The 72,089-nt window shown below is 43.4% G+C and overlaps 1 protein-coding gene across 3 annotated transcripts; it reads right to left on the reverse strand.

The window, feature by feature from the left end:
- Positions 1-24,774: 24,774 nt before the first annotated feature.
- CCKAR (cholecystokinin A receptor) lies at positions 24,775-34,952 on the reverse strand. 3 transcript variants are annotated; one of them, XM_047719055.1, is made up of 6 exons: positions 34,868-34,952; positions 34,349-34,552; positions 33,341-33,592; positions 30,090-30,351; positions 28,100-28,227; positions 24,775-26,760 (listed from the first exon to the last, which is right to left on the reverse strand). In XM_047719055.1, exons 2-6 carry the CDS (start codon positions 34,458-34,460, stop codon positions 26,228-26,230), a joined length of 1,287 nt encoding a protein of 428 aa, XP_047575011.1. In that variant the 5' UTR covers positions 34,461-34,552; positions 34,868-34,952; the 3' UTR covers positions 24,775-26,227. The 3 variants fall into 3 exon arrangements, with proteins under 3 accessions (XP_047575011.1, XP_047575010.1, XP_047575012.1); XM_047719054.1 differs by having other exon boundaries at positions 34,349-34,916; XM_047719056.1 differs by lacking the exons at positions 34,349-34,552; positions 34,868-34,952 and adding an exon at positions 33,827-33,914.
- Between the last annotated feature and the right edge of the window lie 37,137 nt (positions 34,953-72,089).

Raw genomic sequence — 72,089 nt, forward strand, 5'->3', positions numbered from 1 at the left:
AAAAAGACAGTCATTTGAAAAACACATACATTTGGGAGGTGAGAGTCTGTAAATGAAACTCAGTCTAAGAGGTGAGAGATTGACTTCAGAACTTTTAGGCTGAAAGATTTTGATTGGGAGAAGACAGAGGACCAAGGAGGGGAGACATACAGAGAGAGGTGGTAGGCGACAAGGAAAGCACTCTGTGTTGGTCAGCTATTGCTATAGTAATGCTGCATAACAAATCACCCAAAACTCAGTGATGTATGTTAAGCATTTACTTTTTTGCTCAGGTGTCTGTTGGTCAGCTTGGGTTCAGCTGATCCATGCTAGGCTCTGCTCATCTTGGCTCCAGATGTGCCTTTGAGTCTGTCATCTTTCTTGGATGAGCAGCAAACTGAGAGCAAATGGAAACACTCAGGGCTCCTTTGGTCTGAGGCTCCAAACTTGCTCATGATCACTGTCCTTCTCCCAAATTCTTTTGGCCAAAGTGAGTCACATGGTCAATCCCAGTATCAAGGGCACAGGGAAGTACATGCTTCCCATGGAGGAGCTGGTGGTGTCAAGAGAAAGGATATCTGCTGAATGACGATTGAAACTTCCCCAGGCAACCTGTGTGTTGAAGGCCATTTTGACAACCTCACAATGTGCCTCACTTTGCAGTAATCCCTTTCAGTTTTACTGGTTCTCACAGAATTAGGACATTGACTCCCAAATGGTGCTCAGGGTCTTTGGGTCATGTTAACCCTTTCATGCATTGTAATTATAGTCTGCAAAGGATTCCCTTCTCCTCACTATTCCTCCCCTTTCCACCACTCACCCCAAATACCAGGACTCCAGGCCCTACTTCCCTATTTCTTTGGGCTAAAATTGATCAGACTCCATTTCCTTCGCTAGGCTTTTTTTTTTTTTTAAAGATTTTTATTTTATTTATTTGAAAGAGAGAGAGAGTGCATGAGCAGGGGGAGGACCAGAAAGATAAGCTGTCTCCCTGCTGAAGAGGGAGCATGATGCAGGGCTTGATCCCAGGACCCCAGAATCATGGTCTGAGCTGAAGTCAGATGCTTAACCAGCTGAGCCACCCAGGTGCCCCTTCTCTAGATGCTCCTGGGGGAGGGGCACAACAAATAAAATTAAAAACCAGCCATTGTTCAGGATCCCTGAATTTCTCAAAATGAGGGATTAGAAGACCAGGAACTGGAGTTTCAGTGTGATTCCAATGAGATTATCTTTCCCACAAGAAGTTCAATGATAAAGGTTATTTTCATAGTTAATAAATGTAACTTGTTATTGCCAAGGTAAAAGTAAGAAATTGAGGGGCACTTGGGTGGCTCAGTGGGTTAAGCCTCTGCCTTCAGATCAGGTCATGATCCCAGGGTCCTGGGATGGAGCCCCGCATCAGGCTCTCTGCTCAGCAGGGAGCCTGCTTCCTCCTCTCTCTCTCTCTCTCTCTGCCTGCCTCTCTGCCTACTTGTGATCTCTGTCAAACAAATAAATAAAATCTTAAAAAAAAAGTAAGAAATTGACAGATCAAAACTGACAACAGCAGGCCTAAACACATTTTCCCATGTGTCGCAAGTGTGCATGCACAGAGCCTCTGGCCTTTGGCTTCCATTTTGTGCTGTGCCCAGTCGTGGCACCCACCTAGGGAAGGAAGAGGAATGGGAACCGTCAGGGGCTGCAGGACACAAGGGCAGCGCTTTTCTTCCTTTGGTGACACTGGTCCTTGGTTATGATCGGTGACACCAGCATGCCTGACACCCATCCCAGCCCCTTGTGAATGAGCAGGACCCAGTTCACACTGTGAAGACTCACCCAGTGGGCGAGTTGGGAACAGGAACCCGCCCTGCTGGCTGCCTGGGAGGGGACACTGGGGGCCGGGCAGCAAGGGGGGTGAGGTCACACACATTTCCCAGTAAGTCCCTGGGGTGTGAAGGAGCCTCAGAAAGAAAACATAATAACACTAACTTCCCAGTTCTGTGGGGAATAAAAGCCTGCGGAATTCACCTTTGAAATATCAGGGGGCGGGGCAGAGAAAATGATACAACTATCCCATGGGATCCATTTCCATCTGGACTTTTGTTCAAATGGGGTGGGGGTGGGTCAGTGTCATTCACACGTGTCTTGGGCAAACCCTGTGCAGAGGACACTGGAGGCATTCAGAGGGCATTAGGCCTGCCCCGCAGCTACTTTGGATGGAAGCGTGGACACAGGAACAGCAAGCAAGGTTTGCAAATGCCAGGCAATGCCACAGAGAACTCTCCCCATGAGCGGTAGAGGGTGCAGGTGGGGAGGGAGTTGGGGGTATCAGAGGCTGGGGGTCCCACGGCAGGCGTCAAATGGCAGGGAGCCCAATGGTGGGGGTCAGATGTCTACAGAAGATTCTTTCTCTGCCTTTGGCCCATCACCTCTTGGTCAGCCCCAGCCTGTGACTCAGCTGCCCCACAGCAGCTCATGGGCAAGGGCCTGCAGTGAGGTCAACAGGGAGTCAAACCTAAAGAACAGAAAGCTCCAGAACAGAGATTCTGAAAGTGCATCCTATGAGCCATCGCATAAATACCACTAGGGAAGTTTATTAACAATGTATATTACTGAGCCCCACACTAGTCCCTAAGGATGAGGCCCAGGAATCTGAATTTGTCCCATGTTCTACAAACTAATGTTTGAGAACACGTTTTTCCCTCCACTTTTTTTTCTTTATATTTTATTTATTTATTTATTTATTTTTTAATAAACATATAATATATTTTTATCCCCAGGGGTACAGGTCTGCGAATCGCCAGGTTTACACACTTCACAGCACTCACCATAGCACATACCCTCCCCAATGTCCATAACTCCACCACCCTCTCCCAACCCCCCTCCCCCCATCAACCCTCAGTTTGTTTTGTGAGATTAAGAGTCACTTATGGTTTGTCTCCCTCCCAATCCAATCTTGTTTCATTTACTCTTCTCCTACCCCCTTAACTCCCCATGTTGCATCTCCTCTCCCTCATATCAGGGAGATCATATGATAGTTGTCTTTCTCCGATTGACTTATTTCGCTAAGCATGATACCCTCTAGTTCCATCCACGTCGTCGCAAATGGCAAGATTTCATTTCTTTGGATGGCTGCATAGTACTCCATTGTGTATATATACCACATCTTCTTTATCCATTCGTCTGTTGATGGACATCTAGGTTCTTTCCATAGTTTGGCTATTGTAGACATTGCTGCTATAAACATTCGGGTGCACGTGCCACTTCGGATCACTACGCTTGTATCTTTAGGGTAAATACCCAGCAGTGCAATTGCTGGGTCATAGGGTAGTTCTATTTTCAACTTTTTGAGGAACCTCCATGCTGTTTTCCAGAGTGGTTGCACCAGCTTGCATTCCCACCAACAGTGTAGGAGGGTTCCCCTTTCTCCGCATCCTCGCCAGCATCTGTCATTTCCTGACTTGTTCATTTTAGCCATTCTGACTGGTGTGAGGTGATATCTCATGGTGGTTTTGATTTGTATTTCCCTGATGCCGAGTGATATGGAGCACTTTTTCATGTGTCTGTTGGCCATCTGGATGTCTTCTTTGCAGAAATGTCTGTTCATGTCCTCTGCCCATTTCTTCATTGGATTATTCGTTCTTTGGGTGTTGAGTTTGCTAAGTTCTTTATAGATTTTGGACACTAGCCCTTTATCTGATATGTCATTTGCAAATATCTTCTCCCATTCTGTCAGTTGTCTTTTGGTCTTGTTCACTGTTTCCTTTGCTGTGCAAAAGCTTTTGATCTTGATAAAATCCCAAGAGTTCATTTTTGCCCTTGCTTCCCTTGCCTTTGGTGATGTTCCTAGGAAGATGTTGCTGCGGCTGAGGTCGAAGAGGTTGCTGCCTGTGTTCTCCTCAAGGATTTTGATGGATTCCTTTCTCACATTGAGATCCTTCATCCATTTTGAGTCTATTTTCATGTGTGGTGTAAGGAAATGATCCAATTTCATTTTTCTGCATGTGGCTGTCCAATTTTCCCAACACCATTGATTGAAGAGGCTGTCTTTTTTCCATTGGACATTCTTTCCTGCTTTGTCGAAGATGAGTTGACCATGGAGTTGAGGGTCTATTTCTGGGCTCCCTATTCTGTTCCATTGATCTATGTGTCTGTTTTTGTGCCAGTACCATGCTGTCTTGATGATGACAGCTTTGTAATAGAGCTTGAAGTCCGGAATTGTGATGCCACCAACTTTGGCTTTCTTTTTCAATATTCCTTTGGCTATTCGAGGTCTTTTCTGGTTCCATATAAATTTTAGGATTATTTGTTCCATTACTTTGAAAAAAATGGATGGTACTTTGATAGGAATTGCATTAAATGTATAGATTGCTTTAGGTAGCATAGACATTTTCACAATATTTATTCTTCCAATCCAGGAGCATGGAACATTTTTCCATTTCTTTGTGTCTTCCTCAATTTCTTTCATGAGTACTTTATAGTTTTCTGTGTATAGATTCTTAGTCTCTTTGGTTAGGTTTATTCCTAGGTATCTTATAGTTTTGGGTGCAATTGTAAATGGGATGGACTCCTTAGTTTCTCTTTCTTCTGTCTTGTTGTTGGTGTAGAGAAATGCAACTGATTTCTGTGCATTGATTTTATATCCTGACACTTTGCTGAATCCCTGTACAAGTTCTAGCAGTTTTGGAGTGGAGTCTTTTGGGTTTTCCACATATAGTATCACATCATCTGCAAAGAGTGATAGTTTGACTTCTTCTTTGCCGATTTGGATGCCTTTAGTTTCCTTTTGTTGTCTGATTGCTGAGGCTAGGACTTCTAGTACTATGTTGAATAGCAGTGGTGATAACGGACATCCCTGCCATGTTCCTGACCTTAGCGGAAAAGCTTTCAGTTTTTCTCCATTGAGAATGATATTTGCGGTGGGTTTTTCATAGATGGCTTTGATAATATTGAGGTATGTGCCCTCTATCCCTACACTTTGAAGAGTTTTGATCAGGAAGGGATGCTGTACTTTGTCAAATGCTTTTTCAGCATCTATGGAGAGTATCATACAGTTCCTGTTCTTTCTTTTATTAATGTGTTGTATCACATTGATTGATTTACAGATGTTGAACCAACCTTGTAGCCCTGGAATAATCCCACTTGGTCGTGGTGAATAATCCTTTTAATGTACTGTTGAATCCTATTGGCTAGTATTTTGGCGAGAATTTTTGCATCTGTGTTCACCAAGGATATTGGTCTGTAGTTCTCTTTTTTGATGGGATCCTTGTCTGGTTTTGGGATCAAGGTGATGCTGGCCTCATAAAATGAGTTTGGAAGTTTTCCTTCTGTTTCTATTTTTTGGAACAGTTTCAGGAGAATAGGAATTAGTTCTTCTTTAAAAGTTTGGTAGAATTCCCCCGGGAAGCCATCTGGCCCTGGGCTTTTGTTTGTTTGGAGATTTTTGATGACTGTTTCAATCTCCTTACTGGTTATGGGTCTGTTTAGGCTTTCTATTTCTTCCTGGTTCAGTTGTGGTAGTTTATCTGTCTCTAGGAATGCATCCATTTCTTCCAGATTTTCAAATTTATTGGCGTAGAATTGCTCATAGTATGTTCTTATAATTGTCTGTATTTCTTTGGTGTTCATTGTGATCTCTCCTCTTTCATTCATGATTTTATTTATTTGGGTCCTTTCTCTTTTCTTTTTGATAAGTTTGGCCAGGGGTTTATCAATCTTATGAATTCTTCCAATGAACCAGCTCCTAGTTTCGTTGATTTGTTCTATTGTTTTTTTGGTTTCTATTTCACTGATTTCTGCTCTGATCTTTATGATTTCTCTTCTCCTGCTGGGTTTAGGGTTTCTTTCTTGTTCTTTCTCCAGCTCCTTTAGGTGTAGGGTTAGGTTGTTTACCTGAGAACTTTCTTGTTTCTTGTTTCTTGAGAAAGGCTTGTACCGCTATATATTTTCCTCTCAGGACTGCCTTTGTTGTGTCCCACAGATTCTGAACCGTTGTGTTTTCATTATCATTTGTTTCCATGATTTTTTTTCAATTCTTCTTTAATTTCCTGGTTGACCCATTCATTCTTTAGAAGGATGCTGTTTCGTCTCCATGTATTTGGGTTCTTTCCAAATTTCCTCTTGTGTTTGAGTTCTAGCTTTAGAGCATTGTGGTCTGAAAATATGCAGGGAATGATTCCAATCTTTTGATACCGGTTGAGACTTGATTTAGGACCAAGAATGTGATCTATTCTGGAGAATGTTCCATGTGCACTAGAGAAGAATGTGTATTCTGTTGCTTTGGGATGAAATGTTCTGAATATATCTGTGATGTCCATCTGGTCCAGTGTGTCATTTAAGGCCTTGATTTCCTTGTTGATCTTTTGCTTGGATGATCTGTCCATTTCAGTGAGGGGAGTGTTAAAGTCCCCTACTATTATTGTATTCTTGTCGATGTGTTTCTTTGATTTTGTTATTAATTGGTTTATATAGTTGGCTGCTCCCACGTGAGGGGCATAGATATTTAAAATTGTTAGATCTTCTTGTTGGACAGTTCCTTTGAGTATGATATAGTGTCCTTCCTCATCTCTTATTATAGTCTTTGGCTTAAAATCTAATTGATCTGATATAAGGATTGCCACTCCTGCTTTCTTCTGATGTCCATTAGCATGGTAAATTCTTTTCCACCCCCTCACTTTCAACCTGGAGGTGTCTTCGGGTTTAAGATGAGTTTCTTGTAGGCAACATATAGATGGGTTTTGTTTTTTTATCCATTCTGATACCCTGTGTCTTTTGATTGGGGCATTTAGCCCATTACCATTCAGGGTAAGTATTGAGAGATATGAATTTAGTGCCATTGTATTGCCTGTAAGGTGACTGTTATTGTTTATTGTCTCTGTTTCTTCCTGATCTACTACTTTTAGGGTCTCTCTTTGCTTAGAGGACCCCTTTCAATATTTCCTGTAGAGCTGGTTTGGTATTTGCAAATTCTCTCAGTTTTTGTTTGTCCTGGAAGCTTTTAATCTCTCCTTCTATTTTCAATGATAGCCTAGCTGGATATAGTATTCTTGGCTGCATGTTTTTCTCGTTTAGTACTCTGAATATATCATGCCAGCTCTTTCTGGCCTGCCAGGTCTCTGTGGATAAGTCTGCTGCCAATCTAATATTTTTACCATTGTACGTTACAGACTTCTTTTCCCGGGCTGCTTTCAGGATCTTCTCTTTGTCACTAAGACTTGTAAATTTTACTATTAGGTGATGGGGTGTGGACCTATTCTTATTGATTTTGAGGGGGGTTCTCTTCACCTCCTGGATTTTGATGCTTGTTCCCTTTGCCATATTGGGGAAATTCTCTCCAATAATTCTCTCCAATATACCTTCTGCTCCCCTCTCTGTTTCCTCTTCTTCTGGAATCCCAATTATTCTAATGTTGTTTCATCTTATGGTGTCACTTATCTCTAGAATTCTCCCCTCGTGGTCCAGTAGCTGTTTGTCCTTCTTTTGCTCAGTTTCTTTATTCTCTGTCATTTTGTCTTCTGTATCGCTAATTCTTTCTTCTGCCTCATTTATCCTAGCAGTGAGAGCCTCCATTTTTGATTGCACCTCATTAATAGCTTTTTTGATTTCAACTTGGTTAGATTTTAGTTCTGTTATTTCTCCAGAAAGGGTTTTTATATCTCCCGAGAGGGTTGCTTTAATGTCTTCCATGCTTTTTTAGAGCCCGGCTAGAACCTTGAGAAACGTCATTCTGAACTCTAGATCTGACATATTACCAATGTCTGTATTGATTAGGTCCCTAGCCTTTGGTACTGCCTCTTGTTCTTTTTTTTTGTGGTGAATTTTTCCGCCTTGTCATTTTGTCCAGATAAGAGTATATGAAGGAGCAAGTAAAATACTAAAAGGGTGGCAACAACCCCATGAAAATATGCTTTAGCCAAATCAGAAGAGATCCCAAATCGTGAGGGGGGAGAAAGGGGATAAAAAGAGGTTCAGAAAGAAAAAAAAAAAAGAAAGAAATAATTAAAAAAAGAAAACCAATAAAGAAAAAATATAAAAAGGAAAAAATATATATATATTAGATAAACTATTTAAAAAACTTTAAAAAAGAAAACGGTAAAAGTTAAAAAAATTTAGCAGAAGAAGAGAAAAAAAATTGAGAAAGAAAAAAATTAAATTAACTGTAAGGGTAAAGAATCATGGGGACAAAGCCATGAGTTCCGTGCTTGCTTTTTCCTCCTCTGGAAGTCCGCCGCTCTCCTTGGTATTGAACTGCACTCCTTGGTAGGTGAACTTGGTCCTGGCTGGGTTTCCCGTTGATCTTCTGGGGGAGGGGCCTGTTGTAGTGATTCTCAAGTGTCTTTGCCCCAGGTGGAGTTGCACCGCCCTTACCCGGGCAGGTCTGAGTAATCCGATCGGGTTTGCTTTCGGGAGCTTTTATTCCCTGAGCGCTTTCCGTAGAGTTCCGGAGGGCGGGAATGAAGATGGCGGCCTCCCGGTCTCCGGCCTGGAGGAGCCGAGAGCCCGGGGCCCCACTCCTCAGTACGCCCTCAGAGAACAGTGCCCAATTACTCCCGTCACCCTGGCCTCCGGCCACGCTCTGAGCTGACCGAGCCTGCGACCGGTACAAGGTAACCCCGAGATTAGAGCTCACTCCTCAGCTCTGTCTCTGTAGCGGGCTTCCCCGTTCTGGTACCTGTAAGCTCTGCGACACTCAGACACCCCCAATCCTTCTGTGACCCTGAGGGACCTGAGGCCACCCTGACCCTGCATGGGCTTCACCCCGGTTAAGCCTCTGGAGCGATGTCCCTCAGAGGAACAGACTTTTAAAGGTCCTGATTTTGTGCTCTGTTTCTCTGCCGCTTGCTGGGAGCCGGCCCCTCCCCCCGCGGTCTATCCTCCCGTTGCTTTGGATTCACTTCTACGCCAGTCCTACCTTTCAGAAAGTGGTTGATTTTCTGTTTCTAGAGCTGCTGTTCTTCTTCTCTTCGATCTCCCGTTGGATTTGTGGGTGTTTGCAGTCTTCAGATAAGCTATCTAGCTGATCTCCTGCTACCTAAAGTAGTCTCAACCTGCTACTTCTCCACCATCTTGACTCCTCCCCTTTCCCTCCACTTTTTACCAGGGAATCCCTGCAGTACTGCCTTGGGCAGGGAAAGTGACGTCACTTATACCCAGGTTATGAAGATCTACCCTTCCCGAGGGTAGGCTACAGTGGCATCTGGGAGCTTAGAATGGCAAAGGCCAAGCTGCTGTGTCTGTGTGAGTGTGCCCTGTGCCTTATTTTCCTTCTTTAGGCACAGGTTTAGGCGCCTCTGTCCCTGGAAGCAGGGCTCCCCATACACTCATGCTTCCCATGTACTACTCCCCGCTGAATTTTGTTCCTGGGCTGGTAGAACTTTTGCACTTCCCAGAATTTGCCAGAAGACCTTGGCACCTGCTCAGCTCCCTACTGGGGACTCAGTTTTCTATTAGGGACTTCCTTTGGTGGGTCCTTTTCCCTGTTCTGAATGAGGCCAGTGAAGGCATGTGTCTCAGATGGGACTTTCTGTGTGTTACCATTCTCCAGCTGGAGCAGAAGAGGGAGAAATGAGAGGGAGGGGAGGGGAGACCATGGAAGCCAGAGAGAGGAGGACGGGGTTTGAAGAATTTGAGCTGCTGGCATCTCACATGTGTAGAAGTCAAGAGCGAAGGAAAGCAGATAGCCTTAAGAAACTGGAAAAGGGAGAATTTAATTATCTGCAACTAGGAGGACGGAGGCAAGATGGTGGAGGAGTAGGGAACCTTGTTGCCGCCACTGGTCCCCTGAATTGATCTGGATATCTACTAAACCATCCCGAACACCGAAGAAATCAGCGTGAGATGTAAGAATACCTATCTGGATCTCTGCATGCAGAAAAACTCCACCGAGGGTGAGTGGCGGCTTCCGCCACTCGAGATTTTCCTTGGGTTTCATCTTGCCTGAGTCGTGGTTGATATTTTGGACTCTGTACATTACCTCGACATCCCTCAAGAAAATGACTAGGAGGAGGAACTCCCAACAAAGGAAAGAACCAGAGACAATTGCCTCTGCCACAGATTTAATGGTTATGGATCTAAGGAAGATGTCAGAAAAAGACTTCAGAGTAACATTTATAAAGTTGCTATTTAGGTTTAAGAAGAGTATTAGCAGTATAGACAGTATAGAATCTCTAAGGGCAGAATGTAGAGCTGCTGTTACCAAAATTAAAAAAGCTGTGAAGGAGATGCTGCCTAAACTGGATACTCTGGGGACGCCTGCGTGGCTCAGTGAGTTAAAGCCTCTGCTTTCAGCTCAGATCATGACCCCGGCGTCCTGGGATCGAGCCCCGCATCGGGCTCTCTGCTCAACGGGGAGCCTGCTTCCCCCACCCCACCCCCCGCCTGTCTCTCTGCCTACTTGTGATCTCTTTCTGTCGAATAAATAAATAAAATCTTTAAAAAAATAAAAAATAAAAATAAACTGGATACTCTGAATGCCAGGTTAAATGAGAAAGAAGAATTAGTGATCTAGAAGATAAGTTGATAGAAAGGAAGGAAGTAAAAAATGGTAGAGATAAACAACTACAAGCTCATGAGATCAGAAGTAGAGAGAGATCAATGACACCATGAAACATTCCAAAGTCAGAATTATTGGGATCCCTGAGGGGGTGGAGTGAGAGAGAGCAAGGATGTATACTTGAGCAAACCATAGCTGAGAACTTACCTAATCTGGGGAAGAAAAGAAGGATCCATGTCCAAGAGGCAGAGAGGACCCCTCCCAAGATCAATAAAAATAGACCAACGCCCCAGTATATAATAGTAAAACTTGCTAATCTTAGGGCCAAGACAGCTATCCTGAGAGCAGCGAGGGGGAAGGCTAACCTATGGAGCGGGGAGCATCAGAATAACATTAGACCCATCCACAGAGACCTGGCAAGCCAGAAGGGGCTGGCAAGACAAAAATCAGGGTACTAAATGAGATGAACATGCAACCAAGAATACTTTATCAAGCAAGGCTGTCATTCAGAATGGATGGAGAGACAAAGAGTTTCAAGGACAGGCAGAAAGTGAAAGGATATGTGACCACCAAGCCAGTTGGGGTGCAGGTTCTATAAAAGAAAAAAGACCCCAAGAGTAACATAGACCAGAAAGTAACAGAGATAATCTACAGAAACAGGGAATTCACAGGCAATATATCTTTCAATAGTTACTCTCAACATGAACAGCCTGAAAAATGAAATGGCACGGGGTTTCAGATTGGATAAAAAGCTATGCAGGCTACAAGAGACTTATTCTGAACCTAAAGACACCTCCAGACTGAAAGTAAGGGGATGGAGAACCATTTACCATGCAAATGGACCTTGAAAGAAAGCTGGGGTAGCAATTCTTATATCAGACAAATTGGATTTTTAGGCCAAAGACTGTGTAGTAAGAGATGTAAGGGAACACTATTATCATACTTAGAGGGTCTATCCCACAGGAAAATCTAGCAATTGTAAGTATCTATGCCCCCAACATGAAAGCAGCCAACTACATAAGCCAACTGTCAACCAAAATAAAGAATCCTATTGATAATAATACATTAATAGTAGGAGTCCCCTCAGCAATGGACAGGTCATCTAAGCAGAAGATTAACAAAGAAACAAGAGCTTTGAATGACACATTGGACCAGATGAACTTTGTAGATACATATAGAACATTCCACCCTAAAACAACCTAATACTCATTCTTCTTGAATGCACATGGAACTTCCTCCAGAATAGATAACACACTTGGTCACAAACCAGGTCTCAACCGATAGCAAAAGATTGAGATTATTCCATGCATGTTATCAGACCACAATGCCTTGAAACTGGAACTCAATCATATGAAAAAATTTGGAAGGAATTCAAACATGTGGAAGTTAAAGAACATCCTACTAAAGAATGACTGGGTCAACCAGGAAATAAAGGAAGACCTTAAACAAGTCATGGAAACTAATGAGAATAAAACACATCAGTCCAGAACCTATGGGATACTGCAAAGGCTGTCCTTTCAACAATGTGGCAGGATACAAATCAAAACCACAATGAGGTATCATCTTACACCAGTTATAATGGCAAAAATTAACAAGACAGGAAACAAGTGTTGGTGAGGATGTGGAGAAAGGGGAGCCCTCTTACACTGTTGGTAGGAATGCAAGCTGGTACAGCCACTCAGAAAACAGGATGGAGGTTCCTCAAGACATTAAAAAGAGATCTACCCTATGACCCAGCAATTGCACTACTAGGTATTTACCCCAAAGATACAGGTGTAGTGAGAAGAAGGGGCACATGCACTCAAGTGTTCATAGTAGCAATGTCCATAATAGCCAAACTGTGTAAGGAGCTGAGAGGCCCTTCAGCAAATGAATGGATAAAAAAAGATGTGATTCATATATACAATGGAATATTACTCAGCCATCAGAAAGAATGAATACCTACCATTTGCATCAACATGGATGCAACTGGAGGGGATTATGTTAAGTCAAGTAAGTCAAGCTGAGAAATAATTATATGGTTTCACCCATATGTGGACTATAAGCAATAGCACAGAGAACCATAGGGGAAGGGATGGAGAACTGAAGGGGAGAAATTGGAGAGGGAGATGAGCCATGAGAGACTATGGACTCTGGGAAACAAACTGAAGGTTTCAGAGGGGAAGAGGGGGTGGGGGGATGTGGCCACTGGGCACTAAGGAGGGCACGTTTTGTGATGAACACTGGATGTTATACGCAACTAGTGAATCATTGAACACTACATCAAAAACTAATGATGTACTATGCAGTGGCTAACTGAACATAAAAAAAAGTGGGAAAAAAAAAGAAACTGGAAAAGGTGAGAAATGGGTTCTCCCCTAGAATACAGTCTCACAGACACCTTGATTTTAGCCCAGGGAGACCCATCTCGGGCTCTGACCTCTCAAACAGTAAGATATTTTCCTAGTGTTATCTCAAGCCACAAAGTCTGTGGTAATTGGTTACAGCAGCAACAGAAGACAACACGGCTTCTTTGCCTCGACTCCAGATCAGGGGCTGCGGGCCTGGGACCCACCAGGGACACATCACCGTGAGGCACTCCCTCCCTTCCTCCTGAACTGGTTTAGCACCTATTATGTGCCAGTGCCTGCCCTCTCCTCTGGGGGTGCGGAGTCACAGCCTGTTTGATTTCTCTTCTCTCAATTTCCTGACCTTCCTTCCCCGCTCCCAGCACGTCCCCAAAAACACTTCCTGGACAGGGTTGCTGGTTATAGCAAATAAAAATAACGTTACATGGGACGTGCTTCTACGGAAATGCTATTCATTGGGAATCTGAAATTCCAATTCAAGTGGCCTCTTGTATTTTCTCTGGTGACCTTACACCTGGAAGGCGCCCAGGAGAACACCTGCTGAAGTAGGTCTTGGGAGCTGTTGGCCCCAACCCAGAGAATTTTTCCGCTGGGCTGAAAACCCATCACTTGCCCATCTCGTTTATTTATCCCCTGACCAGCTGTTTTCTTATCACAGCTGCTGCTTCTGGGCTTGAGGAATGAAATTAGAGCCCAAGTGGGAAAGAGCAGTTGAGGGAGACGAGGTCTGGGAGCAGGTGGAAGGACTTAGCCCTGGTTCCCGGGGGGTTCTGGCTGGTGTCCACTGCAGGGCTTTGGGGAGGCTCCCTCTTCTCTGGCCAGCTCAGGCTGGTTCGGGGCTATGGGAAAGAGAGTGGCCCTCTGAACACTGCCCTAGCTGGGGAGGGAGATGGATTAGTCAGCTCCGGCCACCACTACAAAATGCCGCGGACAGCATGCCTTAAAACAACAGAAATTCATTTCCCCCACAGTTCTGGAGGCTGAAAGTCCAGGTCAAGGTCCCGGCTTGCCCATGGCTGCCTCTTCACGTCTCCTGTGCTGTCACGTTCCTGGTGGCTCTCTGCATGTCTTGTCTCCTCTTCTTAGGAGGACACCAATCAGATCAGATTAGCATCTCCCCAGATGGCCTCTTTTTAATGTCATCACCTCTTTATTTTTTAAAAAGGATTTTATTTATTCATTTGAGAGAGAGAAAGTACAAGCAGGGTATTGGCAGAGGGAAAGGGGGAAACGGGCTCCCCACTGAGCAAGGAGACAGATGTGGGGCACGATCCCAGGACCCTGAGATCATGACCTGAGCCACAGGCAGATGCTTAACCGACTGAGCCACACAGGTGCCCCTAAAGGCCCTCTCTTCAAATACAGCTGCATTCTGGGGTCCCGGGAGTTAGGACTTTCATGTATGAATTTTAGAGGGCTATGGTGCAGCCCCTGACAGGAGACATGTTGGATGCACTGTCCCCAGGGTTTCCTTCCAACAGCATGCCGTGACCCATGGGGAAGGTTCTCATATTCCTGACCAGAGGGCCTCCACCAGATGCGGGGCTGCTTCTCTTCCACGTGCTAAATGTGAGTGGCATAAATCAGGGCCTGAGATCCTGGCTGCACAAAACCCGGAAGGGGCACCATTGCTACTGTGGAAGGGCTTGAGAGCATGTCATAAAAAGCCCTTCGGGAGGGACGTTCGGAAAACTCACCTCAGCACTGAGGGGTGGGAGGTCGGGATAGACTTTCGGTCAGAGGTGGCTGATCCTCCCAGACGAGATTTGAAACTATGACATCACAGTCCTCTGATGCAGGGATAGAACCTCGTCGGGGCCTTTACTTTTCAGCTGGGTCAAGATGGGGAAACTCTAGTCATCTCAGTTGGCTTGAGGAGCCCTGGAATGGCTGCTTGGACAGGCCAGCAGGGGAAAGTCTGAGTCTTAAATGGTGTGAAGAGTTGTTCTGAGGTAGGAGAGACATGAGCCGCAGGCCCCAGCCAGACATGCTGGAGCAAGGCATCTCTGGCAGGAAACCACACAGGGAGGGGCTGGTGGGCTGGTGTGGTGGTGTGGTGTATGAAAGCACTTGTAATGGAGAGCCTCATGGAAAGTGGTCTGTTCACTCAACAAAGCCAAGGGCACAGCAAGTCTGGAAGGTGAGGCCTTGAACTTGTGAGGCTGAGCTTTATTCAAGCCACTGGCTAGTCTTGATATATTGACAGATATAGGACCGTAGTTTATTAGTCCTGGAATGGAGCTAGATTAGTGGTTTTCAAACTATGTTCTGTGGAACCCAGGGGGTTCCACTAAGATTTCAGGAAAGTGTCTCAGAGCCCTGTTCCTCCAACTAGAACAACTATACCATTATCTCTTTCCTCTTTGGGCTTCCAAACAGAATTTCCAGGGCGGGGGGGGGGGGGGGGAGAGAAGTTTCTCTGTGTTAAAATTTAGAAACCACTACTTCAGTCCAAATACTTTTTTTAGAGGTAAGGGTTTCATTCATCATACATGTTTTGAAAACCTGCATATACGATGCCCTGTGCTAGATTTAGAGGTTTTTGTTATTGAAGCAAATGCAATAAAAACTGACCAATAAATCCAGAACCCCCAAGCAGATTTCTTCCTGCATTTCCTTGGTATCTTAATCCATTCAGCCTCTATAACAAAAGTATTACACACTGGGTGACTCACACAACAAGCGTTTATTTCTCACAGTTTTAGAGACTGAGTAGTCCAAGATTAGGTGCTGGTGGATTCAGGTGCGGTGAAAACTTACTTCCTGGTTCCTAAATAACCAAGTGTCCTCAACATGGTGAAAAAGGCAAGGGAGCTCTCTGGGGTCTCTTTTACAAGAGTGCCAATCCCACTCGTCACGGTGCTGCTCTCATGACCTGATCACCTCCCAAAGACCCCACTTCTAAACACCATCCCACTGAGGCTTAGATTTCAACATAGGAATTTTGAGAGGACACAAACATTTTGTTTTTTAAAGATTTTTTATTTATTTATTTGACAGACAGACATCATAAGTAGGCAGGGTGGCAGGCAGAGAGAGGTGACGGGGGAGGAAGCAGGCTCAATCCCAGGGGCTCCATCCCAGGACCCTGAGATCAGGACCTGAACTGAAGGCAGAGGCTCAACCTGCTGAGCCCCCCAGGCGCCCTGGACACAAACGTGTTTAGAACAATTGGCTAGAACCAGTGGTGTGTTAGACTAGGCTTTTATTGGCTTGCAGGAGCCAATTGTTAAATTTTCAGGAAACATGGTAATAAACACTCAAAATGCCTCACTTCCTAATTATTTTACTACACTTAGCTATTATCTATGCTCTGGATGTCATTGTGTTGGAATGGTGGAAATACTCTAAAATGGTGTGCTACTGCACATCTCCAATAATGTCTCACTGGTAACTTGAAATTGGCCATGGTGGGAGTCATGGTACCATAGAAATCAGCAAACTTTTGCTGCACATATTTTTTTTTTAACTGGATGGACATCGTTAAATGTTCCTTGTGAGAACTGAGACCCAAACTTTCCCCTAAACCAACAACTAGCAAAAGAGAATGAACTTGTCATGTCTACTGTATCTCCACCATAATTTATTCCTCAGAACTGGACTTTTTTTTTTTTTTTTCCCCCTGGACATAATACCATTCCTGCCTGTATATAATGCAAGCTGTGAAGAGCAGGGTAGGGGAAACAAGCTTTTGTTGGACAACTAAAAGGATACAAAGGCAGTGTTATGGGAGCCCACAAAAGGGAGAAATCCTTTCCAATTGAAGATTTTGGAGGTTTTCTGGAGAAGATAATACGTGAGCTGAGCTATGAAGAGTGATAGGGTTTTATCAGGAAGAGCTAAAGAGAAAGGGAGCATGTGGCAAATTGGGGGAGGCATGAGTGGCAGAAGATGTTTGGAGAATAGCAGATCATTCTGTTCCAAAAGGAAAATGTTCCTGACTGATAAGGAAGGAAGTTGGGAAGGAGGGTTAACAGTTGCTGGGGACTTTGAAGCCAGCCTAAGGCAATAGGAGAGTGCGGTGAAATGGAGGGAGGAGAATTAGGGGTTGAGAGGTCAGCTGAACAGCTACTGTGGCTTTTTGGGTGATTAAGTACAGAGGTAATTCTAATTAGAGTGTTCTCGGTGACAATTCAATATACCAGCCAGACTGGGCTAATAATGGACATAGGTGTGTTAGATATCCCTTATGATGGCTATCGTTCCCTAAGTGCATACTCTCTGCCAGATGCCCTTGATGTGTAGCACATGTGTTGAAAGATTTGGCTTAATCATAGGAAATGAACTGAGAGCTGCTGGATGGGAGGGGGTGGAGGGATGGGGTAATTGGGTAATGTTAGGTCCGTTATTAAATGAAACGAGACTGAGACAAAGTGAAAGTTATTTAAAGCTTTATTTTATGCCAAGTATTAGAAGTCAGACTGATTGGCCAGGGGAACGAGACTGAAACAAAGTTAAAGTTATGCAAAACTCTATTCTATGCTAAGCATTAGAAGTCAGACTGACCAGTCAGGGCCGTCTCTGAAGAGAGCGATCCCTCCCCATCCTACAGACTACCTTTTATAGAGCAAAAGCCTGGCCACACATAGGTGGCCAATGAGATTGTAACACACAGAGAAAGTTGCATAGTCATGTTAGGTCACACGCAGGTGGCCAATTGAATTACAATTTACCCTATAGTCATTGTTTGAACTAGCCTATTACTCTGGTCAGAATTGGCGCTCAAGTTTGGTGCCCAGAAGGCGGGGTTTACATTCTTTGGTGGTTAGGGAGACAATATGTGTACTTTTACTGATTGGATGTCTCCACCTGGCCTAACTCGTCCTTGTATTCTGGGCTCTGTTATCAGGAACTAGCCGACCATATTTTACTGGTTTCCCAGACTTGCTTCTAAGTAAGTTTCTCTGGGGGTGGGGGTTGGGGGGTGGGGCAGGGTCAGTTTAAGTTTTACTGCACAAACAACAAAATGGCTTTTAACCAAGATGGAGTCACTCTGGCTAAATAGGTCCTTACAGGTAAAGGACATTAAGAGGGCACGTGATGTAATAAGCACTGGCTGTAATATAAGACTGATGAACAACAACAACAAAAAGATTTGGATCAATCAGGAAATAGCTTTATTTTTCTGTCTTCAGTTCCTATCTGTTAGATTACCCTTGCCCACACCATGATTACCTAACAGCTCCCATAGCTTTCCCATCTCTTCCCCCATCCCTTTTCTCCCTTCATTAGAACATCTTAATTTTTAGGTATTGAATATGGCATAAATCAAACATTTTATCTCACATACAGTTTGCAGCTTCTCCCATTTCCTCTAAGTCACACTGGTCCCAGGCAAGAGACAGCAATCGGGGAAGAAGAAGCTGGTGGTCTTTTCTCTCTTCCTTGCTCGGTCTCCTCCTCTTGAAGGTATGATGGTGGGGGGCGGTGGTACATGGTAAAATGGCAAAAATGAGGTCGTTTGTGATTCTTCCTCAGTGGACAAATCACCTTTGTCATGCCAGATGTGCAAATGCTAGCTCTTTCTCCTGGGGGGCAGCCCTGTAGGTTTTTCAGAGCCTTCTACACTCGCCTTACCATACCCCATCCCCAACAACATAATATGGGGCTCCTCCAATACTGCATGATTTTCTGAGGGAGGTGCTGCATTCTCCAATCAGCTCCCATGACTGCTTGCTGTCCCCGACTGAGTAAACCTGGCAATTCTCTTTGATGTCTGCTGTGTCCATGGAACCAGATCCTCTTTCCTCACTGCTATGGACTGAAATTCCAAGGTTCCCATGAAATTCACATGTTGAACCCCAATCTCCAGCATGGAGGTATTAGGAAGAGGGGGCTTTGGAAGGTAATTGGGGCATGAGGATGGAACCCTCACCAGTGGGATTAGTGCCCCCATAAGATGAGACCAAAGGGGGTCTCTCCCTCATTTGAAGCAAAGAGGGCATCCTTCTGCAAACCACAAAGAGGGTCTCATGATGAACCAAACCAGCCAGCACTTTGATCTTGGGCTTCCCAGCTTTCAGGACTGTGAGGAATACATTTCTGTTGCATAAGCCCCCCAGTTTAGGGAATTATTGCTATAGCAGCTCAAACCAACTGAGACACTCTCCATCTTTGGGAACCTGGTTCCAGCCAGACTCTTCTTGAAGCTTTTACAACATGAGATCCAAGAAAAAAAACCTGAATCTAGGATATACAAATTCCCTTGGAACTTTTCCCCAAACTGATGTCCCATGAAAAGAAGGATGAGATGTCAGTTTTCCCTGCTGGCACAAATTCCGCCATCTCCAAATGTTTCTGGAAGTCTCTCTTGTTCGGTTCTATGGTGAGAATTGGCACAGAATTCCCCCAGCAACTTAACTTAAAACACTCTTCAAAGAAATCTCTCTTTCTTTCTTTTGTGTTTATATAAGCAGGAGAAAGGTGAAGAAACACGTATCCTAGAACACGTCTCACTATCTCCTTGCAAATCATGGGACTGCAGCGAGTCCCTCTTTTGGAATGTTGGATGACTTGTCACTTCTGTTTGCAGCCACAATCTGAGTCTGAAAAAGTTTCCTTTAAGATCCTTTAATATTATTTTAAATTTAGTATCACTAATGTCCTTCACACCCCTGAATTGAGTACTATGGACAAGGACCGCATGCTTAGTGCTGCGTAATAGCCTGCAACCCCACACCTGGGGAGGGCTGTTGGGTTTGGGTTAGGAATTCAAGATTTCCTGACATCAGAGTCCATGTTCTCCACTGCTTTCTGATACCACCTTGTAAAGGATGAATCTGGTTTTGCGCCTGAGGGTCTGAGAGAGTGAGGGTACCGTGAGGAGGCACAGAGAACTGGGAGAAGCGTTGTGGGATATGGCAAAGGACTGCATCTCAGATATGATGAATTTGGGGCTGTGGGGGACATCCGGGCAGCCTAGTGGTGCCCAGCAGGGAATAATCATTTGCTGATTTCACTGGGAAAGGGGGACTTGGAAACAGGGACCAGGTGAATGGGCAGAGTGGGGAGTTCTACAGTGCAGGCTGCTGGATAAGTTGGCCCCGTATTTGTCTTCTCTCCAGTGATTCTGAGAAAATATATGTGCCTTAATAATGTCGATGATCCACGAAGGGGTGAAAGCTTGTTTACTGACATTATCTCTTGGCTTCCCTGTGAGGTGGCAAGGTGTGTTATCTTTCTTCTTAAAATAAACACAGGGTATCCAGGTCACTGTGCACAAAGCCAGCTTTCAAATCCTCCACTCAGGGAGCTCAGCGAAAGGACCACCGTCCACGGAGGGAGGGAGAGGAGGGGGACACAGACAGGACCTCTCTTCCTTGGGGACGTCACAGCACAAGGACTAGGAACTGGAAAGAATCACCAGAAACAGAACTGCCAACTGACTGCTTGAACCACTAGCTGTCACCTCATCTCCACAGCAGCCTGGTGGCATTAGAATCAGCCCCATTCTGTCTGTCATTTACTAGCTGCCTGACCTCGGACACATCACCACCCTCTCAGAGCCACAGTTTCTTCACCAGTGAAATGTGGACCATGATGCCTGCCACACCTTGCTCTGAGAATTAAATGCATAGCAAACATTCATTCCTCCCTTTTATGAGTGTTTATTGTCACCTGCTGTCACCTGCAGTGACTTGCTGCAGTGTATAGAGCGGGCTGTAATCAGTGTTGGTTCCCTCTTACTTAGGCTAAATTTATCTCAGGAGTGGCTTTTTTCGTTTGTTTTTATGATTTTTTATTTGACAGAGAAAGAGAGAGATCACAAGTAGGTAGAGAGGCAGGCAGAGAGGGGGGGAAGCAGACGCCCCACTGAGCAGAGAGCCTGATGTGGGGCTCAACCCCAGGACCCTGATATCATGACCTGAGCCGCAGGCAGAGATGCCCCAGGAGTGGCTTTTTTTTTTTTTTAATTTCTTTTCAGTGTTCCAGAATTCATTGTTTATGCACCACACCCAGTGCTCCACGCAATACGTGCCCTCCATAATACCCACCACCAGGCTCACCCAACCTCCCACCACCCTCCCCTCCAAAACCCTCAGTTCATTTCTCAGAGTTCACAGTCTCTCATGGTTTGTCTCCCCCTCTGATTTCCTCCAACTCACTTCTCCTCTCCTTCTCCCCATTTCCTCTGTGTTATTCCTTATGATCCACAAGTAAGTGAAACCATATGATAATTGACTCTCTCTGCTTGACTTATTTCACTCAGCATAATCTCTCCCATTCCTGTCCATGTTGATGCAAAAGTTGGGTATTCATCCTTTCTAATGGAGGCATAATACTCCATTGTATATATGGACCACATCTTCCTTATCCATTCATCTGTTGAAGGGCACTATTGAGTATTTACCCCAAAGATTCATATGTAGTGAAAAGAAGGGCCAATTGTATCCCAATGTTCATAGCAGCAATGGCCACAGTTGCCAAACTGTGGAAAGAACCAAGAATCAGGGGTGGCTTTTTATGCCTGTACTTCAGTGGCAACGGGGCTGATGTTGCAGGGACTAGCTGCTCACAGCCACATGTGGGAAGCTGTGGGCAGCTGTGGCCTAGAAGGGGCTGAGGGTTTGCAGATCTCTCCCTGGACCCTGTTCTTTCTTTCTCTGGCAGCCTTCCGTCAGAGGTGTTCCAGAGGTCAAGGCTTCCTCAGAGGTGGTCTTGTGCTTGGGTGTCAAGGAGCTTCTCTAATTGCAAAGTCAATGGGAAGTGAATGAAATTAAAGGGCAGGTGTGGGCTAAGAAGAGGACATAGCAAATTGTGAGCCACCGAGTCACATAGTATCAGACAGAGATCGACAACCTGCCATTTTGCACATGAAGGAACTGATACTCAGAGAGGTGGTGTGACTTTTCTGGAGCCACACATCGAGCAAGCAAGATGGCTATAATAGGGACACAGGATTCTGGACTTGTGGTCCAGAGTACATCTGCTTTGCCCACAGAGGAGGCATTTATGGTCAGTGAACCTAAATGCAGGATCAGCTGGATTTCATGTACATCGTGGAATAGAAACACAGTGTGGCTGCCATCAGCCTTGTCCCTTGTCAAGACCACCGCATACTTGGTGACAGATGCTCCCCCTGCCACCCCGCTCCCAAGTAGCCAGGAGAGAACTAGCCTTGAGGAACAACTCCATTCAAGTATATTCGTTCATTCACTCATTCATTCATCCCCCAAACCCTGAAGAGCACCTGTATGTGCTATGGGTGCTGGATAATTTGTGCTCATCTGAACTCTCTTCCTGGGCAAGAAGGAGCTAGACTTCTCCCAGGCTGGGCTTTAAGAGAAGCTGTGTGAGATGCAGCTGTACCTTTGCTGAGGGAGATGGTTTAGGAAATTTGGAATCGATAGTCTACTTGAGGGTAGCTAAGAAGCCAGAGGGCCAGACACATCCATGTCAAGGAAGCAGAGGGATGGAGCAGAGATGCTGTCAGAGGGGACATACAGGGGAACAATGGATAGGAAGGAAAAGCTTAAGGACACCAAGTGGGCTTTAATAATATTTACAGCCCTAAGGAGTCTGCACGGTACTTCAGCATGGATTAGGATTGTTGTGATGTTCTTTGCTATTCTCCTTAAAGAGAATGAGGGCAGAGAAAAGCAAAATCGGGGGATATGATAGACCAACCCCTCCCCCACTTTTCTATTTAGCTAAAAAACATATAATGTTAAATTTACCATCTTAACCATTTTTAAGTGTACTGTTCAGGACTGTTAAGTATTTTCACATTGTTGTGCAACAGATCTCTAGAACTTTTCATCTTGCAACACAAAAACTCCATACTTGCTAAACATGAACTCCCCCTCCTTGCCCGCTCCCCCAGCCCATGGTAACCCCCTTTCTACTTTCTGTTTCTATGACTTTTGACCACTTTAGATGTCCTTTGCCCAGCTCCCTTCCTTTCTTTTTTTTTAAAGATTTTATTTAAAAAATAAAATTAAAAAAAAGATTTTATTTATTTGTTTGACAGAGAGAGATCACAAGTAGACAGAGAGGCAGGCAGAGAGAGATCACAAGTAGACAGAGAGGCAGGCAGAGAGAAAGGGGGAAACAGGCTCCCTGAGCAGGGAGTCTGATGCAGGGCTTGATCCCAGGACCCTGAGTTCATGACCTGAGCCGAAGGCAGAGGCTTAACCCACTGAGCCACCCAGGTGCCCCTGCCCAGCCCTTTTTAAAAAATCTGTGTCTAGCACAATTCACAGACACAATATCCTCCCATTAGTGACATCTCCAGTTGCACATGCATACACCCAGACACACGTACACACATGCACTCATGTGCACACACACACCCAGGAAGAGAGCACAGGGAGGGGAGAGACGGCAGCAGGTACTCACAAAGCCAGCTCTTGGGTATTGGGACAAGCCCTCTAGAAGTTCCGGATACTCCCCCAAGAACGTGCCCCCTTGTTGAGAATCTACTCATCTACTGCTGTAGATGGAAAGAGTGCCCCCCAAAGCATAAGAAGCAGAGCAGAAACCAGTCACAACATTTATTGAGAACTCTCAGTGTGCAGAGTGCTGGGCAAAACACTAGAAGGAATTACAGTGGAGGCGAGCAGTTCAACAGCTATTGTCACATGCCTCACAATTACATTTTAACTGAATGGAGGAGATACATGTTAAGCATACGCAAACATGTGAGACCAACATATGGATACATGCATTGCTCATTCACCACTACAGTTTATCTTGAGAAATTACCACACTAACCGGGGCACCAGAAGCCACGGGGACACATGGGTTAAGTAAACATCAAGGACACAATTTGTGATTGGCCGCACTGGTGATGTGTGGAAGTTACCTGAAAACACTAGAAAACATGAGGAACTTGGTGAATTAGTTTTCTTCACTGTAATAGGACCCCGTAGTTCAAAATCAAATTAGTAATCCATTGCAGCATGAAATAAAGGCAGTTGAGTCAACAAAGTACTAGAATAGCTTTATGTTAATAAAAATGTTTCTTGAGTAAAATCAGTCTGTTGATAGTACTGTTCCCAAAGGTCAGACCCAGATTCTGAAAGTTAATAGCATTTTTCTTCTTTATAAAACGAGCTTCCATTATATGAAAGACCATGCAATGAATTTTAGTGAACAAAGGTATATTATTGTCCTGTATCCAGGAAATCTTATTTCTATTTTTATGTACTTTTAAAATTATTTTAAAGTAGTGTTGCCAGATAAAATACAGGATGTATGTTAGTGCATGGGGCATACTCATGCTAAAAAAAAATATTTGTTGTTTATTTGAAATTAGAATTCAACTGGGCAACCCATTTTGTTATTTGCTAAATCTGGCGGTCCTATGTGAAGGTTAACACAACTTTGGAACTTCCAGAAGTCCGCAGTAATGCGGGGAGGGCCTAATTTATCTTTATGTATAAGTTAACACTGCCAAAGGGGAAGACTTCTGCTTCTGGAAGGAAAATTGTAGATTTTGTAGAATTTACTTAAATAATGGAGACAATTTCACGTCTTACTCCTTTGATCATTTAGCAGTATGTGCTTTAATCAGTTGAATTTTTACCTTGAAATATTTGAGATGACTGGTTATAAATACTAACATTACACTGTAGCCTGAGAAATAGAAAAACTAACACCTGGCTTGAAAAGTCCCCTATAGTTAATGGTCATGTCCTCAATTATTTTTCGTCTATTAGCACACAGCCATCCCACCGAAAAAATCAAAGGGTGATGCTGACATCTTATTAAGTTACACAACATCCCTTCCCCTATTCATGATCCCTTCTTGCCAATGTCTTCCCCTTTCTCCTTTCCACACCAGCTTTTTTTTTTTTTTTTTTTTTTTTCATGATTAAAATCGCCGACCTTTGTACATCGTGAAGAACACCAGGCCTGGCACAATGGATAGTCATAGTTGCATGAAAGCCAGGAAAAGAAAAACTCACTTGTCAGTTGCTTGGGGGTATGGACACTATGAACTTCCTCCCTTCCTCTGTTCCTCCCTTCTTCCTCCCTTGCTCCCTTTCCTCCTTCCTTCCCTCTCTCCCTCTTTCCTTTTTTATTCCTACACTAACATGCACACTTGTTTGTGTCAAAAACGCCTGTGTTAAAGTATTTAAGTGGTCAAGACAATGTTGTCCTGAAAAAAAGAAAGAAAGAAACAAAAAGACAGAGGTGCTGGCAGAGCACATTGATAAATCCTATTCTAGAAATGCACTTCCTACTATCTAAATTTATAGCTCATGTCTTATTTTAATTGAAATTTCTAAATTGGAGAAGAGATATTTCAACCTTAATTTTGTAAGGAAAATTTCACATGGAAATCTAGATGTTGTGAAGGAATGTAAAATAACAATTACTGAATTCCAACATCCATTCACTGTTTTTTCTTTTTTAAACACACTGAAGAATATATTTATATGTAAAGAATATACTTACATGTTTGGTTTATACATATACATAAAATTAATACAATTACTGACAAATACATAGATTGAATTTAATGGACAGACAACTTTGAGCTTCAAAGCTATTTGCGAATGGAATACAAGTATGCCAGTTTTTCTTCTGGGACTGACTACACATGTTTCTGTTTCCACTCTTGGACAGGTACACAGAGGTTACAACTCTCTTTTGTACCTGGAGTCTTTCTGGGAAAGAGGCAGTGTCAGATGAGTATGAGAAATTGAGGCAAAGAGGCCATGGCATTCCATATCACCATATAAAGGTGGAGTTAAGTGATATAGGTCATTAAAGTAGAAAAAAAAATTATGTATGCCTACTGGCTCTTAATGTTCACTATGGGAAGACAGCATTCCACTCAGCTATTTGTCACACATCTGTTTTCTTTTTAGAAACATAAATTCCCAGTTCATCAATACAACATTCCTTATGCTGTTTTGATGACACCATAATGGCCTTCACCAACCTCAAAAAGAAAAAGTCAGACTGTTGTCTTGCTTCAGAAAAATGGCCAGAAGAGGTTTTGGTTCATGTTGCCTTTTTGTGGTCATGATGAGAGGGGTGGTTACAGTATATACATGATAGACTCACTCCAGGGGCAAAGCAAGGCTCCACACTTCCTCATCTGCAGATGAAGTAGAGCATAGAGCTGTGTCACTAGGGGGAGTGAGAGCCCACCTCGGATGTTCTAGAAACTTCTAAAGCTTAAGTAGGGTCCACATCTCCATCTGGACCATGTGTTTGGCATTGCCTTTGTAGTGTGGGCCCTGTTGGACTCCTGTGACTGGCCTGTTGAGGTGTTTCTGATGGTGGGTGTTACTAAGCATTTCCTGCCTTGAATTGTCCAGAAACGAAGTCACAGCCCTACTCTGCCGGAGTCCCCCTGGAACCAGGATGAAGGATGAAAAGCAGACCACGAACAGTTCCCACTCGTAATGGAATCTTCCTTCTTGTCTCCCCACCCCTGCCCACTCCTTCCTGCGGCACAGGAGGTGGGTCCAGCTCAGGGGGGCGGCGCAGAGGCGCTCATGTGACTGTAGGAATACCTGGACAGAGAAGCCCCCATGGTCCTGCCTTCCTCCTCCTCTCCCACCTCTCCCCTCGCTCCTGGGCGACCGGGGTTGGGGCAGCAGGGGAAGGTGGCCATGAAGCCGAGGCGGAACCGTTTGTTCATGAAGCAGTAGATGATGGGGTTGACGCAGGAGGAGGTGTAGGACAGCAGGAGGATGAAGGAAATGGGGGTCCCCGAGAGGCGGCGCTCGGCCGAAGCCGTGTCATAGGCCCGCCAGGCATTGGCGCTGAAGATGGGCATCCAGCACAGGAAGAAGAGGACCACGATGACCATGAGCATACGGATCACCCTCTTCTTGGCCATGAGGTTGGCCGTGGAACTGCTGCTCCTGATGCGGTTGACCCTGCCGCTGCTGGGTGTGGACAGCTGCTGGAGCTCCAGCTTCCTGCGGAACTTGGCCTTCTGCAGGTAACACCCATCGCTGTCCTCATACCTGCCGCTGCTGCCGGTGCTCGGCTTCCTGTCTAGAGCGGCAAGTTACATCGCTTATTGTCAGGGACGGATCATGAGGGACAGACTCCCCCTCTATCAAGGGGATCAAACCAAACTGGAACTGAAGCAGGGAGAAGGCATCCTTGGGCCTGTTCTGCTATCATTAGGTACTGATCTACAGTACTCCTCTCCTTCAAATGGAAAGCTGCTTAAAACTAATAAAGTAATGTGAGGCTCCTGAGTGGCTCAGTTGCTTGAGCTTCCAGCTCTTAGTTTCTGCTCAGGTCTTTTTTTTTTTTTTTAAGATTTTATTTATTTATTTGACAGACAGAGATCACAAGTAGGCAGAGAGGCAAGCAGAGAGAGAGGGGGAAGCAGACTCCCTGCTGAGCAGAGAGCCTGATGCGGAGCTTGATCCCAGGACCCCGAGATCATGACCTGAGCTGAAGGCAGAGGCTTTAACCCACTGAGCCACCCAGGCACCCTCTGCTCAGGTCTTGATCTCTGGATCTTGAGATCAGCCCCCCGCATTTGGCCCTGCACTGAGACCAGAGTCTGCTTGAGTCTCTCCCTCTCCCCCTGCCCCTCCCCTTGCTTTCTCTTTCTCAAATAAATAAGTAAAATCTTTTTAAAAAAAACCCCAATAATATATAATCTATCATATACATAGTATATAATAAAAGCATATTTTATGCACATCAATTGTAAGGATTAAAATTACTAAAGAATGAATATTCACACTCTTTCTTTCCCCACATTCTCAGGAGAAAGGTTCCTGCTTGATTGGTAAGCTTCCAGAATGCTTTTACTGGGAAACCTGGATAATGATCAAAAATCAACCAAAACCAAAGAAGGTCATGAGACACGTAAATTCTGGTAGAAGAGCTGAGTGAAAGCATGGATTGAGAAAGGCAAAAAGTTATATCAACAAAGGTGTAGGGCTAAATTTTAGTGGTTTGTGGATTATAATGAGTGGGAAGTAGCTGGGCTTTGAGTAACTGCACTGTGACAAAGAAAGGGAGGAGAGAGTTTGGGGGATTAGAGTTACAATTCTTTCTGGTTGTGGAAACAAGAGTCCATTAGAATGCAACACAGCAGACAGCGAGGGACACAAGGGCCCTCAGCTAATAATTGGGTATATGTCTGTTATGTCATTTTGTCCTACTCAGCACTGTTTTGAGAGGAACAATTTCTCCATTTTACAGATGAGGGAATAGGGATACTATGTCTCGCGACTGTGCCTTATGACACAGAGTCTCCTGAGGATACTTTAAAATATCCTCAACATACACTCTGAGCGTATCTATTTAAGTTATAGGAAACAAGCTTTTGTGGTATTTTGGCATAAACATACAGCAAAGAGATAGTTACCCCTAGCAGACTTCTTCTGGATAGCATCAAATTTTATTCCTTGGTAAAGTTCCAAAGAGATCAATCCATATGCCACCATCATCACGATTCCAGGAATAAGAAAGAGGATGAGTAACAGGAACGTGTGCCTAATAAAATAAAAAGAAATTCAATAACCATCATCTCTAGTATTTCAAACTCAGATGGGGTGGAATAAATAGGGTTCATCTTCATTTTAACTGGTCTGAGCAAACACATTAATTACTAATATTTCATAACCTTGGAAATTCTATGTCTGGAGGTTCAGTCTTTTGAAGTTGTTTACTTCTCTCTCTCTCTCTTTTCAGATAAAGTCTCTTACGAAGGACTAGTTAAGTTGGAAAAGGCTGGTGTGATTCTGTGCTTGGAACAAACCTTCATGTAAAACCAATGAGAAATTAACAACAAAATGTATGTGAATAATCTCAGTAAGGCTTACCAAAAACATAAATACTTATAAGAGCTTATATTCATCGAGGACTTGCTGTGCTACCCACTAGGCTAAGCATTATATATATAATAATAATTAATATATATGTATGTAACATTAGATTTAACTCCCATAGTGACCCTTGAGATAGGTACTGTTATCATAATACCTATTTTATATGTGAGGAAACTAAGATTTACAGAGATTAAATCATTCGTCCAGAGACACATCTAGTGGCAAAGATGGGATTTGAACCCAGGGAATACGATTGTAGCTCTTAAGCATCACAATATACTATTTGTTGACTTTACAACAACAGAACCATCCAAAGCAGAGGTAGGAATGATGGATGACCTGTGAGGTTTTGCAAAATAGGGTTTTCTGGCTGTTTCTCCCCGTTGGGCACAGTGGCGGACTCCTTCCAGGGCGTGGTGGGGCAGAGCTGTGCTTTCTCTAAACACGTTTGATTCCTGAAGCCCCACAGACTCCTTTATGAGTCTGGCCCCTAAATCATTTTTGCAGTCTGGCATGTGTAAGGTTACAGGATTAGGCCATAAAATAGTTAGAGGCTCACAGTGGCTGGGCCATTTCTCATTTCAATTGGACATGTTTTGATAAGATTCCTTTTCAAGTCTTGGAAATGTTTCTCTCATTTACAACATAACTGTGTGTGTGTTACTTGGTTGAAATGAAAAAAAAAAAAGGAAGGCAAAGAAAGAAATTATCTCTGTTTTGAGCCATTTTTGAACATCAAGTTCCCGGATTCTAAAATATGCTTGGAATTAGTAAACATAATACCCCGCGTTTGTATTTTTTAAAGATATTTAATGACATTTTCATACACATGCTCTCCTTTGAATCACCCAATGAGGTAGGTAAAAAAAAAAAAAACTATATTATTAAATCCTTGCATAGATAAAGAACCTGAACCTCAGTAAGGTCACTTGAACTTGTCTATCGTCAGTTGGCTAGTAAGCAAAGAAAGACTTAGAATCTCGCCTGTTTATTTCTAGTGAAGTGTTCTATGCCAGCACCGTAGCTGTAGCTCTTAAATAAAAAAAAATACACACACATGCACAGGACTTGGGACTCATTCTCTGCTTTATCTTCAGTTCTTAGAAAAATCATAGCCCTTCAGTCCCGCCTCCCCGCTAAATCATCCAGAGGGATTCTGCATAGCGGGTCAGCAGAGAGGCTCTGTATCTTCTAGTTTTGTGACTTTGAGCAACTCATTTTACCTCTCCATGTCTCCATGTTTCATCTCCATGTTTCATCATCTGCAAAATGGGGACAATAACAGTACCTACCCTATCAGGTTTTGAGGGAATTAATTGGATTCATATGTACATGGCATTTGAAACAGAGCACTTAAGTGTTTGCTATCACTGTTATCCTAAAAAGAAGTTAGCATAATCCTTCTCATAATCCGTGTCTCCTGGACACAGACCTCCTCCAGTCACTCTGGACAATATATTCCCGTTTTTACAAAAACTGCAAACGATAACAAATTGCATTACACAAATAAACATCACACCGCCTTACCAGGACTGCTGCATGACATCATTTGGCAGTAGGAAGCGGCACATATTCGCCGTCTGGTTGTTATTTTTGGTAAAAGGCACCAGGTTGCTATAAATTGGGTACGGAGTCATAATGGTAAAGGAGAGGCACCAGGTCGTGGCGATCACCTTCAAAGCATGGGATTTGGTCTGCCAGACCCGGGACTGTAAGGGTTTGCAAATCGCACCGTATCTTTCCAGAGATATGGCAACCAGATTAAAGGTGGATACACTCACAGAGGTGCCTGGGAAAGGAACAGAGAAGTCGGTTATGACAGCTCTGAAATCCCAAGTTTATTTGCATGTTAGCTTAAGCATGTCTGCTCGGCACAGGCTCGCTATCAAGGGACAACACTCAGAGGGTAAAGAAATATCATGTACCTGTATTTATTTTTTTTAAGTGATTTATTCCCAGCTTCATTTCAAAAAGGATTTAAGGCAGCTGAAGAAATGTACTTACAAATACATCTGATTGCCAGTTTTTAGATAAGTTTATTGAACTTTGATTACAACCAAACTGCTTCCCAGGTTGAAGTTGCTCATTAATTAATAACCAACGGGAGGAGATACGTTCCTCTCCTACACAAGAGGTTTCTGAGTCGCCTGGAGAGAAGCTCTTATTTTGAGCATAACCTGAAGTTAAATTGACCTAGTAGCCCAGATTCTTAAGGACTGTGACCCTGAAAGGTCACAGGGGTCTGAGCTGGAGGCATTAAAACTCTGAGAGTTCCTAGTACAGACGGTTTTGAGAATGAACCATTATAAATTTGAAAAAGCAGTCTACTGAAGAAAACACACAGTAAAGGAAGGATAAAGGGAGAGGGCTCCACGCCGTAACTAAGAAGAACTGAGAAGAGCAACCTTTGTTGCTTTTGGGGGGTGGGGCGGGGACTAGAGCTTTCCTTCTTATTCTGTTTGTTTTTCTATATTTCTATAAGGAGCATGCATCATCAGTAAGAAAGACATCACAACACCTCATTTATAGTGATGTGCTTAGGCATAGTCAAAAAGCTTAATTTTCTTTCATTTCTGTATTTTGTTTGTGTATACTTATTATCATGTCTTACCGCCTTAGAATTCCCTCTAACTATTCATCCATGGATTCTGTCAGTTAATCTGATTATCTTTAGCATGATTTCTTAGACCTTAGGATTAATCTAAGTTGGGGAGAAGAAGCTCTTAGTCTGGGGCCTTTAATGGATATAAATAAATTCTCTGAAACTGTGCATAAAAATGTTCTTCTGGGGGGGGGGAGATACCTATAATATCCCTTAGAGACTTGAAGGAATCTACAACCCAAAAAACATTAAATGAAAACTCACGTTCTGAGACAGGATGGCTGTGTTTTCCTGGACTCTACCCCAAGGAACTGATGACACTGAGATTACAGAGTGTACCCCCAGCATCTCCGGAGTCAAATCTGTATAATGGGCTCACTGTTATTATAAACCCCCATCAGGCAAGCACTCTTTCATTTTTTCCTCTTTCCCTTCTTCCCTTCTACCCTTCTCCCTCCTTCCCTCCCTCACTTAACTCCCTTCCTTCTTTCTTTTCTTTTTCTTTTTTTTGCCTGCTATAAGGAGTTTAATGAATGTTAACTGTTAGGAGTAGTATTGAAAAGAACACAAAATCAAGGGAAGAATCAAAATCCCTGGATTTAGAAATCCAACAAAACCATTAGGGCATTGGACACAGCTTCAGAATTTTCTTGCTTTTATTATTCTTTTTCTTGAGGTGAAATATCACCAAAAATTCACCATTTTCAAGCAGGCAATTCTGTGGCCTTTGGCACACTTAGGGTGTTGTGCAATCACACCAGCCCTCATTTTAAGACTCCTTTCACAGACCCTAGTTAAGATTCTTAAATAATATTATCATACTATGGGTGGGCAATGACAGCCAAAAGCGCGAGGAGATGCTGGTAACTGTTACCGCTTCATTGTTTAATCATGATCCCTTTCATTCATGGACGAGGACGGACATTCTCTTGGTTGTTTGTCTGTGGCACACGGATCAGTAATCCATCATCGTTTTGTCAGGGCTGGATCCCGCTGCCTCGATCGGGAGAAATCAAGGCTTTGAAAGCTTTCCGGTCATTGAGGATGGCCCCAGCCCAACTCAGCTCTGCCTGTTGCAAGGCTGAGGTCAGAACAAAAAACAACCCTCCTCCTTGCAGCTCGTAGGCACAGGAGAAAGCACAGGGCAATCTGGCAGCAAAAGAGGGCAGAGAGACGTCTTTGCTTGGCTTCAGGAAAGCACAAGCTGCTGGCAAACTGGGGCAGCATCTGTCCTCATCCACCACTGTGGTGGCTCCTGATCTAGGTTCAAATCTCAGCTCTGTGGCTTAGCACCTGTGTGTCCCCGGGCACCTGGTTAACCTCTCTGTGCCTCTCTTCGCTCCTTGGTGAGACGGGAAAGAATAACTGTGTTTTATATATATATATATTTTTTGCAGGGTGGTTGGGGGATGGGATCGTAGGAGTAAAAGCACTTTGTACAACATCTGCTGCATCACAAATATCAGCTCTTGGGATTTTTATTTATCATCATCATCATTTTGATTGGCAGAAGCAAAGAGCTGCATGTCTTAGCCAGTCAGGGTGAGCTTAATGACCCACAGGCTCTGGGAGCAAAATCAGTTCCTCATTCAGTGCCAGAGGGCATGTTCTCTCTCTCTCTCTCTCTCTCTCTCTGCCCAAGAGGGTCCCAGCCCCTGGGGATCAGGCTGGGAAGTGAATCCTGAGACAGGACTCCAGAGCTGGGACAAAACTGGTTTTCACATAGCCCCTGAGCCCTAGGAGAGCAAGAGCAACAACAGAAAACCTTCCTCCACCACCCCATCACCCCCAAAAGCCATGGCTTGGCTCGGGCAGAACTCAAACCATGACCAATGGCTTCCAGGAAGGACAGGATCGCTTGAATCCTTCTGGCTTTCTAGCAGAAGCCAGCAAAACCAACCTCTCCTATGGCTGGTTAATAACTTATTCCATTCTGAGAAACTGACCTCTGAAATGGAAGACGGGGGACTGACTTCTGGGGACGCATGAGGACCGACCCACCTTAAAGCCAGCACCTGCATCCTTGCACACAGCCCCACACAGCCAGATGTTTGTTTTGTTTTGTTTTGCTTTGCACTCAGCAGGACGCCTCTGCTGAGGCTGTCAGAGGGTTGGGAAGGTCTGGGGCCGAGTAGGGTCTGGGGCAAGCTCCAAATAGCCCCCAGGAGCAACTCACCCATGAAGTAGGTGGTGGTCTTGCAGACGGCACTCCCAAAGATGAAATCCTTGAGCAGGTTGGGGATGAGGTTGAATGGCATGCAGAAGAGGCAGAGCATGAGGTCGCTGACCGCCAGTGAGAGCAGAAAGATGTTGGTGACCGTTCTCATCCTCTTGTTCCGAATCAGCACCGTAATGACCAGCGTATTCCCCAGGACACTGAGCAGGAATATCAAGGAGTACAGAAGAATCTGCACGGCTGGCTGCCACTCTGCAAAGAGTAACGGGAACGGGAACGAGACAGAGGGACGGAGGTTATGGGAGCAGAATGTGAAAACCTCAGCGCACAAAATGAACGGTGATTTCCTGCAGGTTATTTTTGTTGTTGTTGTTGGTTTTTTTGTTTGTTTGTTTGGTTTTGGTTTTTTTTTTTTTTTTTTTTTGCAAGGGTCTACATCACTGAACCTGACTATTCCTCTATCACCAATATTTTGCAGAAACAAACTGAGGAGCGTACGGAGTGATCCCATTGCTTCTGAGAGGTTGGTTTGTTAAAGAATCGTTCAGGGAACCACTTTTTCTTAAGAACAAAGCTTCTCCAGTGACTACCGGTTGCTTTCTTTTCACAGCTGCTAAGCTTGATTTCACTTTAATCACTTTTTCACGCTGGATATCCCCCAAGAAAAGGTGACAGCTAGATTGTGACAGCACCTTTTCTGTGATGCTGCTAAGTTCCAGCTTCGACACTTGTACCCCCTTCTTATGACACTTCAGCTCCTCCTCCCTTGACTTTTGTCCCCGCTTCCCCATGCCCTCTACCTCCATCTCAACTCTCCTGTGGGGAACAATCAGGATATTTGACTCAGTTCTGCTTTTTGATCTGTTATCCAAACTTGTGAACGTATGACTTTATCCAACCTGGTCTCAAGAGGACTTTGTTATAATTTTCTCTATCAGCCCCGTCTTTGTTGATTTCTCCGACACCTTAATCATTTCCTGAATTAAAATAACAGTGTCTGGCACCTACCTTTAGAAGGATGGGGCTGATCCAAGCAGAAAAGCGTCTCATTTTCGATTCCCAGCTCACAGGGAGGAGTGATGTTGCTTCCATTCACAAGAAGGCTGTCGACCACATCCATCCTTGCCTGCTGTTCTCGAAGTGCTGGCGAGCTGGTGAATTGCTCACCCTCGGCTCATTCCTCTAATGACTGGAGAGCCTCCCGAATGCAACCTGCCGTGGGGGGGCAGGAAGGGAGGGAGTTCCAGGTGTGGGCTTTTGCAGCCATTCCTAAAGGCGACACGAGTTCACCACGCTCAGTCCAGCCAGGCAAGCGCTTGCTCTCCTGTCTTGGAAAAGGCAGCTCAGGCAAGCCAGCCTGCTCCACCTTCCGAGCCCACCCCTCCCATTCCTGGGCCAGTCTTAGGGCCCTGAGCACAGAGAGCTTGACTGCGAGTTAACCCTTCCCAGAGTGTCACTGCTCTTATACACACTTGAGCACACACGGATACATACGCACAGACACAAACACACACTCGTCCCCGGTACCTCTCTCCTCTGTATAGGAACCTGTCACCAACCCAGACATGTGCAGAATAAAGCCCAAACTGGCTGTGTGACACAGGAACAATCAACACGGTAACAGATATGATAATGCACACCATCAGGACTGAAGGGCATGGAGGGACTGCGTTTCTACCTCCTTATATAAAAGCAATTAGTGCCTTTTTAGCTTTGGAACCATGCCCAGCTATGTGTGTAGATATAACCGCCCGCTGGTTGTTAAGTTGTTACCAACCACAGTGTTATTTCTCGTGGTCTCTGCCCTTGTTAACTGAAAGGAGAGGGGGTGCTTTCGGATATAGGGTTCCAGATGCTTATTATAAGAAAAGTTGTTCAGATCTTCCATTCATTCATTTATTCATTTGTCCATTCATTCAGCACATGTTCATTGAGAGTCAACCATTTGCCAGGCGTTCTCTAAACACAGAAGCGAATAATAAGCAAGATCCTTTCAGATAGTGTTGAGCATCATGAAGAAAAGCAAGCCAGATGATGCAATGGAGAGGAATGGATTGGAGGCACTAATTTAGGTGAGGTGGTCAAGAAAGGTCTTCTGAGGGAGAGGACCATGATCTGAGACTTGGAAGACAAGGAGGAGGAAACCTAGGGAAGATCTTGGGAAAGCTTCTTTCAGGCAGGAAGAATGGTGTTTTTGGCAGCAGACATAGCAAGTGCAAAGGCCCTGAGGTGAGAATGAGCTTGACCTCTTTGGGGAACAGGTAACAGCAGGAGTGAGTGAGGGGCAAACAGTGAGAGCTAAGATGAGAGAAGAAGACTGGCCTGGGGGTCTGGGTTTCCTGCGTAGCTCTGTTGCCCTCCAAAGTCCCTCAGTGTCACCACATGACAGGGCTAACATTGGGTTCATTTGCTGGGAACCTTGTGTACTGACAGCTCTCTCAGTTGACAGAGCTACGCACTGCATCTTTGCTGAATGCAGATGAACTAACTGGCATTTTTGCGGTGGAGGCTGAGGATGTGGGCTGGGAAGATAGAGTAGCACCTAGAGTGACAAATAACTCTCCCTCTCCCTCTGTATACTCTCTCTCTCTCTCTGACAAATTTTTTACTTATTTACTTATTTATCTGTCAGAGAGAGAGAGAGAGAGAGAGAGAGAGCATCCATAAGCAGGGGGAGCAGTGGGCAGAGAAAGAAGCAGGCTTCTCACTGGCAAAGCACCCAAGGCAGGACTTGATCCCAGGACCCTGGGATCACGACCTGAGCTGAAGGCAGATACCCAACTGATTGAACCACCTAGGAGTCCTAATAAATAAAATCTTAAAATCTTAAAACAACAACAACAACAAATTATACTTATTATTTTCCTCCTATGAAGGAGGAAACTGAGACTCAGAGTGGCTTGGTGATTTGCTGGTGAGAACCAGTGCTGGATACCCCCTGGGTGACCTGGCATACCCATCCTTCCTCCACTTCCTGCAGCTTGGAACCTTCCTTGTTATCCTAGGAGCATGTAGCCCATTTGCCAGGACCCTCCTCTCTGCTCCTCCTTCCTGCCACGTGTCCTGTCAGCTGAATCTTTCCAGCCTGCAGACCGATGTGGACCCTGCCCACTAGGAGGGGACCCAGTGCTGCCTAGTCCTGGTCCTGGAAGGGATGAAGGTTCAGGTTTTGAGCCCTGGGAACAGCTAAATGTCACCCTCCTGCTCTTCCCAGCTGCTCAGCGGCTCTAACTGGGCAGACATCCCTAGTGGTAGAGGGAGCCTCCTGCTGAGTCTCGTCACCCCCAGAGCTGCCCTGAAGTTCCCTCCCTCCATCCCTCCTTTCCTCTCTATTCCATTTCTGTCCCAGGGTTGTCAGGAAGTGACAGGGAGGGGCGGGGAGGGTAAACGAGGGTGGGTGCTAGCCATACCCTGAACTCCCCAGGAGTGAGTGTGGCACATTTGGGTGCTGTGTTTTACGAACTTCAGTGCACATCTGAAACACCTGGGTTCGTGCTTTATAAAAAAAAAAAAAAAAAAAAAATCTGAGTTTTCCAGGCTCCTCTCCCAGGGATTCTGACCCCTTCAGCCCCAGACCTGGGAATCTGCTTTTTTTTTAATCCTGTGTCCCTGGTGATTCCAAGGCCAGTGATCTCAGGGTCACCTCTCTCGGAAAGCTCCCTGGACCCCATTAAGAGCATGAACACAAGCATCAAGCTGCAGGAACCCAAGCCTGGCCCTCACCTTTGGCCAGCTGTGGAACACGGACAAACTCCTTACCCTTTCTGAGCCTCAGCTCACTCATCTCTAAAATGGGGATAACACAGTGCTACCCATAAACAAAGCAGTACATGGAAAGCACTCAGAACAATGCCTGGAACATAGTGCCGGACACTTATTATTAGTGGATAAGTAAATGCTAAGGGATACTCTATTTATCCCTGTTATCACGGCCAGGCGAAAAGGTCTGTGTCTCTAGTACTTGAGCACAGTGATTGGTGTAAAGGACGTGTTCGGGAAATGTGAATGAATCAAGAGTGAAAAATTGACAGAACCAATCTTTCATTGCTTATTCTACCTTTTTATAACCCTATTATATAGGTTCTTTTCCTGGCCAGCTCTGGATTTTTCACTCATGAGTTTCTGAGCCCATGTCACATGAGAATTAAACCAGAAAAGGGAATTCCAACAAGAGCTGTTAGAGCTTTCGAGGGAGGAAAGGATGCATTTTTCAGAGTATTAGTCCTTATTTCTTTCCTCAGCACACAATTATCATGAGTTTTTAGGTGCCTGGCAGTGTGCTAGGTCCGGGCAGAGATAAGCTATGAGCAAAGCTGGTGGAAATCCTGCCCTCATGAAATCCTTGGTCTGCCGTGGGCGACAGGTGATTATTAATAAACTGGGCAAAATGGAAGTGCCCCTCTCCCCTCAGAGCCTATCCTGGGATCAAGGAGAGTTCCAGGCAAATTGATAATAATTTACTAAATGAAGTTGAAATGGTTTAAGTGCCCCCCCCTTCAAGGCACGCAGTCCTGGGCAGCATAAGCCCAGTGTCTCCCACACTCCCCAAAGACTCAGAGTGGCTCGGTGATTTGCTGGTGAGGACCAGTGCTGGGGACTCTCTTCTCCACCAAAAATTAGAAAGACAGACCATGAGCAACCTCCCCTGGTTCTTAGGAAAGGAAATCGGTAGCTGCTCCCTAAACTGTTCTCCATCTTAAGGAAGAATTGTTCTAAAACACCAAAAAATATTTCTATGTATTTTTTCCTCATCATCACATCACTCACAAGGTTATGGCAAATTTTGTAAATAAAGAAAATAAGATAAGTGCAATTATAAGAGTCATGAAATTTCGGGTCCTCGCGTGATTTATTCTCAATTGTGCCACTTTCAGAGACACAGTCCAGAGCCTGAGGTAGCTGACAGGAAATTGTACGTCGTGAGGTACCTGATTCACAGGGCACCTTGACATTTCTAAGAGTTCTCTTGCTTCTCCTCTGCAATTTCCCCCCTCAATCTGCTGCTTGGAATGTGGCTCTCTAAATTCCTAATTCCTCACTCTCCTCCCGACACAGCCAGACCACCGCCTTGGAGGGCTCTCCTCTTTTCTTTCCTCTGGCCATCCCCAGGCTTCTGGAACTGACTGACTGGGCTGGGTGGGTCTAGGTGTGGACCCCTGCTCCCTGCAGAGAATGCGGACACCCACCCCCACCGCCCCCCACGGAAGTTCTTCTCCCACTGCCTGGGTTTGGGCAAGCTGCTTTGTCTCTCTCAAACTTGATTTCTCACAGTGGTAAACCCTGCCACCCCCCTCCCCAACAGAGGATGGCTGGGACATCACAGGTCACCCTGTGTGTAAAGCGCCCAGGGGACTGGTTGGTGTGTCACAAAGGTTCGCCAAAGGATAATAGCCTTCATTTACCCTATTTCTTGTCGTTAGGAGTATTAAAATCATCTTTAATGCCACTGCCTCAAGATAATGTCTGTTCATGGCTAGGTAGATATTCTCCCAGCCTTTCCCTCCTAATACATCTTCTTAAAAGCAAATTTGGAATCCTACTCTATGTATGTTTTTCATCCTACTTACCGCTTTTTGAAAATGGAGTTTCAGTGAAAATTTTGAAAACGGGAAATAGAAATTTTGTGAGGTTTGGAAGAAATGTGTTTACTTTTTAAAACGTTAGGTAAGAAGAAAGTGGGAAAAAGTCGATAACCGTATTACCCAGAGGATTTACAAAGTGTTTTGCACACATACTATTTCGTATGTTCATTTTTTTTAAACTATAGCATTATTTCAGTGTCATGTTTTATTTCTTCTCCGTAGCATTATGTTACACTGATGTCTAGTCTTTCTTTAGAAATATGTACCGCAGGGTCGCCTGGGTGGCTCAGTTGGTTAAGTGTCTGCCTTTGGCTCAGATCATGATCTAGGGGTCCTCGCATCGAACCCCATGAAGGGCTCCCTGCTCAGAGGGGAGTCTGCTTCTCCCTCCCCCTCTGCACCTCACACCCACCCACCTCACCACTTGTTCTCTCTCTTTCTCTCTCAAATAAATTCTTAAAAAAAAAAAAAAGAATATGCACTCCAATTTACTGACGTATTTCCATACAGTTAGGTATTTTGTTATTATTCTTAGCCCCCTGTTTCTGTCAGTGACACTGTAGTGAACACATACGCACACATTTGTGTGGCATTTGACATACCTTGGCAATGTAGAAGCTGCCATTAGCCTGCTTCGGGGGCAGCATTCACGCTGGATGCACTGGCTGAGCCACGTCTTGGCGCTGCCAATGCAGTGTGCAACCCCTCCTGCACGGGTAGCCCGTGGCCTGGGTGAATTGCTTTCCAAAAGATTGTACTCATTGGCAAAGCTGCTATTTATAAGTATTCCTTATACTTTGATCAGCATCTGAGAGCATCAGCACTTGCCTTTTGCTATTTAATAATTGAAAAAGGGCACCTCATTGTTTCTATTTGTGTGTCTTTCACTACCAAAGACGCTTCTTGTTTTCCATGGGTTTTGTGACCAGTTGTGTTTCTTTCTTTTTCTTTTTTTTTTTTTTTTTGCTATTTATATAAACCTAAGATAAACCAGAGCGTCCTTTATGAATTGTTTAAGTACTTTGCCCATTTCTTTATTTGATCAAAAAAATGCTCGTTGAACTTCTACTATGGGGCGGGAACTGATACAGGTTCTCTTCACAGCAGGGAGCTCCCTTCTCTGGGCTCTCAGTTGAGTGCGGGACACACAATAAACAAGTAAATAAGCAGAGTCCATAATGTCAGAGAGTGATAAGTGCCATGAAGGAAAACAAATCCAGAGGAGGGAGTTGAGAGGGATAGGTGATCAGAGGAGGTGGCACTGGAGCAGAGATCGGAATGAATTGAGGGAATGAGTCTCATGACTCCCTGGGAGAAGAACATTCCAGACAGGATATTTATTGTGGTCTTAATGCTTTCCTCATTGCTTGATAGGAACCCTACTTAAAGAGATAATGATGTTTAACTTACAAATTGCTGTCATAAACTGCTGAGTGGAATAGAGACTGCTTCCCTTTTTCCCTTTTTATATGGTAATTGGATCCCCAATTTTTAATTGGGTACATGGCTGCTTAGAATTAGCGCAGTGTTTTCCAGTCTCCTCTTCAGCTAGACATGGCTCCATGACAATTTCTGTCCAGTGGGATGTAGGCAGACACAAATGTAGGCAGCTCCTGAGACTTATCTTTACAGAGAGCACCCATACCCTTTTCTTTCTTCTTCATCTTTCCTCTGGCTAGGATGAAGATGTGATCCCCGGAGCTGGAGCTGCCATCTTGTATTCTGAGGAAGTGGGTGGTTCAGTGTAGCAGAGCAAGTTATTAAAAGGAATCTGGATCCTTGATGGTCTTAGTATTTATACACCAGTTAGCCCTGGATTACTTACCTTTACACTTCATTTATGTGAGAAAGAAAAATAAATTTACTTTATTAAGCCAGTGTTATTTTGGGTTTCCTGCCTCTTGCAGCTTAATCCTAACTAAAACACTGTGAATTAGAGTCTGTGCATCTTAATTTCTGAGGTTTTCTCCCACCACCCCACATCTGTATGCAGGATACATCATGGTGGCTTTCACTTCACGGACTTCAGAGCATTCTTGAGGGTCCAACGTTACCCCATCTTCAAGCAGTCTTCTCCAGTTTACAGCCCTCATCACTCTGCCTTTTCCCCTTCACTGCCACAGCCCTGCCCACAGATCCCACTCACTGGGACTTAACTAAATTGTCTTGGTTCTCAGGTTGAAGATTAATTTCTGCCCAAATTTTCCACTTGTCCCCATCTCTCCATCTCTGCTATACCCCTAGTCCATGGGATCCTCATCTCTCACATGGAGAATTGTTGTAGCCCCTATAACTACTCTTCCCACCCTCCCTTTGACTTTTCCGGTCCCTCTTCATGCAGTCACTTGAGTGGACAGAGCAGGATGTCACTGCCTACCTAAAATTCTCCAACCCAATAAGGCCCTGAACAAATGGCACCTGCCTCCTTTCATGGCTTCATCTTACACTCTTCCTCATCCCCTCCCCCAATCTGTGTAGGCCAGACATGCTTTCTCCTCCCTCCCGCGCCGTCCTCTGGGCCCACTCTCTTCCCTGACCCCCAGAGTGGGCGGCACCTGGCTCTCTCTGCCTGCTGGCTCTCACTCATTAGGCCCCGTCCACTGAGAAGGAGCAGGTTTCCCACCAACTCTCCACTTGGACCCAGACTAGAACCCAGTGCCCCTGTTGGATGTTCAAATGTCTCCCAGGTCTCTTCTTTCATGTATTCTGCACTTCCATAGCACTTACTCTTGCCCCATTAGCGTGAAGCTTCATGAAGACAGGGACTGTGTCTGACCTGCCCATCGCTACGGTAATTCTTCAGTTTAAGTGCCCAGCGTCATTCCTCTTAAAACCTTATGAAATTATAACTGTGTTATTATCATTTCCTTTGGAAGATGAGGAAGATACGTCTCAGAGAGGCTGTAAAGCAGCATTAGGACCCAGACCCAGGGAGGATTTGTGCCAACATCTATAGTCATTTCACTTCAGAGCCGCAGCATCCATTCCACCCTAACAACAGCCACGTCTGACAGAGACTGGCATCTGGCTGACTCCCACTCCCACCAGCCTCTCTGCATAGTTGCTGAGGGGCTTGGGAGCCTTTAAGACTCAAGGGCATGGATCTCAGAATGGGATTTCATAGCTCTTGGCAGACACTCGGGGAGACACTTGTGGGCGCAGGCTGTGGTAACCTGAGAGTCAGCAGGAAGACAAGAGTCCTCACTCCTCCTCAGGGGCTCTGAGGACCTCTCAGAACTGGACACTGAGAGGCACCTGCTGTGAGGTGAACACATGAGGATCTAGTGTGTGTCTTTACTGTGCCATCTCCACCGTCTGGCCTCCACCGGGTTCCACCCCGGCCTCGTCCCTCAGAATTTCCAATTTCTCATCCATAAAGCACCAATCATAATATGAACCTCACAGAGTCGAGTGGGGACTGCATGGGATGAGGCATTTGTTTGAAAGCTCTATAGGAACTCTGGAGACATGTGTGAGTGATAAAAGCACCACCCACTGAGCACGTGCTCCCTTTAGGTACTTTATTCCATCCAAAGGCACACTGTGGCCCTTCATCCCCCTGCTCTCCTGTGGTGCTCCCCCATCCAAGCCTCATTCTCCTTCCTAAGTTAAAAGACAAAAATCCCCCAGGAATATCAGTGGATGTAAAGAGCTAGATGTGCCCCTCTGGGCACAGGGGAGGTCTGCATCCCAGCTCTGCCAGCCAAATGTCCTATTCACTATCATCATTGTTCAGTGATGTGTTCCAACTGCACCAGGACAAGGTTGCTGCACACTGTCAGGTCACTGAAAACCTGGGGTTCACATGCCTCTGAGGTGTGCGGAGCCAGCAACATTGCTCTTACGGGAACCTTTTAGAGGGTTGTGCCCGGCTGGCATCTGGTCCACCCACGTGTCCACTCGCTATTTTGGGATAGTAACAGCTACCAAATCCATTAGCTGGACTCAAAGTAAAAGCAATTGGAAAGTAAAAACAAGTACCTTGAAATGTTGAAGCACCATAATGCTGATCTGGCCTAATTACTGCGGAAAGTAGGGTCAGAAGAGAACTCTTGAGCTCTGCCCCCTTCATGGACCAATAAATTAAAGGAGAAATGTCAGATTTAAGGATTAAAAAATACAACGTCTATGTCTGTCAATAATAAAAGCTTGAATTTGAAAGTCAGTTATCTTAGGAAGCTACTAACATGTCACAGAGTAATTACAGCAGCTAAATTCCCAGTCTCAGAGCTTAGTCTGTGGCGACATCTCCACAGTGGGCTAGGGGCTCCTGGAGGGCAGGGCCCTGTCAGCCATGTTTGCCGCAGTCCCGTCTCCAGCTGTTCCTACAATGTCTAGCACGTTGTAAGCATTCACTAAATGTTTGTTAGGTTAAAGGGTGAAGAGATGGGAGGACTGATGTCCTTTAATGTCATTTAATCATTCTTCCAGATGGAAGAAAATTTAGTAGGAGTCTGGAATTGTGGGATTTCAGACCACAAGACCATAAGTCTCCCTTATTTTACTTGTGATGTTACTGTTTTCAGAACTTAAGTCTCTGGAAGGACGTGCTTTTTCCAAGCCATAACTAACAGCAGGAACAATGAAAGGAATAATAATAGCTAATGCTATTGACTTCTGTTTCAAGAGCTTTATACACACTGACTCACATTGACCTGATGAGGCAGGAATTTCTATGGTCCCCATTTCCCAGAGAAGCTGGGTAACTCTGCTGAGGCTACAACAGAACAGAAACATGTTCTGCTGAAGTTGTTCTTGGCTTCCTTTGGGTGTTGACTCACCCTCAGGAACTACATATTATAAATCTCCACCTAAGGAAAAATGTGCACTCAAGACACGAAGCTGGGCACACAGTTTCAGGAAGTTCACAAACTTGCTGTAATCTAACCATAAACCATAGGTTAAGAACCAAAGTGATCATGCCTATAAAACACTTGGCATATATGCCTGGCATATAGTAAGTATTCAAAAGGATAATCTTTAGAAAATTTTTTTATTAATGACCAAAAATAATGCCTACCTTCATCTTTTACCCATTGGTAATAGATCTGTTTTCTATAGGAAAACAGAAATGAAAGTTTGAAAGATCTTTTAGGGTGACTAGTAGAAAAAAACATCATGACTGATTTTGGTTTACAACTTCTACAATAGGTCTGTTTTATTTTCGTTTGCAGCCAATGTTGTAGAAATCCAATTGTTAGCACAGCAGGGAAAAGCCTGAATAAAAGTAAAGGATTCCATTTTCATCGAAAACAATTTAAAGAAAATTTATAAAAACATTTTTCAAAACAGCCTGGGAAGATGCAGAGACTTCCTGTTCCTTTTCCATCTTCCCAGCCCCCGCGCCCATAACATTACCTATAAAACTATCATTCTTTAATCTGCCCATTTGTTCTGAGAGAGCAAAGAGCTCCCTCTGCATCTGAAAGATCATAAGACTCTTGTATGACCATGCTCTCCGGGTCATACACCTTCTTATGAACTTGGTTCTCCGAACAAGCCTCTAGAGCAGAGGAGGCTGGACGAACTATTTCTTCCAAGCTTCTAAATGAGCAAAGAGAGGCTCTGAGAGCAAAGCCATCTTTGCCCTTCCCGGTGTGACTTGGGGTCCTCTTCTATGTGCCTCCATCCTGCCATTGTACGAGTCTCTATCAAACCACGTTAAAATCATGCGTATAAGCCTTGGTTTCCTCTGCCGGACGAGTTCGCTCTGAGCAGAACTCAACCTTCTGTGCATTTGTAAGGCTGCCTGACATGAATGCGGGGCTGGCTGGCTGACTCATGGGTGAATGAATGGGTGAATGCTTGTCAGACCTGCGAAGAAGTGGTGCCCAGGTCTTCATAAGTCATATCAGGCACTTTTTCTTTAGATGTATTAATGATTTTTTTAAAAAGGTCTTAAATCATCATCTAGTACAACTGATTTTTTGGGGATGTGTATATAGACTTCTATGAATTTTAGGACATATACATAAAGTCATACACTCACTGCCTCAATCAAGTGACAGAATTGTTCTATCATCACAGAAACACCTCCCTCGTGTTGCCTTTTTCGGTGCATCCTCCCCTACCCCCACCCCTGCAACAATGGATACGTTCTCCATCACTTTCCTTTTGTCTTCTTGATAATGTTATGTAAATGGAATCATACAGTGTAAACCTTTTGAGACTGGTTTCTGTTACTCAGTATTAGGCATTTGAGGTCCATTCAAGTGTGTGTATCAGTACTTGTTTTTTTCTTTGTTTGTTTGTTTGTGTTTTTAAATCTCTGAGCAGTACTCCTCTGTGTGGTTGTACCATAAGGCATTTATCCATTTCCTTAGAGAAGACAATTTAGGTTGTTTCCAGTTTGGGGTGGTTATGAGCAAAGCTGCCATGAACTCCGAGGGACTGATTTGTTGTTGTTGTTGTTGTTGTTTGTTTTTTAAGAATTTATTTATCCATTTGAGAGAGTTTGAGAGAGAGAGAAAGAGAAAGAGCACGAGAGGGGGAAGGGCAGAGGGACAAGCTGACTCCATGTTGAGCAGGGAGCCTGACAAGGGCAGGATCCCAGGATCCTGAGATCAGGACCTGAGCCAAAGTCAGATGCTTAACCGACTGAGCCACCCAGGTGCCCCTCACGGACAGATTTTTTATGTAAACCTAAATTTTAATTTCTCCAGGGCAAATTCCCAGGAATGGTATTGCAGAGTCTTACGGTAAGCGAGTGTTTAACTTTTTAAAAAAATTGCCAGACTGTTTTCCAGAGTGGCTATATCAAGCATTCTCACCTTGGTACCATACAGCCTTTTAACGAAACTCTCTCCTTTTATATGTCTCTTGAGATAGGATCTTTTCTCCAGGCTTCCCTGAGCTCTAGGGCTGAGGAGGCTACCATCCATCGTGGTGTGTGGTAAGGAAGCCTCTCTCTTGGCTTTCGCATGCTCTCCCTTTCCCAGAACCAGATTCCATCTTTCATTCTTATTAAAAAACAGATGCTCAGGATTAGGACCACACGAGGCTCTTATCAGTCTCATTCTCCTTGGAACAAACCACATTCGGGGTTTTCCCTGAGGCTTGGTTCTGGGAATGGAGCAAAAAGGCTGTGGTTGGGCATTTGGAGGGACTGGGGGGAAGGCAGAGGGGGCCCGACCCTGTTTCAATGTCTGGAGCCAGTTTTGCTCACTTACACTCTGACTTTTGGTAAGGGGTCAGGGCAGCACACACACTCCACTCCTTTTTCCTATATGGGTTACTACGACGAACACATTCCTGCTGATTCCTTTCATGCAAACTTTTGTGTTGTTGTGATTAGCACAGAGAACTAATCTTGATGCTTTTTTTTTCCTCACTAAACTTTTGTTTTAATGGGGATGCTTTCATTTTATTTTTTTATTTTAATTTTTTTTAAGGATTTTATTTATTTATTTGACGGAGAGAGAGAGCACAAGTTGGCAGAGAGGCAGGCAGAGAGAGGGGAAAGCAGGCTACCTGCGATGTGGGGCTCAATCCCAGGACCCTGAGATCATGACCTGAGCTGAAGGCAGAGGCTTAACCCACTGAGCCACCCAGGCACCCCTCAATGCTTTTAGATTTACATCCCATATCATGGCTTCTTTCTTAGGGTCTGGTTATGTATCCTTCCTAATTTACCATAGTGGTGGGGGTTGGCTGAGGAGTCTTGATATAACACAGGCTAGGAGAATGAAGATGGTCCTGTCCTCTAAAACTTTGGAAGAGGCACCACTGCCACTTAAAATAATCTATGTGTAATATTTCAAGCCTCCTGCTCTTTATTTTATCTGTGATTTTTAAACACAGCCCTGGCAATGAAGTGTGATTATGTCAGATCTCATGGTCACAAATCGTGATGTTATGCGAATTGCTTCGTTCTTGACCAACTTCACAAACACGGGGGATGGAAAGAAGAGGTTCATTCTGTCTTTCTCTCTTTGTGAAATCTCGATACAACGCAGATCCACATTCTTCTAGAGGGACTTGGGCCACCCCCACATGGCAGTGTTAGTGGCATCTGTCAGTGAGGCCCACCGCTGAGTTCCTCTGTGTGAAGCTGAGAGGTCCATATGGGCCCCCACCTGCCCTGGAGGTGGTGTTTTAGGGAGGCCTCACCACGGCCCCCTTCAGACCCTCCTCTCCTGCTGGCTACAGTGCTCCTCCCTGACTGGTCTTGCTGGGGTTTCTGCATTTCAGGAAGCAGATTGCTCATAGGCTCTCTAGCTCAGAGACCCCTTCAGGCTGTGGTCCCTCCTCCTCTGACCCCGAGGAACGCATACCGGAAGTTCTTTGCCCAAGGCCAGCCCCAAAGCTTGGCCTCATTACTTTTGCCCTGGGGCTTATAGACTAGGGAACAGTGAAGAGGAAGGACCAGAGGGTGGGATGGTGAGTGTGATGGGGTCATGACAAAAAAGCCATTATGGGACAGTGACCAGCAAGTGCTGAGCCCTGCTCTAGGGGATGACACATAAGTCAGAGAAAGATTCCCAGTCCCTACCATATCAGCTTTGGGTAACTTATATTTAGTCTGTTAGGTGAGAGAGTAATAAATATCTATCTCGTTTGGGCAGCTATGTTGTGGGCTGTTTTTGTTACAGCAGTCCACCCTGTACTTGCTTGGCTCCTGCCCTGAATTTATTTTCAACTTGTACTTGAATGCCACCTTCTGAGAGGGCTCTTCCCTGACCACCTCATCTAAAATAGCACCTTCCAGCATCTTGAGCCCCGTGACCTTGAGACCTTGTTCCTGTTATATAGCACTATAACTACAGTTATAACACTATAACTATAACTATATATAGTTAATATATAGCATTAAGTACTGTATCTATATAAAGATATACAAAATATATGTCTGTATCTCCCAGTATGTTCTATGATGACAAGGAAAATTTCCATCTTAATGTTGCATTCCCACAGATGGAACAGGTATAGCACATAGTCAGCTCTTAGTGAATATTTGAGGAGTGAAAGATTGAAAAAATGAATAACCTTAAATGATCTGGAAAGTTTGAACTACGAGAGACTAAAATTGATATCCAAGTGTTTCTGATCTATCTCCCATTAGCCAAAAATGTTTCAGCATGCACTCCTCACTCTAGGTCTTTTTTTTTTTTTTAAAGAAACTAACTATGGAGGAATTTTAAAAAGATAAGATGAAAAAGAGAAATAGAACTTCCTAACCATCAATGAATTGTCTCATGTATGTACTTTGGAGTCCACTGAATTAGAGGTAGTGATAAGACAAGAAAAGCGAGATCAACATTGACACTGGCAATGGAGGCAAAATATAGTCACCAGCAGTGATTTACTGGCTCACTCAAAAGATCTTCAAAGGCATTGTCTTTCCTCCAAATGCCACCTCTCCTCCAGGTGAATGGTTCAAGGAGTCAACCGTTCTGACCAACCAGTGTAGAACTGTGAAACAAGAAAAGCATGTGCACAGGTTTTAGAACCAAGAGGAACAGTTTTATACTTCTCTTTAGTGGAGGACCTTGAGGGTGAGGGTGGTCTCTCCTTTAGTTTCCAAGCTGTCTAGAGTGCACATGTGCTACTTTTATTTTAAATAGACTAGCTTTCATTTATTAAACACCTTCACAGGCCAAGCACTGTGCTAAACTGGGGGTTAAATTAAGAAACTGATGGTTGCCAGAGTGGAGGAGGATTGGGATGGGCAAAATGGGTGAAGGGGAGTGGGAGATACAGGCTTCCAGGCATGGAGTGAATACGTCATGGGGATAAAAGGCACAGCATAAGGAATAGAGTCAAAGGGAAGGCAAGAGTGCTGTATGGTGACAGAGGGTCGCTATATTGGTGGTGAGCAATGCCTAGTTTATAAACTTGTCAAATCACTATGTTGTACATCTGGAACTAATGGAACATTGTATGCCAACTATACTCAAATAAATAAAAACAAACAAAGACAAAACAAAAACAAAACCCCAAGTGTCTCAAAACCTGGAAAGCCTCACCTTCCTTTTGAATGAGGGACAAAAAGCAGGGGAAACCACAGATAATGGAGTGATTCTTATTGCCTGAAGAGCACGGAGAACGTTTTACAGGGCACTGAACATTCTAGAGCCTGACACTGGTGTTATTAGCATCACAGGCGTGGTGGGCAGCTGCTCCCTTGAATATTTACCTTGCTATCCCCTTGGCCTCCTCTGGCTCCTGTGTTATTGGAAATTTGCCTCCCTTAAAGAAATTGACTACCCAGACCATCTCAGCCCACTCCTGTTTCTGGCTGCACAGGGGGCTTTATTTGTGATGAACATTTTTCACCCTGTGTCTGTGCTCTGGATGTCTTTCCTCTTTGCTTTATTAAAACTGGATACATTGTGGCACCTGGGTGGCACAATTGGTTTAAGCATCTGACTCTTGGCTTCAGCTCAGGTCATGATCTCATGGGTCATGAGATCAAGCCCTGTGTCAGGCCCTGTGCTCAGCAGGGAGTCCTCTTGAGTCTCTCTCCTTCTCCCTCTGCCCACCCCACCAAACCCATGCTCGCTTGCTTCCCTCCTCTCTCTAAAATAAATAAATAAATCATTTTTTTTAAAGAAACTTTTTTTTTTTTTAAAAAAAGCTGGTTATTCTAACACTGAGTGTTTTTAGTTCTATTCATGTATTGAGAACCAGCTTGTTACTATAATTACTTCTTCCAGGACCCAGGTGTGAGTCCCCGGTGTCTGGGTCAGAAGGCAGACTGTAGAAGTGAGTGTGGAATCCCACACTGGGCTCTAGCTGCCCCCCTCATGGTAATCCTGCTGAGCTTGGACACATCTGCACACTTAATTCTAGCCTGGGATGAGTGTTTTCCTATGAAGATTCTTGTTCCTCATGAAAAGGGGTCTTGATGTGATTCTTCCCCTACTCTTCCAGATGCTTTTGAATCCTAGAGTAAATACCTATGGGAGTCTTCACAAATACATTTGCACACACAGAATATACACTATTTGAAATAACATGGGTTTGCAGTCAGCAAAATCTAGAATTGAAAGTGATTTCATCATATTCTCAGTACGTGAACTTGGTCAAGTTATTCAAACTTTCTAAGCCTTGGATCCCTTATCTTCATGTGACAGAGGAAGAAGGAAGGATATTAGATTATTAATACTAAGACTCTTCTACACACACACACACACACACACACACACACACACATTCCACATTACAGCACACTTGAAATGAGCAAGGATCTTTGCCTGCTTAATCAGAGCTCTGGATGGGTTCCATCAGGGTGAGAAGTAGAGAGGAGAATTAAAGAAACCAACAAAGGGGGGGCAGTTATTTAAGAAAGATGTGAAGGGAGACCGTGGTGATTAGAAAGGAGCAAATGGGAGACTTTTTCATGGGTAACTGTAGGACCAAGGGAGTTCTGGAGCTGGGCCTTGGAAGATGTGTTGTTTTGGGTCTTCTGTGAAGCAGACACCAAGATGGAATTAGAAATACTAAGATTTGCTGGGGGGGGGGGTGGATATTTGTAAGATAAAAGGGAGAGGAAGCAGGACAAGCAGGAGGGAAATTTGACATCTGTGAAGAAAGACGGATTGAATAAGAGTTTCAGTTGGCAGTGCAGCTCTGTGGAAGTCTTGGCCAGGCTGCTGAGGAGGAATGGCCAGGCTCTGGGACACACACCATGCTCAGTCATCAGTTGGAAGTAGCCCAGGGAGGAGACACCTTGCTGTAAACATTGTGATGGGTCCTGTAGGCACAGTCCTTTAAGGCTGTCAGCTGTTACATGTGTCACATATCACAGTAGGCTCTGTCCTGAAGGGAGATCAGAGAAGCATGCTCCCAGATTTGCCACAGACGATGATGCAAAGATGGTCTTCCCCATATGCCATCATGGCTGCAGGGCTGGTGGTCACCATTGCTGTGCTAGTATTCTGTTGTGCCATAACAATTACTGCCAACTTAGTACCCTAAAACAACACAAATTTATTGCCTTACAGTTCTGTAGGTTAGGAGTCAGGCGAGTCTCATCAGGCTTAATGGCAACTGTCAGTAGGGCTATGGTTTTTTTTCTGGAGACTCTAGGGGAGAATGTTTGTCTTTCCTAAGCTCTGGAGGCTCATGGCCCCTTTCCTCCATCTTTAAAGCCAGCAAAAGCAGGCACAGTCCTTACAACCCATCACTTGGACTTTCCTTCTTTGATCCCATCTCCCTCCCTATCTTTCCATTTCTGCTTCTCTCTTCCGCTTTTAAGGACTTTCTGATTACGTTGGGCCCACTCAAATAATTTAGGATAATCTCTCCATTGCAAGGTCCTTAACTTAATTACATCTACAGAAGCCTGTTTATTGTGTGAGGTGACATCTTTGCAGGTGCCAGGAATTAGGACATGGGTGTCTTTGGGGAGCCATTATTCTACCTGTCACAGTGGCTGTGAGTTTTCAGTTCTAATCATGTGTCCCATCAGAAACACATTCCACAGATCCAGCCATCTATAGAGAGGGAAGCGATCTATATGACAAAGAGGTGAACTCCAATGTTGGGTTTGTATCAAGAATTATGTAGGGATTAGTGACGGAAAATCTTATAAACTATTTCCTAAAGATAGTTTTGCTTAGCCAAAAACTGGGAGGAAGGTGATCAGTTCGAAGGCAGAGGTAACCATAACAGAACTTCTTCTGTGAAAAGAGCACAAAGATAACAAATTTAGGGAAAGCTTTCACCCAAAGTTAGTTCTTTCTGTCCAACACCTTTCTTCCACAGGGAGAATGCATAACTACCATCCACATGATCACAGTTCCAAAAGAAACACATTTACAATGAAGGTTAAAATTACCTATGTAAGAATGATAATCTGGAAATGCAGTGAATTTGAAAAGGATTGACTTATTTTGCTCGAGAGCAGTAATTTCATTCCATGGGAAAGTTCATGAGAGTCAGGAAGGGGTGCTGGCCTTCATCAGTGTTCACGGCTTTATCAACATCGCAGAATTCATGCTGGAATAAAAAAGTGTGAACATGACACAGGGAGGGAGGTCTTTAGCCCCGGATTGCACCTTAGTCAATATCAAAGAATATATATTGGGGGGAAAATGCTCTAGATATGATAAATATGAAAGGTTTTTTAGCCACTGTTCAGTGTTTACTCTCTACTGGGGCATTCATATTGTGATTGATGCCTGTGAATGTAATGGCATAGAAAGGCTTTTAGCAAATGCTCACACCTTACTAGGCACCACAGAATTAATAATGAAGATGAAACCAATGAGTAGAATGACTTTGGAAGGCAAGGTCTTCAAACATGATGCCAGTCGTGTAGAGTGAAACAATGCATACTTGAGAATAGCCCACAAATATCATGATTGTAAGAAGTCCTTCAGGCACTGTGTAAGCAATTAACAACATCACAGAATTCACAAAGGGGGAAAAAGTCCACGTAAGTAATGAATGCGGAGAAGCCTGGAATCAACATTGGCAATTCATACACTGAATGAATCCTAATAAATACAAAGAAGGTGAGAATATCTCTAACCAATGTCACTCCTTACTCATAACAGAGAATTGAGGCAGAAGAATGAAAAGTGGAACTCATCTTAGTTACAAACGTCACTGATTTAACGTCAGAAAATTCACAGTGATGGGAAACCTCTGAGTTCAGCACTGTCTTTTGCCATAGCTCAAAGTAATTTACAAGTAGAGAATTCTTACTGGGGAGATGTCCAAATCACAGAACAAGTGAGTAACTTGAAGACCCAGGCAGCAAAGCATGTAAAATGTGAAGAAATTCCTTTACCTATGGAAAAACATGGTTTCCGTTACCCATTTCACAATAAGTGTTGGTAATATTTTGTCTAGGAGTAAATATTAATTGAGACAGTAGGTGAAAGTAGGCCTTGTCCCACTACAACAAGCAGAGAGGCAATTTCTTTGTTATAAGAAAAGCTTACCACATTTGTCTTTATAGGATATATCTTTTAATAACTTCTATGCTAGGAATCATTGATTAGTTAAGTTTTTAATAGATAAAGTTATGAATCTATTCTACATGGTTCTGAAGAGATATTGGAGAATGAATCACTCTAGAGTAAAAAGTTTCCAGATGAGCAAAGCGGGGGAGGGGGAACCATTTTCTGATGATCTCTCCTTTTTAGGAAGATGTGGGATGAACCTTCAAGAATCTGGTGACTTTAGGGCAGATGATAGAGTCACGATGGTGATGAGAATTGACTCAGGGGAGAAAAAAATAAGGACAAGTGTCAAGAAGGAGGTCTGTGAAACCTAAGGAAAATGTTTCCTTTAGTGTCAGAACCCATGTAGAGAAGCAAGTAAGACCAAGGCAAATGGGAATGAAGGGTCAATATCTTTGGGGAAGACCACAGCAGGACTTGTATGCAAACCAAATTTGAGGTTTTGTGATTGCTTCCCTTGACCACTAATTTAGCATACTGTATAAGGAAAAATAAGTTTTTTTGAAAAATTTGAAAATTTTCTACCACAGGGAGAAAAGACTTGAGAGTGGAGAGTAGAGTGGACCAGGGAATGTCAGGTGGCTGAGAAGGAGGTGGAGAGGGAAAAGAAGAGAGAGCTTGGGGGACCCCTCTTTGGTGAGTGAGATTTTGAGTTTTGGAAGGAGGGTCTACAGTTGTGCAATGATGTTCCTCCCTTACCATCATGAACTTCCACATCCTGCTCCCACCCTACTCCAGCTTTCCTGAGGGTTCATGTTACCTTCATGCCATCAGGTGGGATTTGTGCTTCTTTTAAGGTGGCCTTGCTTTATTTGGGCTATGCGTAAAAATGGAGATAACATCTACCTTTCAGTATGATAAGGACTAAATAAAGCAAAACATGTGGGATTGCATGACATATGACATGTTGAGCACTTAATATGTACCCGTCACTGTTCAATGTGGTAGGAACACAGCGATAAACAAAACAGATAAAATCCTGGCCCTTGTGGATCTTAACAAGTTCTCATTTTTCTCATCTTCCTTTTGTTAATCTTGGTGGGCATTTCATGCAACCAAAAGGAAATGTTTGCTCTCCTTGTGATCCTGGTTTCACATCTGCTTTGATGAGCAATCTCCTTGATTGATATAATGTTGTTGATTAGTTATGATAATAATAATCTTGGCCAATATTTGTTGCATGCACTTTGGTCTCCATGTGTTAATGCACTAAATCCTCACAGCATACCTATAAAGCAAGTATTTGTGTTGCCCCCATTCTGGAGGTAAGATAATGGGGCACAGAAGTCTTGTTTTGGCAGAGGTGACATTTAAACCAGATGTTGGCCTTCAAAGCTGCTATTCTACCGAGACGTCGCTCTATCACAGGAGTGAAAAGTCCTATTCCCTCCAGAGAAATAAGCATTATCTAATTAACCTGCGCAGGTAGCCCTTAATAAGTTAAATGTTGGACAAATGTTTGCTTTTCATAAAGCAAACCTTAATGCCTTTATCTTTCCAAATGTGTGTAGTGCCGACTCAAGGCCACTCAGGGAGCCAGGGAACAGAGGCAGGCCGAGTAAGCCTTTATTTACATTTTGAGAAGAGTTCAGCATTTTTCTTGTCTACAAAAGAATGTTAACATCTGTCTTTGGCGCTCATTTTGGGTTCTCACTGCTGTTTGCGACTGCCGTCCCCAATCCCTGGCTGCCAAGCCTGAACGCTCCCCTTCATCTCAGAATGCTGAGCCTTTCCTGGCTCCCAGCTCCAGACAGATATTTCTCTTCTGTGCAAACGTCAGGAGTAATTCTTCAACAAACTGTCATGTTACTCCTTCATTTTTTCCACTGCCATATTAATTTCCCCTGTATATGACATTTTCTCTTTCTTTCCTTCTTTCTTTCTTTCTTTCTTTCTTTCTTTCTTTCTTTCTCTCTCTCTCTTTCTTTCCTTTTTACCTTGCTCATTTAGTTTTTTTCTTCCTATTATTAAAGGTCAACAGTGATATTAATATCTCATATTTGAATAGTGCTCTCTGAATTACAAGCATTTTCATTTATATAACTTGAATCCTCTCAATAGTTTCATGAGATGGGGTTTCACATGGATTATACAAACGAGAAAACGGAAGTTCAGGTGTTTTTGGTGATTTGTGCTATGCGACTGTTACAGTGGACATTTAATTTTCCTCTGACATCTCCCCCTTTTCCTAACACCGTCCTGATTTTTACTGGAGCCAACTTCCCCAGTCTCAGGGTGTGAGGCCCTTGTGAAGCTGAGTCAGCCAATGGTTGTACAAGTGGACATTAGACTAACCACCCAAGCATCACTGAAAATTGGTCAGTGACTCCCTCAGATCCAACCTATCTCGTCCTGGGAGTGCCTGCAGAAGGGCCCCTTTTTCACTAGACATTAAGTTTTAGGTGGGGCTCCAGGAGAAAAGGGGAGACGGAAAATACAGTTGATACATGACTGGGGACTGTCAGCTTCTGTATAATCTGGATCTAGCTGGAAGATACAGTTCAGAGGGCCAATACTCCTAGGTTACACCAGTGAGCTGGGTTTCTCTGGCTGAATTCTGGTCATAACCCTGGAGCTCAAAAGTGGCACAGTTGATGTGACTCAGCTCACCTGATTGTGTGACTGGTGTGTTTGCCCTGCATGTAGCCACCTTCAAAGGGCCAGTGGTCCCGCCCATGGGAGTGTGACTGGAAAAAAAAGTCTAAGGGGCCGCTTCATGCTGACATCACTCCCTCTGCTCCCCTCAGAACTTCCTGTTTATCCCAGCAGTTGTATTTCTACTTGTTTAAGGTTCTTCTCTACTATTTTTGCAGTGATATAAGCAGAGTTTCAAATGTCCAGCCTGTAAACCCAAAGTCGTCATTTAAAAAAAAATTTTTTTTTGAAAGGAGTGATTTGTTCTCATTTTCCAAGAGCTTCCTTTATTCTTCTTAAGAACTAAAAAATAATAGTTTATGGCTTTGTGGTCTCATCTTCCCATTCCTTGAATACCTTAGAATCAATGCCATCCAGCTCCGTTGGAGCTCGTTCTGCTTCTAAATACTCTCTGCCATTCTTTCTATATGAGAAGAAAACCGTAAAACCTACTGACTTTAGGATGATATTTTGTGTGTATTTCTTTTCCATTTTGTTTTTTTCTCTGACTTTTACTGTGAAATTCACACATACTTCCTGCACTGATTTCAAATAAAGAATATAAAATTAAAAGCATACTCTCACTCTCCATTAACCCTTCTTCGCCAGTCCATCTCTCCAGAAATAACCACTGCTCAAAAATCATATTTGAAACTTTCCTGATAATATTTTTATGTTTTCCAAACACATTCTCTGAAAAAAGATACATATATGTATAAAAAATATTCCTTCTTCTCATTCTCAATTTTCACTCCCTTAGTGTAGCCATTGGGACTCTTTCAAGTTGTTCTGCAATAGTTTTGGTTTTTACCTAAGAATATGTGGTAGAGGGGCACCTGGGTGGCTCAGTGGGTTAAGCCTCTGCCTTCGGCTCAGGTCATGATCTCGGAGTCCTGGGATCAAGCCCCGAGTCGGGCTCTCTGCTCAGCAGGGAGCCTGCTTCTCCCCCTCTCTCTGACTGCCTCTCTGCCTACTTGTGATCTCTGTCAAATAAATAAATAAAATTAAAAAAAAAAAAAGAATATGTGGTAGACACTTTCCAGACCAGCAAGAAAAATTTTACCTCATTCTTCCCAACCCTGGGTAATAGTGATAGTCTATTTATTCCATCATTTATTTAACCATTCTCCAATTAGTAAGCACTTACATTTCATCTATTTTTTTAAAATTATAAACAATAAAGCAACAAATATCCTACTATACATATCTTTACACACTGGCATAACTATTTCTAAAGTGGAAATTTTATCTCTAAAAGTGGAATTTTGGGGGCCACAGAGTAAACACACATATATTTCTGAAAAATACTGAAATTATGCTCCAAAAAAGGCTTTATCAGTTGATACTGCCATCAAGCATACAAAAGTGCCTATTCCTTAACATGCTTGCCAACACCAGAGGTAATCAGTTTTTTAATATTTTTGCTAGGCAACAGGTGGCAAATGGAGTTTTGTTGCTACTTTAAATACTTTTCTTTTACTATTAGTAGGAATTTGCTCTTTTTAAATAGTTACTAACCATTAGTATTTCTTCAGTGAACTTCCTGATTATATCATTTGACCATATTTTTATTGGGTTGTTTGACCTTTTCTTATTGGTTTTGTAGGGAATCTTAATATCTATCTATCTATCTATTTATGTTTATCTCACATCTCTGAAAGATTTCAGATTATTGGATTATTTATATCATGACCTATGATAATTCATTGTACTCTAATTTACCAAAGAGATTTTTCTTCCATTTTCAAGCAAATTTGTCAGTTTTTCCTGATATAGTGATATTCTTGGTTTCATTTCATCATAAGGAAAACTAACCTCAATCAATAACTGATTTTTCTCCAATATATTTGTAGCACTTTTTAGTTTATTTTTAATTTAATAAATTGGTAGCCAATTATTCCAACATACTCTATGAAATACCAGTTTATCCTTTTTCTTTGATTTGAAATGCTGTCTTTATCATAGCTCCTAAATCTGCCTTTATTTCATTCCTGAATTCCCTGTTATGTTCTAACAATAATGTATTTGTGTATTCTGAACCAGCATTACAGCCTACCTATGCTCTAAGTTATCCTTTATATGTATTATGTAGTCAAAAGCGTAGGCTCTGGAATCAGACTGCCTGGGTTCAGATCCTGACTATACCGCTTGTTAGTTCTATGACTTCAGGCAAGTTACTAAATCTTTCCTGAATACACTTTCCTCATCTGGACAACAGTGAGTAATAATAGTCTCAGTTTCATACTGTTGTTGTGATGATTAAATGAGATAAGATAAGATAGATAAGATAAGATGAGATGGAATCTGTTTGCCTGGCTCATTAAAAGTCATGCTTTTCCAGGGATTTGTGGGAAGTTCAGTCAGTCAAGTGTCTGCTTTCCACTCAGGTCATGGTCCCAGGGTCCTGGAATGAGCCCCGCATCAGGCTCCTTGCTCAGCAGGGAGACTGCTTCTCCCTCTGCCTGCTGCTCCCTGCTTGTACTCTCTCTCTCTCTCTCCCTCTCTCTCTGACAAATAAATAAATAAATAAAATCCTTTTAAAAAATGTCATGCATTTCCAGGGACCTACCATGTGTGATGTGTTCCTTTGGTGGGTATGTATTTTTAAATCTCTACTTATAAAACATTATAAATAAAATTCAGAAATATTAAGATACTTACCTGATGTGTGGTATGGTGGAACCATGGTTCTGAACTGTGTGTCTCATTATAAAACATGTGCTCTTTCTATTATATTCTCCTTTTTTTATTTTTTATTTATTTTTTTTTTAAAGATTTTATTTATTTGTCAGAGAGAGAGGGAGAGAGAGCAAGCACAGGCAGACAGAATGGCAGGCAGAGGCAGAGGGAGAAGCAGGCTCCTGCTGAGCAAGGAGCCCGATGCGGGACTCGATCCCAGGACTCTGGAATCATGACCTGAGCCAAAGGCAGCTGCTTAACCAACTGAGCCACCCAGGCGTCCTATATTCTCCTTTTTTTAAACAAGCACTAGGCAATAGTGGTCATTTATGACTCATCTTACATTTTCTGACCACAATATTCTTTTTTTTAAGTAGACTCTACACCCAGTGTGGAGTCCAATGTGGGGCTCAAGCTTACAACATTGAGATCAAGACCTGAGCTGAGATCAAGAGCCAGATGCTTAACAGACTGAACCACGCAGGCGCCACTGACCATGATATTCTTTCTTTGAGTCCCCAGGGTGAGAAACCAGTTTTTCCCCAAACCATTGCTTTTTACTCTCTCTTGATCATGCTGGCTTCCATACTGAGGAAAGATGCCTATATCAAAGTTGGTTTTCCTGAAGGACTTCTCATGTACTAAGAATTGGGGGGAAAAATGTAGCTCTAAAACATAGTAATGCATTTTTTACTCTGGTGATTTTCATAGCTATATTACCAAAAAGAATATTCAGTATAGGTTGTTGGCCAAGGCTTAAAATTATTTTAATTCCACTAAAGTTTAAAATAATATTCCAGGCAATAGACTTGGTCAGTGTGACCTTGGTTTGCCCTCTGCTTTGAATTCCCAGGACATCCTATACCTTGCCACCTTCTGAGTTCTGGCAATTCCTTGGACATCCTTCTCACTTGGTTCCAACACTTTGGGAATTATTTCTTCCCAGATCAAGGATTCTATATGTTAAAAAACACTGTGGCAAAGAGTGGCTAGATGTTCACCAATCCCATTTCCTCTTCCTAGACACCTGGGAAAATTATATTCCCTGGCTTTCCTTGTGAGTGGATTGGAGTCTGATGATGAGTTATGACCAGTGGAATGTGCTCAAAGGTGATACATCCTACTTCCATGTCTAACAATAAAGTATACTGTACCTGATGTTTAATTTTGTATGTCAGCCTGATTGGGCCATAGTGCCCAGATATATGGTCAAACATTATTGTGGATGTTTCTGTGACATTAATATTTAAATGGGTAGACTCTGGGTAAAATAGATTACATTCCACATAATGTGGGTGGGCCTCATCCAATAAGTTGAAGAACTAAACAAAAGACTGACCTTCCCCAAACAAGAGGGAATTCTGCTAGTAGTTGGCCTCCAGACTTAAACTGCAGCTTTGGCTCTTCATTGGCCTCTAGCCTGGCTGCCTACCTTCCAAAGTTTGGAATTGCCAGCCTCCCTAATTGGATTATCCAATTGCTTAAAATAAAAATTTTTCCTATATACATATCCTATTGGCTCTGTTATTTCTGGTGAACCCCAGTTAATACACTGTACCATTCTCTATGCTATTCTGTTCCCTAGCTACATGGTTAGAAGCAAAGGTTTCCAAAGATGATGGAGCCAGTTGATAGAAGGATATTGTATCTCTGACTCACTATCGAAGGCATTCTGCCCAATAGCATTGTCTGACCTCTATCAGACTTTATATGAGCTAGAAATAATTGTTCTTCTGTGAAGTCATGGAGATGCGTTATAGAAGCTAGAGTTACTTGTCCTAATATAAACACTGGTATCATTGTTGTCTAGAAAACCCAATGAAAATGCCTGACTTTTCTGATGCCCTTCCTTGAAACTAGAAATTTTGCTTGGAAGATTTCCTGACCCTGGAGATCTATCACACTTGAATAATCCTGGGGCTAAACTATATGGGCCTAGTAATCTTGTCATAGTAATTGTTGTTTTCTATGGTGGCCTAATTAAGTGATGTACAAATATTTTTTTAAGAAGATTTTACTTATTTAAGAGAGAGAGTGCTTGCAGAAACAGGTGGAAGGGGCAGAGGGAGAAGGAAAAGCAGACTCCCTAATGAGCAGGGAGTTTAGGGAGGGACTCAATCCCAGGACCCTGGAATCATGACCTGAGCTGAAGGCAGATGCTTAACCAACTGAGCCATCCAGGCACCCTAAAAATGTTATTTTATTAATTTATTCAAGAAATATCTACAGAGTACCCACCAGATTCTAGCACTGTTGGACCTAGTGATCTTGTTCAACAGTGAACAAGACATACATGGTGACTACTCCATACAATATACAAAATAATGGGGGATTTAGGTCTCATAAAATCTCACTGGTTCACAGTATTATAGTTACAAATGAGCAAAATGAAGTTAATGTTATGTTCTTTCCTGTTAAGGAGTTCTTTCTCTTTGACTCACTGAGCCATCATAGACGTGTGCCTCCAGTGAGCAGTATGTATTCCTAGGTTCAACTCCAAGTAACATTTGATTCAGGAGGAGAATTGTTCACCACTGCTCATGCTTGTCTCTTCCTGAGCCCCTCCCATTTCCATGCAAAATTTAGTGCCCAGCAGGCCATGGAAACTAAGTTGGATTCCCATGCGCACTGACGTGCATATCAAATGTATCATCAGGGTTTTTGTTCGTAAACAACAGAAACTCAGTTTGGTAAACTGGGCAGAAAAGAGAGTCATTAGAAAGATATTATATTTCTAATAGAAATGACAGAAGATTTAGAGAGCCAGTTGGAAAAACTGGCAAGAACCTAGGTTAGTAGAAACACATCCATAACCATAGCTCAGGAACTTTCTGGATAGGCTACCACTGCAATTGTAGCCACTGGTTTCAAAACTGCCATTTCTGCTATGAATACTGTCCCTGCATCTTTGATTCACCTTCTGGATGGGCCAGGTGTCCATGGGCCAGCCATCCATGGTATAACAGCCAGGAATCAGGGAGAGGAATCCCTTTGAATAGAAAAGGTGAGGTGTGCAGATTCTGGGTAGCCAAGAGTAATGAGTGCCCACTCCATCGAGATAGCCCAACATGAGAGTGAGGTGCAAAGGAAAGGCACAATTGCAGGAGACTCTGGGCATTGGCGACCCCAGAAGCCAGACACTGGCAGGGTTTTAACTCTGAAGTAGAGGAAATCCATCAAGTTTGGGGCAGGTAGTAATCAGGAGTCTGCATTTCAAGAATTTAAAACAAACTCCAATTACTTTAAGCAAAAAAAATTACTTGCCTAGTGAAATTGAAATGTTCAAAAGCATTTGTCTTGATCCAGAGATTCAATTGATGTTGCTAAATCTGGTCTTTCCATCTCTGAGCAATACCTTACTGTATATTTGCTCTATTCTCAGGCTCTTCTTGGCAGCAAGATAACTACCAGCAGCTCCAGGCCCATTTTTCCTGGGTTCATAATCAGCAGAGAAGAGTGTCTGCTCCTCTCCAGAAAGTCCCAGCAGTAGCCTAATTATGTCTCATTGGCTTATACTGGGTGACATGCTTAACTCATCACTATTTCAGGAAAATATCTGCCAACCCCAAGGCATATGCCCACCCTAGAGCTAGAGTAGAAGGTAAGTCCATCTATGGCCCAAGGACAGAAAGGGAGGGAGGAATTGATCCTTCAGAGAAAATCCAGAAAAGGACAAAGGCATGTTAGCAGCAAAAGCTAGTCTGGAATGCAACCCTGGGCCGTGGTGGAACATGTTGGCTAGAGTATCTAACCTCACAGATAAGCAGGGGTTTAGTCCAAGTGAGAAGCTCTACTGAAAATCAAGGAGGAGCTGTGGAAGGGACCTGGGATTAGAGCAAGCACAGAGGAGGTTTATGGACCAGAAGCTGGTGGTAGAGCAGAACTTTTCTAAGCAAAACACATACTTGTCCTGAGAAATAAATTTAGACTCCAGCTGAAGATGGTTATCAGCTGACCATCTTGTAAGCTATCAGCTCAGGGGCTGCATAGGAATGAGCAACTTGGCCCCCGTGGACTCGGAGAGGCTGGGATCCAATCCAGTTCACTTGGAATTAATCCTCACAGAAATGGGAGGTCAGTGTAGGTAGCTACATCAGCAGCCGTGGCAAACTGTCTCTTCAGCCTAACTTCCCTTGGTCCTTTGGTTATGTTCATACTTCTCCAAGTATCCCTGACCTTCTCGTTAATCCTGCTAATAATATCCTCATTTCTCTGTCTTGTTTTATTTCTCTGTGGTGAGCTGGGTTTCTTATTCCCCTCATTTAGCCCTCTGGCTCTGACCCATCACTTGTGTTGGCTCCTAGGCAACCAGATCAGAATGCAGGAATTAGGCACTGACCTCAGCCAGGTGCTTGCCTTTGATCTTAACTTATTACTTGCACTGGATTGAATAGTGTGTCCCCCTTGACCAACCATGTCCAACCAGAACTTCAGAATACGGCCTTAATTTAAAACAGGGTCTTGGCAGATTCAATTATATTAAAGATCTCAAAATGAGGTCATCTCAGATTTAGGGTAGGTCCTACATCTAAGGACAGATGTCCTTATAAGATCTGGAGAGGACAGAGATACACAGCAAAGAAGGGGATGTGGAAATCAAGGCAGAGATTGGAGGGGTGTGTCTGTCAGCCAAGGAGTGCCAAGGATGGTAACCCACCACTGGAGGCTAGGAGAAACATGGAATAGATGCTCCTTTAGAACCACTAGAAAGAACCAACACTGCTGACACCTTTATTTCAGATTTCTGACCTCCAGAACTGTGAGAAAATAAATTTTGGTTGTTTCAAGACACCCAGATTGTGGTGATTTGTTACGGCAGCCCTAGAAAACTAACATACCTATTCAGACCCTCTTATAGAATATGCTGCTAACACCCCATAGCCAGTTAGTGGTAGAATGGGATTTGAACCTGGTCCTTAGGAAACCCAAATTAAGACTCTTTCCTCTACATCTCTAGCATGAGGCTGTGGGAGGGGAGTGTGTGAGTGTGTGAGAACACCTGATCAAAGTAGAAAGTGAGGCAGCAAGGAGCAAAGAGTCCCTGATACCATCCACACTGCCCATAGAATTGCTGGTTCAGTATACTTTTTGCTTCATTTTTACCCTTCCTACGAGGAAAAGAAGAGTGCTGTCTACACAAGCTGTATGAAATGGAAAATTTCTGTGCATCACTTGAATTTTTATTGGCTAGTACCAAACAGCTAAATAGCAGAATTTTCTGACTGACATCAGGATGTTTGTTTGACACAGATATGGAGAGGGTTAGGCATCTCCACAGTTGGTTTTGTTGAAGAAAATAAATTTCAGAGTGACGTCCCAGAATGTAAAAATCACATTACTTTAAATGATATGAATAGCAGTCAAGGCCAGAACACAATTATCTGTAGGTAGAACCAGAAAGAGCTACGCTGTCATAGTCTTTATCAAGGTTTGTGGTCGTCTGCTTTCCTTCCTTTTCCAGACAATTTAACTGACTGCTGACCAGTCAAACACAATCGAGAGCACAGATACTGACCCCAACATATTTAAGGAAGTAAAATGGTGTCTTAGTCTGTTTGGACTGGGCTGCTGCAACAGAATATCATTGACTAAGCAGCTCATAAATAACCAACATTTATTTCTCACTGTTCTGGAGGCTGGGAGTCTAAAATCAATATGGCAGCAGATTTGGTATCTGGTGAAAGCACACTGTGTGATTCACAGAGAGTTGATTTCTCCCTGTGTCCTCACATGGTGGAATGGGGGAGGGTACTTTGAGGGGTATAGTTTATAAGGGCACAAATCCTATTCATGAGAGTTCTACTACTTCTGACTTAAGCACTTCGTGAAGGGCCAATCTCCAGATAGCATCTCCCAGGGGATTTGGATTTCAACACATGAATTTTAGGGGATCACAAAAGTTTAATCTATAGCAGATGGCATTTCAAATTAGTTGGGAGAAAACAGATTATGATTATCATTATTTAGCAATTCATATAGGGGAAATTGTTTAAGTATCTGAAGAAAATGAAGTTCTATTCTTCCTTACAGCATACTTGAATCAGTCAGTGTTCTTGGTTGCAGACAGCAGAACCATGTTTAGATAGCTTAAGCAGAAAAGGAAATTATTAATAGATACTAAACAGCCCCAAGACTCTCTAAGAAGGTAAGAATCAGTTCTGGGTACTATGTAACCAAGAACAGCCCAAATGACAACACAGGTCAGCTACAGTGGAGATTCCTCCACCCTCCACCTTGGAGTACTGACCTCCAGATCTCACCACTATAGCCAGGTACCAGCAGAACCTCTGCCGTCACTGCCTCTGAGGTCTGGAGCTCTGTGCCACCACCCTCCCCAGAATGGATTTTTGGAGATCCCTACTCTGCTCATCACTGTTTTTTTTTTTTTTTTAAGATTTTTTTTATTTGTCAGAGAGAGAGTGAGAGAGAGCGAGCACAGGCAGACAGAATGGCAGGCAGAGGCAGAGGGAGAAGCAGGCTCCCCGCCAAGCAAGGAGCCCGATGTGGGACTCGATCCCAGGACGCTGGGATCATGACCTGAGCCGAAGGCAGCTGCTTAACCAACTGAGCCACCCAGGCGTCCCTCATCACTGTTTTTTAAATTGAAATTCCACATGGATGGGTAGAGTCTTGGTCACACGCCTGTGCCTTATTTGTGAAGGCAGCTGAAAATCAAGTTTCTGGCTTCTACCATGGGGCAAGAGGGAAAGAACAGACAGATAAGGTGGGGACACAGCCCACCCCCAACACACATGAAGGATGCGTCCAAGGGGCTGGTTAGCTGAACATGTAAAAAACAGTCAGTATAATGCTTTAGAATAAATTCTAGCAATTGAAGGATTAATGTAAAAAAGAGAGCTCTAAAAGGACTGGCAGAAGATATAGGCAAATATTGAACTGATCTTGGAATAAGGAAGGACTTTCTGAGCATAAAGGCAACAGAAGAAATCAAAAAGGAACAGATCAATAGATTCAACTACCTGAAAATCCAGTGCTTACATCGAGCAAACCATGAACAATTTGACTGCTCACCCCATGTTAGGTGCCTCCTTTAAAATGTGTACATGTATAATGTCCAAGTTAACTGAATAAAATATATTTGGACGGTCATCAGAAATCACATAATTTGAGTCCAAATGAAACTATTTCAGTCCTCTCAGGATTGCCTAAAAACCAGCTCTGTTCTACTTAAGAAAATTACTTCTATTTCTAAGGAAGAAGATTTTGTTTTTTCCAGTCTCTTAAGAATTGCTCTTACATATTTTGAAAGTTTAATTATTTTTATTGTCCAAATTACTTTCTGTCTTTTCAAGGAATTTAAGTTAATACATGTCTAGACTTATGAGATTCTTTTAATTAGCAAGAGGAATGACTTGAGTCACAATGTAGACTTTTCCTCCAGTTCCCTCAGCTCTGTTTACAAGGTTATTGCAGAATGTATTATTGCTTAAGTGAAGGCTGACGTGGGGCCGTTAAAAAGAATCCTCTTTATTTTTTTTCATTACATCTACTGGAGAATGTTTGGACTCAGCTCTTGTGGCTAGCTAGGATCTGACAATTGCTTTTTACTGGCAACATAAAATACATTGCTTTTTGATTTCCTGTCAGATTTCAAACGTACCATTCAGATGATAATAAACTTAATCTGCCAAAAAAAAAAAAAAAATGAAGAAAAGAAGAGGAACACATCAGGGTCTTGACACAGAGATGTGCTAATGGGTGTGATGCTGGTAATCTGAGCCCAAGAGCAGTGCAGACATGGGGGGCATATCTCCCACTGTCATATCCCATCCCCTCTAGGGTGGGTGAAGGGATGAACAATACCCCACAGCTGGGGAGGAGATAAGGAAGAGCAATCTGATCAATATGATCTTAATGGTTTTGGAGTTTGTAATCTAAGATTAAGCAAAAGAGGGTTCTTGTAAACAGATATAAAAATTAGCATCTCTTCCTAGCCAGTATCTTCCATTCTTTGTATTCCCACTCCTATAAATCCACTGATATGCCCATTTCTTTGAAAGGGTTGGAAAAAGTCAGGAAACTTCATTCTGGCATTTATATGTCAAACACTTTGAAAAAGTAATAGAAAAATCATTATGCTGTTGCCAACCCTTTTTCAAAATGGTGGACATAGTGAGTAAAAGATAGCACAAATTCTTTGCCCCTCCTCCCCTTAATGTGGTTGGCTCTAGCTTTGACCAGGAGAAAGTAGTAGACATTTTTACTGTAGAACTTTCAAGCCTGTGCCTGAAGAGAGCTGCAGCTTCTGCTTCCAAGTGCTGGGAATGCTCCACGCTGGAACCCAGTTGCTACACTGTGAGAAGCCCAAGCAAGTGGAGAGGCCGCATGGAAGAGAATTGAGTTGCTCCAATTTGGCTTCCAGCAGAGGGCCAACACCAACTGCCAGCCATGTGAGTACACCATCTTGAACATTTCAGCCTCCTAATGACTATCTGGTCAGCTGACACCATACAGAGCTGAGACACCACCAGGTTGAGACTAATCAACCCAAAGAATTGTGAGAGATGAATGCTTGTTGCTATATTATGCCAGTAAGACTGGGGGTAGGGTTTCAATGCAATAATCTAAAACCAAATAACGGGTTCTGATAAAATAAGGGGAGGACCTCTATTTGCTGAGCAGTGCCTCAAGTTTGCATGTGTTAGTGTAGAATTCAGAGCTGACTTAGAGCCAAAATAATATGGTAATAAAAGTTTGATGAAATGTTGCAGCAGAAAGATCTTGGAGGGAAGAAGAGTCTACATGTTGAGAGTATGGAGTTGGGGCAATAAATGGTAGTGAAAAGGAGAAAGAAAAAGGGAGACAAAGACTGCAGGGGTGGGGGAGCTCAACCATCACCCCACATGACCTCGTCTCCTCTTGAGGCAGGTTAGCAGAGAAGGGAGTTGGGGGAAAAACATGAACTCATGTGCTATGGTGAGTGATACATAAAGCTCTTCTTTGTTGCCACTACACAATCTTCAGTAAAGTCTACATTACTTACAAATGCTTCTGTGCAAGTGCATTCTTTGGGGAAAACTAAAAAGTCATTTGAGTTGTGCACACAAGTGAGTAGGGGACAACCAGACAGTGGCTGTCCACAGTTACTCAGGAGCCAGAGAACAAGAAGGCAGAGTGCAGGACACAGGCATTATTCAATACTTCATTTTCTCAGGTATCATTCAACTCATTGGCAGAGGAGCCAATCAAGGTTTCAAGATGGGAAGTAATGTTTCCAAAGTAGTGCAGTCTAGATAGAAATGGCCAAATGGGATTCACACCCAATTCCATCCTAACACTGTTGCTTGAATTCTTTCCACCCTACCTTGTTTTTTGTGCTTCTGTTCATCTTTTACTGTTCAGATAAGCTATCCTCAGACTTGAACAGGGTTTCATATGACTTTTATACCTTGGTTTCTCAGGGCTTTTGTCCTCTATAAATTCAGTGCCCAAGTAGTATTTAAATGCTGTTTGAGAGAATATTAGCCTACTGCTCATATGCATAGATTCTGGAGCCAGACTACCTTGGTTCAAAGCTCAGCTCTACCATTTACTGGAGGAGTTGATAAATACCCACTTGTGGGGGTGGGATGGGGTGGTGGTGATGAAGGATGCTGCAATCACATGGGACATCTCTGGGGGACCCATGAAAGCATCACTGCTGAGAAAGAATCAGTTTGAGAATCCCCATACAGTGGAGACAAGGCTAAGCATCTTAATGTCCCAGGCACACAGTCAGATCGTATTTCCCAGCTGCCCTTGTAGTTCGGTGGGATCATAGGACTGAGTTCCAGCCAACGAAGTGGGGGCAGCAGAGGTGTGACAGACACCTTCCCAACTGAAGTACACCCCACGGGATCCTCCGTGATTTTCTCTTCCCAAGCATAGCACGGCAGGGTGAGGCCCTAGAAAATGGAGAAGCCACACACTGCAGGAAGTATGGCTTTGAATGACCAGAACTGAGTCCTGGCACTCCACCTGGCTCAAAGGCTGATCCAGGTTGCTCAGGACATGGGTGAGAAATAAATGTTCCCTGTTAAGTTACTCAAATTGGGGGCCATTTGATATTATAGTTCATGTAAATCTGATTAGTACAGTCTGACTCCTAGAAGACACCATTACCAGATTGTATCTGTGACAAACAGCTAAGGTTTTTCTGTCCCTTACCTCTCTTTCCCCAATCCCCTCCCTAGCCCTCTGACTCCAGAGAAGTTCAGAGGCTGTGTGGGAGTTCAGAGTTCAGTGTGGGGCAGGGAGGAGGAAAATAAGCCCCTTCCTCCACCACAGACTTCCAAGCTGTGGTTGGGGAGAGGGGACATCCTTAAATAAGCCAAGAGTATGACAATTTTAATATTACCCCAGACTGGATATTCAGGCTCATACAACATGGCCAATGTGGTAGTAAAAATCTCCAAAGACATTTTTTATGATCTTAAGTGTCTGGGAAAAAAACATGAGAACAGCTTGTGATTTCATCCAGGGATAGAAAAAAGCTAGACCCACAATGAGAGAAAACATAAAGCTATGTTTTTATTTTTCCCTATTAGAGTCAAACTCATTTAACACAAAGGTCAACACATTTAGATTGTTTCTAGTTTATTGCTACAAACACTGCTTCAGTGGATATCCTTGCACATACATAATTTGGTAGGCATGGGAGTCTAGCTGTATGATAAATTCCTGTCACTGGAATTGCTGGTTTAAATGATATATGTGTTTGAAATGTTGACAAATATCACCAAATTGCCTTCCATGAAAGGTGCTCTCTAATTTACCATCCACTAGTAATGTGTGAGAGACTTGGTTTCCCCAGCCCCTCAATTATAGAGTTTTATATTTGTTTTCTGAGGTTACCATAACAAATGATCACAAATCTAGTGCCTTAAAACAACAGAAATTTATTTCTGCACAGTTTCGGGGGCCAGAAGTCTAAAATCAAGATGTTGGCAGAGCCATGCCCTCTTCAGAGGTTCTGGGGCAGAATCTTCCTTCCCTCATGCAGCTCCTGGTGGTTCTAGGGATTCGTGGGCATCCTTGGCTTGAGACACCATCACTCCAGTCTCTGCCTCCATCCTCAGCACCTTGTCTTCTTATGATGTGTAATGGCCCCCTACCTCACTCAAGAGGACCCTGGTCTTTGGATTTCAGGCCCATCTGGATAATTCAGGAAGATCTCCTCATTTCAAGATTCTCAACCTAATTACATTTGCCATGATCCTTTTCCCAAATAAGGTTAACATTCACAGGTTCCTGGGATTAGGACAGGGTACATCTCTTTGGGAGCCACCATTCCACCTGCTACAAGTTTACTAAAACTTTAGAAAATGTTTACCAATCTCAGAGATGCAAAAGTAGCATCTCCGTATAGTTTTCTATTTCCTCCTTAAATACTCTTGTTCCTTGATTTCTATGACACTGCTCCCTCATGCCCTTTCCTGGTTGCTCCTCCTTGGTCACATCTGGAGGTCTGCTCTCTTGTCCTTATGTTCTTCCCCAGATGTGCTCCTCAAACTGCTCACTTCCTTTGCCTTCCTGCTCTTCTTCCAACCAAGCTCAACCAGCCCATGGTTTTAAATACCACATTTATCTGTCCACACTCCCACGTTTATGTGTCCTGCACTCCAGACTCCAAGTCCAGACTTGCCCTTTCCACTCGATGCAATGCCCTGCTGAGTACTTTGCAGCATAAAGTAAAAGAAGACAGGTGAGCCCCTATCCATGCTTGTCAAAATATGCTCCATGTTCTGAACTGAGTGTAAAAGGCAACAGAAGTTCTACGTTTTAAAAAATGACAATATGGAAAGCTCTGTTACCTAATCCTTGCAAAGGCCATTGTCAGCACTCATTAAGGGGAGTTTAAGGTTCCACCAGGAAACATAGGCTGATGCAAATGATTGCTCCTGTTGCATAATAATACAGGTTCATAAACGAACAAACAATAACAGCCTATCTTTAAATTTTTTATTTATTTCAACATCAATTTTTTTAAAGATTTTATTTGTTTATTTGACAGACAGAGATCACAAGTAGGAAGAGAAAGAGAGAGAGAGTGAGGAGGAAGCAGGATCCCTGCTGAGCAGAGAGCCCGATGCAGGGATCGATCCCAGGACAGTGGGATCATGACCAGAGCCGAAGGCAGAGGTTTTAACCCACTGAGCCACCTAGGCGCCCCAGTTCAACATCAATTTTTTGCATCGATTTTTATTTTTTAGTATTTTTAAATATTTATTCTTTTAAAGTATATTTTAAAATATTATTTATTTTGGGGTGGCTGTATGGCTCAGTCAATTAAAAATGCAATTACGGTTTCAGTCTCAGGTTGTGATCTCAGCTCGGGGTCATGAGATCAAGTCCTGCTCAGCACAGTCTGCTCAGGGTTCTCTCTCCCACTCTCTCTCCCTCTCCATATGTCCCTCCCCCAACTCTCTCCCTCAAATAAATAAATAAATAAATAAATAAATAAATAAATAAAATTTCTAAAAACATATTATTTTGATTATTGAGTTTTTTGGTTCACCTTAAATTTTCTGTACAAGGCAAACGCCACACTTGCTTTAGCCTGATCCGGACCTTGCTTGGCATGGCAAAGCCGAACTCTCAATTCCCTACCCCACTCACTCTACCCCCAATCTCAAACTTGTTCCTTGTTCATCTCAGTAAATATTAGCTTGTTTTCCCAGTTGCTCAGGTCAAAACTCTGAATCTACTTTGATCCCTTGTTTTCTTCTCTCCTCCATGTTGCATCCATCAGTAAATCTTGTCAGCTCTATCTCCAAAATTATCTACAGTCTGACAATTTCTTTTCACTTCCTCCATTACTCATGTAGTCTAAGCCATCATTGTCTCTCAACTGTATTATTGCAAACACCTCTTGATTGGTCTTTCTGCCATTATCCTCTAACGGTCTCCCAGCCCACTTAGAACAAGATCCAAAGCCATTCTATGTCTGACAAGACCCCAAGTGATTCAGTCATCCATACCCCTACCTCACCACATCTCTGACTTTATCTCCTCTTTCTTCTTTGTCCCTCCCCAGCCCCCATGCTCCAGTCACACTGGTTTCCTTACTGTTCTTTAAGTATGACAGTGCCTCAGGGCCTTTGCACTTTCTGTCCCTCCTCCTGAGAAGTGTTCCTGCAGATATCTGCATGGCCAGATATTTCACTCCATTAATATCTCAGTTCAAATATCACTTCATTAAAAAAAGGTCTTATTCACCATTTTTTCTAAAATAATGTAATCCTTCTACTCCCCACTCCCATTCTTCTCTATCCTATTACCTGTTTTTATTTTCTTCACAATGACCCAATAGCCACCTAATGTAATATATATATTTCTATGGGTTGTTTTTTTTTTCGGTCTGTTACCTCTCACTAGATTGTGAATCCATGAAAGCAGGGAATTTCTATTATTCAGTCATATATCCCCAGTACCTAGAATAGGACCTGGCTTGGCTGGGAGTAATTTTTTGGAGGTAAAATACTTGAACTTGGCTCCTACTCCAAAAGGCAGTTAAATATTTTATCCTTGGTTTTATTTCTAGCCACCTACATGGCCTATTGAAGTTTATTCTGGATGTCTGTCTCTGTAAGCAAGAACGGATCTTTCTGGTGTTCTCCCTCTCTCTCTTTCTTACCACTGCTTCAGGCAGTTAATAAAAATCTGATGACGATAATGATTTTCCTCATTAAATCAGGAAGATGTGGTATCAATAGACTGACAGGTGACTGAAAGTCACCCTGGAGAATCATGCTGATTGGTACTCTATAAGATAGAGGTCAAAATGATTTAGTTCTTATTATGTGAGTGAAAGCATTTTAAAGCTTGTTTATATTGCTTGTTGATTATTCCACTGAGCCTTGTCGTTAACACATTGGGGAAAATAAATGTAATTCAAAGTCACCTTTACCAAAGAGAAAATGATCTCTCAAGAATAAAAAT

The sequence above is a fragment of the Lutra lutra genome, chromosome 2, assembly GCF_902655055.1.
Source record: "Lutra lutra chromosome 2, mLutLut1.2, whole genome shotgun sequence".
Taxonomy (NCBI): Eukaryota; Metazoa; Chordata; class Mammalia; order Carnivora; family Mustelidae; genus Lutra; species Lutra lutra.

Coding starts and splice junctions, on each gene's coding strand:
- CCKAR (XM_047719055.1), bottom strand. CDS start 34,460: ATGGATGTGGTCGACAGCCTTCTTGTGAATGGAAGCAACATCACTCCT. Junction 33,593..34,348: donor TCAGCCCCATCCTTCTAAAG/GTAGGTGCCAGA, acceptor TACTCTTTGCAG/AGTGGCAGCCAGCCGTGCAG. Junction 30,352..33,340: donor GACCACCACCTACTTCATGG/GTGAGTTGCTCC, acceptor TTCCTTTCCCAG/GCACCTCTGTGAGTGTATCC.